This window comes from Mobula hypostoma, chromosome 19 (assembly GCF_963921235.1).
Source record: "Mobula hypostoma chromosome 19, sMobHyp1.1, whole genome shotgun sequence".
In the NCBI taxonomy this organism is placed as follows: domain Eukaryota; kingdom Metazoa; phylum Chordata; class Chondrichthyes; order Myliobatiformes; family Myliobatidae; genus Mobula; species Mobula hypostoma.
Genome location: NC_086115.1, coordinates 64617557 through 64689645, shown reverse-complemented (window position 1 = coordinate 64689645; position 72089 = coordinate 64617557). Strand labels below are relative to the sequence as shown.

Below are 72089 nucleotides of genomic sequence, written 5' to 3'. Positions count from 1 at the left end.
AGTTTAAAGTCACCTCAGTACCCCCCGCTAATCTCCCTGCCAGGATATTGGTCCCCCTAGGATTCAAGTGTAACCCGTCCTTTTTGTACAGGTCACGCCTGCGCCAAAAGAGGTCCCAATGATCCAAAAACTTGAATCCCTGCCCCCTGCTCCAATCCCTCAGCCACGCATTTATCCTCCACCTCATCGCATTCCTACTCTCACTGTCGCGTGGCACAGGCAGTAATCCCGAGATTACTACCTTTGCAGTCCATTTTCTCAACTCCCTTCCTAGCTCCCTAACCTGACCTGGTTAAGTGCAGAACTAATCACTACGTGGTTAGTACGACACAGTTACAGCTTGGGGCATCAGAGTTTGGAGTTCAGTTCCAATGCCGTCCGTAAGGAGTCTGTACGTCCTCCCCGTGCAATGTGTAGGTTTGCTCCAGGTGCTGCGGTTTCCTCCCACAGTCCAAAGAAAAGCCAGTCAGTAGGTTATTTGGTCATTGTAAAATGTTAGGGCTAAATTGTGGGTTGCAGCTTAAAGGTCTGGAAAGGCCAGTTCTTAATGAATCAAAATATTGAATTGAGATGGTGATTACTGGCAATGCTTTTGTTGTAACAATGTTTAGTCAATATCCAGAGTCACACAAGTAATTCTGAGACCATGAGAATCTGTGAAACTATGTGTCAATCAAATCCAGTGTTAATAGCTTTCAAACCGGGTTACAGCATAAAAGGATGCCATCTATTCAACTACTAATTATCTCTCCTGATATCATCCAATTAATATCAACTAGTTCAAACTGTTCATTACCCAGAGTCACACAGCATAATCATGTCTCTTACCTGCACAAGGAAGTCATTGTTTCCCTTCTCAAACATGAGAAATTCTGCAGATGCTGGAAATCCAAAGCAACACAAACAAAGCACTGGAGGAACTCAGCAGGTCAGGCAGAATCTATGGGGAAGAGTCCAGGGACCCAAAACGTTACATCGTTTCCCTTACCTGGTTGAGTGTGAAGACGTTCTAGATGCAGTTTGAGTTGCTGCAGCAGAATCAGATATGAAGTAACCTCCGGTAGATAATCGTTAAGAAAATTATATATGCACTAATAAAAAAATTAATATTAGCCCACTTCCTTATTAAATATATACAGAAAGTCCCTGGACAAATGTTAGTTATTGTTTCTTACAAGGAGATTCTAAATGCATCTTCTGAAAGTAACAATCATACCTGTAGTACTACTAGACCTGATTTTTGTTCTTGCGTCTTGACTATTCTAGTCCAAGTTTAAACATCTTGCTAAAACACTGTGAATTGTTAACATACATGTTCTTCAAACTTCAGCTCTCCATTGGCCATGCACATTTGCTGTGCTTCTGATTATAACACTTACTTTTGCAGGTCAAGATGACAATGCCTGCACTGAATCCAAGGCTGAATAGAAACATAGAAACATAGAAAACCTACAGTACAATACAGGCCCTTCGGCCCACAAAGTTGTGCCGAACACGTCCCTACCTTAGAAATTACTAGGCTTACCCATAGCCCTCTATTTTTCTAAGCTCCATGTACCTATCCAGGAGTCTCTGAAAAGAACCTATTGTATCCGCCTCCAGCACCATCGCCGGCAGCCCATTCCACACACTCACCGCTCCCTGCGTAAAAAACGTACGTCTCCTCTGTACCTATTCCCCAGCACCTTAAACCTGTGTCCTCTTGTGGCAACCATTTCAGCCCTGGGAAAAAGCCTCTGACTATCCGCACGATCAATGCCTCTTATCATCTTATACACCTCTATCAGGTCACCCCTCATCCTCCGTCGCTCCAAGGAAAAAAAGCCGAGTTCACCCAACCTGTTCTCATAAGGCATGCCCTCAATCCAGGCAACATCCTTGTAAATCTCCTCTGCACCCTTTCTATGGTTTCCACATCCTTCCTGTAGTGAGGTGACCAGAACTGAGCACAGTACTCCAAGTGGGGTCTGACCAGGGTCCTATGTAGCTGCAACATCACCTCTCGGCTCCTAAATTCAATTCCACAATTAATGAAGGCCAATACACCGTACGCCTTCTTAACCACAGAGTCAACCTGCGCAGCTGCTTTGAGCGTCCTATGGACTCGGACCCCAAGATCCCTCTGATCCTCCACACTGCCAAGAGTCTTACCATTAATACTATATTCTGCCATCATATTTGACCTACCAAAAGGAACCACCTCACACTTATCTGGGTTAAACTCCATCTGCCACTTCTCAGCCCAGTTTTGCATCCTATCAATGTCCTCTGACAGCCCTCCACACTATCCACAACACCCCCAACCTTTGTGTCATTTGCAAACTTACTAACCCATCCCTCCACTTCCTCATCCAGGTCATTTATAAAATTTCACAAAGAGTAAGGGTCCCAGAACAGATCACTGAGTCACACCACTGGTGACCGACCTCCATGTTTAAGGAATATTTAAGGAATCAGCATGAAGATATTTCAAATATATTTTCTCAGAGCAAAACACACAAAATGTTGGAGGAACTCAGCAGGTCAGGCAGCATCAATAGAAATGAATAAACAGTCAACTTTTCAGGACTGGAAAGGAAGGGAAAAGATGCCAGAATAAAAAAGGTGGTGGGAGGCTAGAAGTTGATAGGTGAAGCCAGCTGGCAGAAGAGGTAAATGGCTGGAAAGGAAGGAATCTGATAGGAGAGGAGAGCAGACCATAGCAGAAAGGGAAGGAGGAGGGGCACCGTGGGAAGGTGATAGGCAGCTGAGAAGAGGCAGAAGGCTAGAGTGGAGAATAGAAAAAGAAGGTAGGGGGAGGGAAATTTCTTTTACTGAAAGAATAGATCAATATTCATGCCATCTGGTTGGAGGCTATCCAGATGGAATGTAAGGTTTTGATCCTCCACCAGGATGTTGGCTTTATCTTGGCAGAAGAAGAGGTCATGGACTGACATGTCAGAACAGGAATGCAAATCAGAATTAAAATGTTTGGTCACTGGGAAGTTCCACTATTGACAGATGGAGCAGACGTGCTTGACAAAGTGGTCCCCAATTTACCACGGGTCTGAAGAATGCAGAGGAGGCCACATCAGATGCACCAGAACTCCAGCAGATTTGAAGTTGAAGTGTTGCCTCACCTGGAAGGACTGTTGTCTCAGAAGTCTTCTACCAAAGATGTGTATTAAACTGAATTCAGATCATAAAGTATCCTAATTGGCTTACTTTCTGTACTTGTACATGTGTTTGTATTTATTAAACATCTGTCGCATGGGTGTAATCAGGCTGAATGGGTTCATTGGGCCAAGTTGTACTTCCAAATAAGATAAAATTAAATTAAATTAAATGGATATAATACTACAGGTGAGGCCTTACCAACATCTGTTTGCAACTGCAGCATAACCTCCTAACCCCCTTACTCAATAACTTGACAGATGGAGGTTGGTGTGCCAAATCCCTTCTTCAGCAGCATGTGAGACCTGCTGTGTTCAGGAGCCCAACATCCTGACAGCCATATGAGCAGCCAAATTGACAGCTGAAAGTTAAGGGTAGACTAGCAGTCTAGAAAATTGAAAATGGCTGATGGTTTGGTAGCAGTCAGGGAGCAGGAAGGATTGCATTTGAAGCCATCATCTCCATTTGTTTAGGTTGGAGCTGGTGCCTCTTAAGAAAGTTGGTTGTTACTGATAGGGAGAGGGGTTAACCTATCTAGGTTGAAGCCAGTTTCCAACCTCATCGTCTACAACAATCAATGTAGAAAGTTCACCAACAATGAAAACTGATGCCAACTTTACCAGATGACCTCAGAATTAGCACAAGTTTTTTTAACGTATTCCTTTAAAAGGTGTAGACATCATTGGCAACAGAAGCATTTATGTCCATGCTTAACTGCTCCTGAATTGCAGAGGCAATTACGGGTTAACCAACTGTGTGGGTCTAGATTTCATGACCGTAAGACATAGGAGCAGAATTAGGCCATTCATCCCATCAAGTCTGCTCTGCCATTTCATCATGGCTGATCCATTTCTCTCTTAACTCCAATCTCCTGCCTTATCTCCATAACCTTTCATGCTCTGACTAATCAAGAACCTATTAAACTCTGCCTAAAATGTATCCAGTGACTTGGCCTCCACAGTTGCCTGTAGCAGCGAATTTCACAGATTCACCACCCTTTGGGTAAAGAAATTCCTCCTCAGCCCGGGAGGAATCTGATGGGTTTTGTGGTGAATATTACAGATACTTTTCAATTCCAGATATATTTCTAATCATTATAATTTAAATTTTCCAACTACTATGGTTGGAAACACACTGTGATCAATGGTCAAGCCACTGCATGCAAGATCTTTAACTAAAGCATACGGTACAACTATTGACAGCAGTGGTGACACAAATGGGCAGGGTGGTCAAGTCAAGTCAAGTCAAGATTATTTATAAAGCACATTTAAAAACAACCCATGTTGACCAAAGTGCTGTACAATCCATAACAGGTACACTAAAATCACAAATACAAGAAACACAGATATAAACAACAAGGCAGACAGCTTATAGGCACAAAATAAACAACACATGAGCCTAAGCACAAGCCAAAAAGTCAGCCACATCAGAAAGATTCAAAAGCTAGTGAATAAAGGTAAGTTTTGAGCCTGGATTTAAAAGAGTCAATGGAGGGGGCAGGTCTGAGAGGGAGGGGAATGCTGTTCCACAGTTAGGGGCTACAACAGCAAAGGCACGGTCACTCCTGAACTTAAATTCAGATCGTGGGACAGCCAGGAGCCCCAAGTCAGCCGACCTGAAGGATCTGGAAGTAGAATAAGGGGTTAGAAGGTCTGCGATATAGGAGGGGGCAGCCCATTCAGGGCTTTATAAGCAAACAGGAGAACCTTAAAATCAATTCTAAACTGTACTGGTTGTCAGTGGAGAGAGGCCAAGATAGAAGTAATATGATCTCTCTTCCGGGCACCTGTCAGGAGCCTGGCTGCAGTGTTCTGGACCAGTTGCAGGTGGGACAGGGACGACTGACTAATCCCAGTATACAGGGAGCTGGAGTAGTCCAAGCGGGAGGATACAAGGGCGTGGATGACTTTTTCGAGATCTTTGAAAGAGAGAAATGACTTGATTTTGGCAATAGTAGGAAGCTGGAAAAAACTGGCTTTTACTACTGCATTAACTTGCTTGTCAAACCTAAAGGCGGAATCAAATATCACACCAAGGTTTTTGACATGGGGTTTGACAAGGGTGGACAGGTTACCAAGACTGTTGGTAATCACTTTGATGGAGTCAGGGGGGCCAAATAGGAGAACTTCAGACTTGCCTTCATTCAGCTGCAGGAAGTTTTGTGCCATCCAACACTTTATGTCCTCAAGGCAGTTCATGAGGCTGACTAGATTTGACTGGTCATTTGGTTTCAAGGGGAGATAAAGCTGTGTGTCGTCAGCATAATAATGGAAGGAAATGTGCTTTTGAATGATTTGGCTGAGTGGAAAAGAATGGGACCTAGGATGGAACCTTGTGGGACCCCGCAGGAGAAACTAGCTGGAGAAGAAGACATTGGACATACTCGCCTTCATCTGACAAGGCCATGACTTAAGTTGGGGCATGAAATTACATCTGTGCAAGATGTTGAGTCAACACTAGAGTATTGTGTGCAGTTCTAGTCACCGAGATTTTGGAATGATATCATTAAGCTGAAGGAAGGTGAAGGAAAAGTTCATGAGGAGGTTACTGGGAAAGGAAGGCTTGAGTCGTACCAAGAGTCTGGGCAGGCTGAGACATTTTCCCCTGGAGTGCAGGGGGCTCGGAAGCTGAGGAGTAACATTATAGTTATAAAATCTTGAGCTACAGTACGTAGGTAGAGTGATGGTCACAATCTTTTTTCCAGGGTAGGGTACTAGAGGACATAGATTTGAGCAGAGAAGGGAAAGGGACATGAAAGACAGCTTTTCACACAGAGGGTGGTGGATATGTGGAACAGAACAAGCTGCCAGAGAAGGGGGTAGAGAAAGGACAGGAACAAATGTAACTTGCAAAGTAACTTGGGCTTTAGGCAGGTACAGGGACAGGCAGGGTGAAGATACATCTCTACCAAAGGAGGTGTAAGGCATTCCTTCCCTACGCTAGTTTGCACCCTTAGGCAAGGTGAGTACCTGCTTAGCTTCCTGATCAGGGTCACGTGAAACCATGGGAGCAGGTGGTGGATGGCCGTATGAGCAGCTGGTGCAGATCACAAATCCTGGTTATGCGACCACTGACACCAGGCAGACAATTCTGAAGAGTATTGATAATGGCTGCGGTTGCTCATCTTGTAAAGACACTGCTGAGAAGAAGGCAGCAGCAAACCACTCCTACAGAAAAATTTGCCAAGAACAATCATGATCATGGAACAACCATGATCATCCACCACATATGACATGGTATCTAATGAATGAACGAACAGGGACAGGAAAGGTAAGATTAGCCCAGCTGGGCAACTTGGTCAGAATGGAGGAGTTGGGCTGAAGGGCCTTTTTCTGTGCTGTATGACTCTGACTTACTACTGGTCTACACAGGAGATTTTGACCAATGACAGCAACTCTTACTGGAAAGTAGATTGGAGCTTGCCACCAGATATAAACAGATTCGAAATTAAATAACTAACCAATACTCAACTCATCATTCACTGGCCTTCTCTCAGATTCAGAGTTTCTTTTAATTGTATTCCTAAGTGGTGTTGTAAAGGAACATTAACATATTTCTCAAAATATACATGCATTTCCAAGCAGAATCATTTAAGAAAATCCATTTGGGCTTCCGGGAGCTATAATTATTGTTGTACTTCAGAACTATTTCCCAGTAGTAAGACAGTTGTATATTAATTAATCTGAATACCAAAACCCCATTTACAAGACAATGATTAGGAAGCTGGCAGTCAACCATCTTTGTGCTGAGAATTGAGACCAATTAATATTTCTCTTGAATTGCTTTGTTTGATTTCTGAAGGACACATGTAAAGATGAAAGATTTATAAAGTTAACAACTAACATCGGTGATAATTTTATTAGTTAGTAATTGCAGGAGAGCAATAAATTGATTCTGTAGGATACGCGCAGCACTTGACAGTGAGATGGAAACACTTTGCTTGGTGGCAATGGATTGTTCAACTAAGTTTTGTACTGCAGAGTGGTGCTATTTTCTCAATAGCCAGTTCAAATTCTGCACTTGATAGATAACCAGGCTCAGTTCCAGAAAGCTGCAGAAGACTGGCTTCACACTAAGGAATGCACAGGTAGTATTCAAAAAATAATGAAATCTCATTAATTGTGCTTTAAAGTGTAAATTAAAACAAAAATTACTCTGTTAATTTAAGGTGTTAAAATGTCTAAATAGAATTTAATCTCCAGATTTTTTTTGTTTCAATTCAAATAATCCTGGCTTCAGAACCCATGCTCTTTTTGAATGCGCTGAAATTCTTTGATATGCCTGGGCTAATTATTAAATGAAGCTGAACAAAACAATGTAGGGTGGTCTGGTAATGCTGTTGTTAAGAAAGGTTCTTCATAATCCTCTGCCCTGCCTGACCTTTGAAATCTGACAGTCCTATTTCTGAAAAGTCTTTGCTAAATTTGTTTCATTTTAAACAGATTCCTTTTCCTTCTAAAAATTAACATTTTCCCTTATCTAACTAATTATACTAACATAACTTTTTTTTAATGATGGAGGTGGTTGTGGTTTGAGATCTGCACCTGTTTGGAGGGAGCTGGCATATTCAAATTACACTGCTGACTCTGTAGCAGTCCCCAGTCAAGGAAAACAGAATAGACAATGGAGGGAGGAAGGCAGAAGAAAGGAAATTATAGATCAGTTAGCCTGACCTCAGAGGTTGGGAAGATGTTGGAGTCCATTGTTAAGGGTGTGGTTTCGGGGTACTTGGAAGGACATGATAAAATAGGGTGAAGTCAGCATGGTTTCCTCATGGGAAAATCTTGTCTGACAAATCTGTTGGAATTCTTTGTAGAAATAACAAGCAGGATAGACAAAGGAGATTAGGTTGTGAACTTGGATTTTCAAAAGGCCTTTGACAAGGTGCCACACATGGGGCTGCTTTACAAGATAAGAGCCCATAGTATTACAGAAAAGGTACCAGCGTGGATAGAGCGTTGGCTGATTGGTAGGAGGAAAAGGGCGGGAATGAAGGGAGCCTTTTCTGATTGGCTGCCAGTCACTAGTGGTGTTCTGCAGGGTCTATGGTCAGTGCTGGCTCCACTTCTTTTTATGTTATGTATCAATAATTTGGATGACAGAATTGATGGCTTCCTGGCCAAGTTTACAGATGAAACAAAGATAGGTGGAGGGGTAGGTTATGTCGAGGAAGCTGGAAGGCTGCATATGTACTTACATAGATTAGGAGACTGGGAGAAGAAGTGGCAGATAAAACACAATGTAGGGAAGTGAATGGTCATGCACTTTGGTAGAAGGAGTAAAAGCATAGACTGTTTTCTAAATAGGGAGAAAATCCTAAACTTTGAGGTGCAAAGGGATTTGGGAATCCTCGTGCAAGAGTCCTGAAGTTTAATTTGCAGGGTAAGTCAGTGCAAAATGAAGGCAAGTGCAAAATGAGAATTCTTTGCAAGAGGATTCAAATATATAAGCAAGGATATAATGCTAAGGCTTTATAAGGCACTGGTGAAGTTTCATTTGGAGTATTGTGAGCAGTTTTCAGCCCCTTATCTAAGAAAGGAATGCGCTAAGATTGGAGAGGGTTCAGAGGAGTTTACGAGAATGATTCCAGGAATGAAAGGGTTATCATATGAGGAGCATTTGATGGCTCTGGGCCTGTGCTCACTGGAATTCAGAAGAATGAGGGGAATCTCATTGAAATCTATCAAAAGTTGAAAGGTGTAGATGGAGTAGATCTGGTGAGGATGTTTCCTATATCGGGAGAGTTTAGGATCAGTGGAGACAGCCTCAGAATAGAGCGGTGTCCATTTAGAACGGAAATGAGGAGGAAGTTCTTTAACCAGAGGGTGGTGAATCTGCAGAATTCATTACCACGGGCAGCTGTGGAGGCCGTCATTGGGTGTATTTAACATGGTGTTTGATAGGTTCTTGATTAGTCAGGGTGTGAAAGGTTACAGGTAGATTGGGGTTGAGAGTGAAAATGTATCACCCATGATGAAAAGGTGGAGCAGACTCGATGAGCCAAATAGAAACATAGAACCAGAAAACCACAATACAGGCCCTTCAGCCCACAATGCTTTGCCGAATATGTACTTACTTTAGAAATTACCTCGGGTTACCCATAGCCGTCTATTTTTCTAAGCTCCATGTAGCTATCCAGGAGCTTCTTAAAAGACCCTATCGTATCTGCTTCCACCACCATCACCAGCAGCCAAATGGCCTAATTCTGCCCCTATGTCTTATTATCTAATGGAAAGCAGTACGTTAAACGTGCCCAAGCATATTTGCAAAGCCCTTTTTTCATAAGAAACCAAGTACTGCTTTAATTTAACGTTCTCTAGAATGCAGCTGAGCATTAAGTGTTAGCTGGGCTTAAGAGTTCACTTTGAATTGAAGGTAAAAGTTATCGGCTCTGGGCCCACTTGAGACATTTAAATCACATTCCTAAAATATCATTTGTATGATGTTGTGGTTTTCAATGTCTGAACATTGAAAATGACCAGAGGAAATGCTTGCATTTCACATTAATGCAAAAATTCAATTTGGAGCAAATCACCCTTACTCCTTGATGTGATTTCTGTAGCAGGAGCACGAGAAGTAATATTATTCATCTGCACTGTGCTTTTTTGAGGAGCATCTGGACAACATTGCCCTGGCATCATCTATCAATGGCCATTCCTGGGACAATCTCAGTGCAGTGCCAGACTATGAAGTTTACCAGATAGATGAACTGCATAGCTTCATCTTCCAAATCACAACTCAAGTTCACTTCTGATCCCTGATCAACGCTGTCCAAATCCCTGATCAGCCCTGTCCAATTCCCTGATCAGCCAGGGTAGAGTGCACTAGAATTTCTAGTCCAAGTTGGCTTTGAGTGAGGGTTACATCCTCACTCACCCTGTTTCTCTCATGAACCATTACAACAGGAGCCCATAAAGTATCTTTTCAAGTAACATAGAAGGTCCCAAGGCAGCATTTGTAGAAGGATTTGGGAGCTCAATGGAATAATAAGTATTCTTGTATCAACGAGAAGAGCAACGCCAGTGACTGTGTCAACATAAGTGACATGCAATGTTTGTCTCATCCATACCTACTGCACAAATGATATAAAGACATAAAATTGTTTATTAATGCCATACCTTTAATGGGGAGACCATAAGACCATAAGATATAGGAGCAGAGTTAGGCCATTTGGCCCATTGAGTCTGCTTCGTCATTTCATCATGGCTGAACTCCCTGTAATCTTTGATGTCCTGACTAATCATGAATCTATCAACCTTCACTTTATATATACCCTTGACTTGGCCTTCACAGCTGTCTGTGGCAATGAATTCCATAGATTCAACACCCTTTGGCTAAAGAAATTCTGCCTCAACTTTGTTTTAAAGGGACATCTCTCTATTCTGAGGCTATGCCCTCCTACACTCCCCCACGAGAGGAAACATCCTCTTCATGTCTATTCTGTCTGGGCCTTTCAGTGACACACGTCTGATCCCCTTTCTCAGTGCCTTGATTCTCTTTCCATTAGCTGGTACTAAGCTCTTTATTTCATGGAGTGAGTGATTATATTGGAACGGCTCAATCAGCGGCAGGAGCAGGCCATAACAACGAGGTTTCTTACAGGTTGGCAACGCTTGTTTAAAAGTAGAGAAGGGACAAGCTGGATGGCCGTTGTCAGGAGTAGGCCAGTGGTGAGAGTAGGAGTGTCAAGCTTTGGCTCAAAGGAGGCTTCAGCTCAAAAGAGGCATTGGCTTTGGTTAAGCTTCTGTTAAGCTTACATTTTTTTCTCTCTTACTGTACCTAGTGTAGTAAATGGCTGTTGTGTGTTCTTCGTGCCAGATGTTGGAGTCCTGGGAAACCCAGAGTCTCCCGGGGAACTACATCTGCTTCCAGTACATCCAGCTGCAGCTCATTGAAGATCGTGTTAGGGATCTGGGCAGCAGCTAGATAGTCTTTGGTTTATATACAAGAGTGAGGAGACCATCGATTGGAGTTACCGGGAAGTAGTCACCCCTAAGTTTCAGGACGCAGGAAGCTGGGTGACTGTCAGGAGAAAAGGAAATATGAATAGGCAGTTAATGTAGAGCACCCCTGTGGCCATTCCTTTCAATCATAAGTACAGAGTTTTGGATACTGTTGTGGGGAATGATCTCCCAGGGGAATGCCACGGAGACCGGGTTACAGGCACTGAACAAGGTCTGTGGTGCAGAAGGGAAAGAGGAAGAAGAGGGGAGTGGTAGTGATAGGGGACTCAATAGTCCGGGGAACAGGCAGGAGATTCTGTGGACGTGAACAGGTCATCCGGATGGTATGTTGCCTCGCAGGTGCCAGGGTCAGGATGTTATGGATCGTGTCCACAGCATTTTAGAGAGGAAGGGAGAGCAGCCAGATACCTTGGTACATGTTGGTACCAATGACGTACGAAGGAAAAGCAAAGAGGTCTTGATAAGAGAATTTAGAGAGCTAGGTAGAAAGCTGAGAAGCAGGTCCTCCAGGATAATAATTTCTCGATTGTTGCCAGTGCCACGCACCAGCAAGAGTAGAAACAGGATGATTTTGTAGATAAATGTGTTTCTGAGAAGCTGGTGCAGGGGGCAGGGCTTCAGGTTCTTGGATCATCAGGATCTCTTCTGGGTGAGTATGACCTATTCAAAAGTAGTGGGTTACACATGAACCTGAGGGGGACCAATATTCTTGCAGGAAAGTTTGTTAGAGCTGTTGGTGAGGGTTTAAGGTAATTTGGCAGGGGGTGGGAACTGGAGAAAAGGGACTCAGGATAGGACGGATGGTAGAAAACAAAGATAACGTGCAGTCAGACTGTCAGGAAGAGCAGGCAAATGATAGGACAAAATTGCAGCCAGCAGGGTGAGTATCAGTGCATTGGGGATGCAGAATCAAAAGGGTTGCAAATACAGTACTCAAAGTGTTATATCTCAATGCACAGAGTATAACAAATAAGGTGGATGATCTTGTTGCACTCTTACAGAATGTCAGCTCTGATGTTGTGGTCATCACTGAAACGTGGCTGTAGTTGGGAGCTGAATGTCAAGGTTATACGTTGTATCAGAGGGATAGGGAGGTAGGCAGAGGGGTGGCGTGGTTCCATTGGTAAAGAATGGCATCAGATCAGTAGAAAGCTATGACATGGGATCAGAAGATGTTGAATCTTTGTGGGCTGAGTTAAGAAACTGCAAGGACAAAAGCACCCTGAATGGCAGTTATATACAGGCCTCCCAACAGTAGCTGAGATGTGGACCACAGATTAAAAAGGGAACTAGAAAAGGCATATCAAAAAGCAATGTTACGGTAGTTCTGGGAGATTTCAACATACAGATAGATTGGGAAAATCAGGTTGGAAATGTATCTCAAGAGAGTGAGTTTGTTGAATGCCTATGAGATAGCTTTTTACAGCAGTTTGTCATTGAGCCTGCTAGGGGATCAGCTATACTAGTTTGGATGATGTGTAATGAACTGAAGGTGATTAGAGAGCTTAAGGTAGAAGAGCCAAAGGAGGCAGTGATCACAAAATGATTGAGTTAAACTTGAAATTTGATAGGGAGAAACTAAAATCTGACAGAACAGTTTCAGTGGAGTAAAGGAAATTACAGTGGTATGAGAGAGGAGTTGGCCAAAGTAAATTGGAAAGAGATGCTGGCAGGGTGCAGGATAGATGTATTCCAAAAACAAAGAAGTATTCAAATGGCAAAATAGTACAACTGTGGCTGACAAGGGAAGTCAAAGCTAATGTAAAAGCAAAAGAGAGGGCATACAACAAAAAAATTAATGGGAAGATAGAGCATTGGGAAGCTTTTAAAACCCTCCAATGTGACAGGTGTGTGGCGCGTGGCCAAGTGGTTAGGGTGTTTGACTAGTGATCTGAAGGTCGTGGGTTCGAGCCTCGGCCGAGGCAGTGTGTGTGTGTCCTTGAGCAAGGCACTTAACCACACAGTGCTCCAGTCTACCCAGCTGAGAACCGGTACCGGCAAAAATGCTGGGGGTTAACCTGGCGTCCTATCCGGGGGGAGTCTCCTACTCTGTCGCTTCACGCCACGGAAACCGGCATAAGCGCTGGCCTGATGGGCTACAAGGCTCGTGACAGACTTTAATAATGTGACAGGTACCCCATCTTTGTCTCTTCTCCTGTCAGTAGAAACAGGCTTAGTAGCTAAGTCACATGTGAATTCCAGGTGCTAGACTTAGTGGTTAGATGCTCACCATTGGGAGCATTTAATAGTAGCGTGAGCTTATCCCCACTACCTCCCCCCACCAGCTATAACACTACAGCAAAATAGGCCACATTACTCCCTCCCACTCACCCAAACACGGGCAGTCATACAACCCCAGGATGGATGGAAGCAGAGTTAAGTTTACTTAGAGAGTGTTGCTGGAACCACCAGAAGCCAGGGTTTTGTTCCCTTTCCTGTTTTTTAAACTATTTTTCGAACAGGGGTTGATATAGCTAAGACAGCAGGGATAAAAAGAAGTGGAGCTAGAAATAACCTAGGGTAGGTGTGGTCTTTCATTGATTCTATCGTGTTTATTGAATGAAAGCTTTAAGTTCCTCGAGGTCAATATCACAAATGACCTGACTTAGTCCAACCAAGCAGAGTCCACTGCCAAGAAGGCCCACCAGCGCCTTTACTTCCTGAGAAGATTTGGCCTGTCCCCTAAAACCCTCACTAATTTTTATAGATGCACCGTAGAAAGCATTCTTCTAGGGTGTATCACAACCTGGTATGGAAGTTGTCCTGTCTAAGACTGGAAGAAGCTGCAGAAGATCATGAACATGGCGCAGCACATCACACAAACCAGTCTTCCATCCTTGGACTCACTTTACACTGCACGTTGTCGGAGCAGTGCTGCCAGGATAATCAAGGACACGACCCACCCAGCCAACACACTTTTCATCCCTCTTCCCTCAGGGAGAAGGCTCAGGAACTTGAAGACTTGTATGGCCAGATTTGGGAACAGCTTCTTTCCAACTGTGATAAGACTGCTGAACGGATCCTGACGCGGATCTGGGCCGTACCCTCCAAATATCCGGACCTGCATCTTGGTTTTTTTTGCACTACCTTACTTTCCATTTTTCTATTTTCTATTTATGATTTATAATTTAAATTTTTAATATTTACTATTGATTTGTAATCCAGGGAGCGGGAAGCGCAGAATCAAATATCGCTGTGATGATTGTACGTTCTAGTATCAATTGTTTGGTGACAATAAAGTATAAAGTATAAAGTATCTCAGGGTTGTATATGGTGACATAGTGTACTTTGATAATAAATTTACCTTGAACTCTGAACTTTAATAACACATGGAACTGTTATAAAGCGTAACTGAAAGGAAATTCACATATCAGAACATTGATGAAATTTCCCAGAGGAAAATGGTGACAAATTGCATGTCAGTAACAGCCATTTCCAATCACAAATAGAAGCGCAATCAGAGTTCATTCATTACACATGTTGTCACAGACCCAAGGTTATCACATGGTTACCATACTGTTTATTTCAAAGAAACATGCTGATAGATTTGAGTCAGCACTAATATTCTTCCTAAGGCTCCTTTTTACCTCAACCTACCAATAAGGGACTGTTGCCATTTGTAGAGAGTTAGTACATTCTCTCCGCAGGAAGAGCCCTGTCATTGTGCTGTATCTCTAAATAAAATCTCTTGTAGTACTCTCTCTGACATTTGGCAATCCTGCTTTCCCTTAGATGTGTTTCTGTTTATTATTTTCATGTTAGCAAGTTCCACTCTCTGATTAACAACATTTTTCCTGAACTTTACACTATTTCAGGCTGTGATTAATGTACTAATGGCCCCAATTTCTGTTCTCCATTCTTAAGTGGAAACATTTTTCCTATATCTAGAAATTCAAGCTCTCTGATAATCCAGTCAGTTGACACAAAAGGCCATTTATCCCATCAAATCGACAGTAACACCTGGTAAAGAAGTTTAATTAGATATATTCTCTGCCCTTAGCACTACAAATTATTTTTTCTCCGAAGCTTGTCTATATTTTGAAACCACTGTTTGATTTTGTCTCCTTCCCTCTAACAAGTAACTTTTCCTTTGGTAGAACAGAGCAATCTCTGCAATGCAGATGCTAATCTGATTCTCTTTAATGAAGTATATTTCCACAGAATTACAGTCAACTAGAGCGTTTGGCAGGAGGGTGTTCAGTATGGGTGATGGTGAGACAGGATTCTATAACAGTTGGAAATTATACTTGCAATAATCAAATGAAGCGATAACAAAAAATAAATATTTTGGCAGCTTGATTTGAAATATGACAAAACAGCCAGCCACCAAATGACTGAACAACACTATAAAATGATGAAGACGGTTGGTGATAATAAGAACAATTCTATCAAGATGCAAACAAATTTGGAATGTGTTGCATCCTGTAAAGAAAAAAATAAATTGTCCGATCTTCTACACACAAAAAGCATATCAGATTTACAGAACTGAGAATCAAAATTCCTTACGATTGTTTTGTACAGTGAATTTGTGAATATGTTTTCTGCTGTTTTGCTGGAGTCAGCTTTATAAGATGGCTCACAATCCATAATATTTAGACTTGGCTAACTGTCCTTACCTTCTTAAACAGTGGTTCTGTATCTGTTAAGATGAGATACAGAATATATTCCACCACCAGTGATTTTGAAATGCGTCTCTCATTGAGGCCCAGATATCCCATCATCATAGTCTCCACTTCATCTTCCTATAAACGGCAGAAAAGGAAAAACAATTGCCAACACATGGAACTTGCAGAGGCAGATGTAAAGTTACTGTTAAAAAGCTGGTAAATTAGCAGTTCTTGTTCTCCCACATGTTCTCCATCTTGTAAACACATCATAGGATCGCAGAAATCTACAACATGCAAAGTTCAAGTAAGAAATTGTCGTCAATAAGATGGTCCATGCTGACCAAAATGGCCTGTTTGGGTTAACCCTGCTTGCCAGCTCTGTGGAGACTGGTGAGCTTTCTGCGGGATCTGCAGTCTGCGGAGACTGGTGAGCTTTCTGCGGGATCTGCAGTCTGCGGAGACTGGTGAGCTTTCTGCGGGATCTGCAGTCTGTGGAGACTGGGGTCGCTGGTGCTTGATAGGAAAGGTGGGGCAATTGCTTGGATCATTGCATATTTCTCCCCGCATTCATGGTTGCTTCCAGGTGTCCCTTTGGTGACTTTTGTTGCAGCTGCTTTCCAAGTAGCTTCCCCAGTAGGTAATACTTGGGTCAGGGGTTTCCAAAAGTCTACAAGGATGGGTAACCCTAGGTCATTTCTACGGTAAGGACATGTTCAGCACAGCTTTGTGGGCTGAAGGGCCTGTGTTGTGCTGTAAGTTTTCTATGTTTTTATAATGTAACACTTTTTCCAAATATGCTTCAAGAATATTCATGAAGTCTTTTCTTTACCCGCCTAGAAGTAGCTTGCTATGATGGAGCTTAGAGTAGAATGGTTATGAGTTGTTATCAGGCGGGTAAAATGGGAGGGCCAGCCTTTGAGATTTGGCTGAGCCTTGATGCTGCTGTTGTTGACATGGAACAGGACACAGACATTCCTCTGCCTATCCTGCCAGTGGATTGGAGTAAACTAAGGAAACAGCTTCACTAAAACTTCAAAGTGATTTGAGGCATCCACTGCAAGATGTGCATGTCTGTGAAGCACACAAAAGATCAGGGACCTCAGTGATCAGTAGACCACAGATTTGGTGTTAAGTTGGAAGCTTTGGTCTTCCAACATCTTTTCCTCTGGTAATGAAAATGGTGCTGGGGTATTTGAGGTAATCGTAGATTTCATCAGAAAGGCTGCCCTCACTGAAGGTGACCACTGAAGTAAAGAAGGAGATCCAGAGACGGGTTGTGCATCCTGGGGATTGTTGAGATACAGGGAGTAGCAGAAGTGAGCTGATGAAGGACGTTTGTCTTCTGAATGTTCAGTGCAAGAAGCATCCTCTTTTGTTTGTCAGTTATGAAATCAATGATGGTTGGAGGTCAAACTCTTGGTGGGAACTCTTGCAATCATTGTTAGAGTTGGCGGGGGTGGGGAAGCAATGGCAGGGAGGGAGATCTTCCCTGAACCCTATCTGTGATTAATTGTCTTAAGAGGTTATTGATGAAATATATCAGCTCCTGCTTGAGAAGCAACTTGGATCAACTCTGACTGCCTATTAGAGCAACAGGTCCACAGCAGATGCCGTCTCATTGTCTCTTCACTCAACCCTGGAATACCTGGACAGCAAACACGCATACATCAGGATGCTATCTGTCAACTATAGCTCAGCATTCAAAACCATCATCTCCTCACAAATAATCAATCAGCTCCAAGACCTCGGCCACAATATCTCCATGTGCAATTGGATCCTCAATTTCCTCACTTGAAGACCCGGATCAGTTGGGTTAGCAACAACATCTCCTCTGCATCTCATCAGCACAGGTGCACCACAAGGCTAGCCCCCTGCTCCACTCACTTTACACTTAGGACAGCGTGGCTAAGCACAGCTTTAATGCCATGCTGAAGTCTGCTGACAACACCACTGCCACAGGCCAAATCAAAAGTGGTGATGAACCAGCATATAGGAGAGAGATTGAAAATATGCCGAGTGGTGCCAGAACAACAATCTCTTACTCAATGTCAGCAAGGCCAAGCTGATTATTGACTTCAGGAGGAGGAAACCAGAGGTCCATGAGCCAGTTTCCATCGGAGGATCGGAGGTAGAGTGGATCAGCAATTTTAAATTCCTTGGTGTTATTACTTCCTGGGCCCATCACATAAGTGCAACTATGAAGGAAGCACGGCAGCATCCCTACTTCCTTAGGATACTGCAAAAATTTAGCATGACATCTACTGGAAAACTTTGAAAAACTTCTTATTAACTGGCTACATCACAGCCTGGTATGGAAACATCCATGTCCTTGAATGGAGAGTTCTACAGAAATAGTGGATACAGCTAGGTGCATCATGGGTACTTAGCTCAATACTTCCCAGCATTCAGCTCATATACACGAAATGCTGCCTTAGAGTGACATTCATCATCTGGGACTCCCACCACCCAGGCCATGCTCTCTTCTCGCTGCTGCCAGGTACAGGAGCGTCAGGATTCACACAACCAGGCTCAATAACAGTCATCACCCCTGAACCATCAGGTTCTTGAACCAAAGAGAATAACGTCACTCAGCTTCACCTGAAAGTTCCCACAACCTATGGACTCACTTTCAAGGACTCTTCGTCTCATGTGCTCAATATTTATTGCTTATTTATTTATGATTTCTTTCTTTTTGTATTTGAACGGTTTCTTGTATTTTGTATACTAATTGAAAACCCAAGTTATTGTAGTCTTTTATTGATTATAATCATTAATCATTAATCATTAGCTTGGACCGGATATTGGAAGTTTCGAGAGGAGGGGACTTCAATCAGGTCCACTCCCTGAGGATAAAGGGCAGCAGCGGGTCAGGCTAGTGAAAAGGAGCTTTGACCTGCGGCCAATCTAGACGTTGGAAGTCTTGAGAGGAGGGGATTTCAATCAGGTTTACTGCCCCAGGATAGAAGGTAGCAGCAAGAGCAAATTAAAAGAAGGCGGGGCAAGCATAGTGACCATAGTCAGAGTAGTGGTCTTGAGGCTTTAGCTCTTCGAGGCTCCTGCAAAGAGAGGCTGCAGTTAGAGAAGGCAAAGGAAAGAAAAGCTCATGTTTTTTTCATTCTCTTCTTTATATCTGCTCAGTTAGGACTCTAGGGATGACAAGCAGGACAGTGCTCCTCTTGCAGGATGAGAGAAAGGCAGGGAAACCTCCAGTGTCCCTGACAACCTCAAATGTGAGAAGTGCACCCAGCTGCAGCTTCTAACAATCCACAGTCAGGAAGTGGAGGTAGAAACGGATGAAGCCTGGATCATTTGGGAGGCTGGGAGCTGGGGGGGGGGCGGTGATAGGACATATAGAGTGGTAGTTACATCTAAGGTGCAGGACACAGGAAACTGGGTGACAATCTGGAAGGGCAAAGGAGTTAAGGAGCCAGTGCAGAGTACCTCTGTGGCCATTGCCCTTAACAACAGGATACTGTGGAAGATGAAAGTCACAGTGGTCCAGTCCTCTGGCATGAATCTGCCTCTGTGGCTCAGAAGGGAAGGGAGGATAAGAGAACATTTTGGTGATAGGAGATTCATTAGTTAGGGGAATGGTCCAGGATATCTCGAAGTCCTCAGCATTCTCAAGTGGGAGGGTAAACAGCCAGAGGTTGTAGTCCATGTGGGTACTAATGAGATGGATAGGACCAGTGAGGTTCTGCACAGTAAGTTCAGTGAGTTAGGTACTAAGTTAAAGGGCAGGAGTTCAAAGGTTGTGACTTCAGTTTTGATACCTGCACCATGTATGAGTGAGGCCAGAACTAGGAAGTTTAATACAGTTTAAGAGGTGGCTAAGGAATTGGTGTAGGAGGGAGAGCATAAAGTTTTCGGATCATTGATCTCTCTTCTAGGGAAGGTGAGACCTGTGCAGAAGGGACAATTTGCATGTGAACTGGAGGGGCTCTGATATCCCAGCGAGAAGATTCGTTAAGGCTGCACGGTGGAGTTTAAACTAGAGTTCCAAGGGGATGGGAACCAGAGCGCCAGAAAAGTTAATGAAGAGGTTGTAGCAGCAGATGTTAGTAAGAACTCAGACAAAGTTAAGAATCAAAAGGTTGAGCATGGTGCAACTGCTGCATGGAGCTGCATATATCTCAATGCAAGAATTATCAAGGGAAAGGCAGGTAGTGGTGCTGAAGATGAGGTAGCTGGTTTACAGACAGAGGCAATGTGTAGTGAGGAGAGGCTGTTGATAGGGCAAAATTATAGTCAACCAGATGAGTTGCAGTATAAAAGGAGGACAAAATTGGAAAGGGTGAACACAGGACTGAAGGTGTTGTATTTGAATGTGCACAGTATACATAATAAAGTAGATGAACTTGCAGCACAGTTGTAAATTGGCAAGTATAATGTTGAAGGCATCACTGAATCATGGCTGATAGATTATAGCTGGGAGCATGATGTCCAAGGATAGACAAAGTATCAAAGGACAGGCAGGAAAGCTGAGGGGGCAGCATTGCTCTGTTGGTAAAAAATGAAATCAAGGTCATTAGAAAGAGGTAATACAGGGTCAGAAAATGTTGAATCATTGTGGATAGAGCTAAGGAACTGCAAGGTTAAAAAGACCCTAATGCGAGTTGTACACAGACCCCAAACAGTAGTAAGGATGTGGCTTACAAGTTACAATGGGAGATAGAAAATGCATGCCAAAAGGGCAATATTACAACAGTTATAGGGGACTTCAATATGCAGGTAGATTAGGAAAACCAGATTGGTGCTGGATTCCAGGAGGGGGAATTTCTAGAGTGCTTACAGGATGGCTTTTTAGAGCAGCTCATGTTTGAGCCCACGAGAGGAACAGCTATTCTGGATTGGGTGTTGAGCATTGAACCAGAATTGATTAGAGATCTTAAGGTAAAAGAACCCTTGGGGGTAAGTGATCATAATAAAATCGAATTCATGCTAAAATTTTAGAAAGAGAAGCTAAAGTCAGACGTATCAGTATTACAGTGGAATAAAGGGAATTACAGAGGCATGAGAGAGAATTTGGCTAGAATTGATTGGAAAAGAACACTGGCAGGGACGACAGCAGAGCAGCAATGGCTAGAATTTCTGTAAGCAATTCAGAAGGCACAGGATATATACATCCCAAAGAGAAAAAAATATTCTAAAGACTGGATGACACAACCGTGGCTAACAAGGGAAGTCAAAGCCAACATAGATGGGGCAGAGTTTGTTAAGTGTGTCCAGGATGGATTCCTGTCACAGTATGTGGACAGGCCAACCAGGGGGAATGCCATACTAGATCTAGTATTAGGTAATGAACCGGGTCAGGTCACAGATCTCTCAGTGGGTGAGCATCTGGGGGACAGTGACCACCGCTCCCTGGCCTTTATAATTATCATGAAAAAGGATAGAATCAAAGAGGACAGGAACATTTTTAATTGGAGAAAGGCAAATTATGAGGCTATAAGGCTAGAACTTGCGGGTGTGAATTGGGATGATGTTTTTGCAGGGAAATGTACTATGGACATGTGGTCGATATTTAGAGTTCTCTTGCGGGATGTAAGGGATAAATTTGTCCCGGTGAGGAAGATAAAGAATTGTCGGGTGAAGGAACCATGGGCGACAAGTGAGGTGGAAAATCTAGTTAGGTGGAAGAAGGCAGCATACATGAGGTTTAGGAAGCAAGGATCAGATGGGTCTATTGAGGAATATAGGGAAGCAAGAAAGGAGCTTAAGAAGGGGCTGAGAAGAGCAAGAAGGGGGCATGAGAAGGCCTTGACGAGTAGGGTAAAGGAAAACCCCAAGGCATTCTTCAATTATGTGAAGAACAAAAGGATGACAGGAGTGAAGGTAGGACCGATTAGAGATAAAGGTGGGAAGATGTGCCTGGAGGCTGTAGAAGTGAGCGAGGTCCTCAATGAATACTTCTCTTTGGTATTCACCAATGAGAGGGAACTTGATGATGGTGAGGACAATATGAGTGAGGTTGATGTCCTGGAGCATGTTGATATTAAGGGAGAGGAGGTGTTGGAGTTGTTAAAATACATTAGGACAGATAAGTCCCCGGGGCCTGATGGAATATTCCCCAGGCTGCTCCATGAGGCGAGAGAAGAGATTGCTGAGCCTCTGGCTAGGATCTTTATGTCCTCGTTGTCCATGGGAATGGTACCGGAGGATTGGAGGGAGGCGAATGTTGTCCCCTTGTTCAAAAAAGGTAGTAGGGATAGTCCGAGTAATTATAGACCAGTGAGCCTTACGTGTGTGGTGGGAAAGCTGTTGGAAAAGATTCTTAGAGATCGGATCTATAGGCATTTAGAGAATCATGGTCTGATCAGCGACAGTCAGCATAGCTTTGTGAAGGGCAGATCGTGTCTAACAAGCCTGATAGAGTTCTTTGAGGAGGTGACCAGGCATATAGATGAGGGTAGTGTAGTGGATGTGATCTATATGGATTTTAGTAAGGCATTTGACAAGGTTCCACACGGTAGGCTTATTCAGAAAGTTAGAAGGCATGGGATCCAGGGAAGTTTGGCCAGGTGGATTCAGAATTGGCTTGCCTGCAGAAGGCAGAGGGTGGTGGTGGAGGGAGTACATTCAGATTGGAGGGTTGTGACTAGTGATGTCCCACAAGGATTGGTTCTGGGACCTCTACTTTTCGTGATTTTTATTAACGACCTGGATGTGGGGGCAGAAGGGTGGGTTGGCAACTTTGCAGACGACACAAAGGTTGGTGGTGTTGTAGATAGTGTAGAGGATTGTCAAAGATTGCAGAGAGACATTGATAGGATGCAGAAGTGGGCTGAGAAGTGGCAGATGGAGTTCAACCCAGAGAAGTGTGAGGTGGTACACTTTGGAAGGACAAACTCCAAGGCAGAGTACAAAGTAAATGGCAGGATACTTGGTAGTGTGGAGGAGCAGAGGGATCTCGGGGTACATGTCCACAGATCCCTGAAAGTTGCCTCACAGGTGAATAGGGTAGTTAAGAAAGCTTATGGGGTGTTCATAAGTCGAGGGATAGAGTTTAAGAGTCGCAATGTAATGATGCAGCTCTATAAAACTCTGGTTAGGCTACACTTGGAGTACTGTGTCCAGTTCTGGTCACCTCACTATAGGAAGGATGTGGAAGCATTGGAAAGGGTACAGAGGAGATTTACCAGGATGCTGCCTGGTTTAGAGAGTATGCATTATGATCAGAGATTAAGGAAGCTAGGGTTTTACTCTTTGGAGAGAAGGATGATGAGAGGAGACATGATAGAGGTATACAAGATAGTAAGAGGAATAGATAGAGTGGATAGTCAGCACCTCTTCCCCAGAACACCACTGCTCAATACAAGAGGACATGGCTTTAAGGTAAGGGGTGGGAAGTTCAAGGGGGATATTAGAGGAAGGTTTTTTACTCAGAGAGTGGTTGGTGCGTGGAATGCACTGCCTGAGTCAGTGGTGGAGGCAGACACAATAGTGAAGTTTAAGAGACTACTAGACAGGTATATGGAGGAATCTAAGGTGGGGGCTTATATGGGAGGTAGGGTTTGAGGGTCGGCACAACATTGTGGGCCGAAGGGCCTGTACTGTGCTGTACTATTCTATGTTCTATGTTGTATAGAAGCCAAAGAGAGAGCATATAATAATAGAACAAAAATTAATGGGAAGTTAGAGGATTGGTAAACTTTTAAAAACCAACAGCGGGCAACTAAAAAGGTCATTAAGAATATAAAGATGGAATACGAAAGTAAGCTAGCCAATAATATTAAAGAAGACAATAAAACTTGCTTCAGATATATAATGCACAAAAGGGATGCAAGTGTGGATATTGGACTGCTGGAAAACAATGCTGGAGGGGTAGTAATAGGGAACAATAAAATGATGGACGAATTGAATAAGTATTTTGGATCAGTCTTCAAGGTGGAAGACACTAGCAGAATGGTGGAAGTTCCAGATGTCAGGGGTTATGAAGTGTGTGAAGTCACCATTACTACAGGGAAGTTTCTTGGGAAATCGAAAGATCTGCAGGTCACCTGGATGAGATGGAGCACACCCAAGAATTCTGAAAGAGGTGGCTGAAGAGATCGTGGAGGCATTAATAACAATCTTTCAAGAATCACGAGATTCTGGAATGGTTCTGGAAGACTGGAAAATTACAAATGTCACTCCACTCTTCAAGGCCGAGAGGCACAAAAGGAAACTAGTCTGACCTCAGAGGTTGGGAAGATGTTGGAGTCGATGATTAAGGATGAGGTCTCAAGGTACTTGGAGGTTTATAATAAAATAGGCTGTAGTCAGCATCATTTCTCTAAGGAACATCTTATCTGACAAATCTGTTGGAATTTTAGAAGAACTGGCAAATAGGATAGACAATGGAGAATCAGTTAATGTTGTGTACTTTGAATTTTCAGAAGGCCTTTGACAAGGTGCCACACGAGACTGCTTAACAAGCTACGTGTGAATGATATTACAGGAAAGGTTCTAGCACGGATAAAGCAGTGGCTGATTGGCAGGAGGCAAAGAGTGGGAACCAGTTTCCCCTGGGATCAATAAAGTATGACTATGACTATAACTATGAGTAAAGGGAGCCTTTCCTGGCTGGGTGCCAGTGACCAGCGGTGTTCCACAGAGGTCTGTGTTGGAACCAATTCTTTTTATGTTAATTGTTAATGATCTGGATGATGGAATTGATGGCTTTGTTGCAAAGTTTGTAGATTATATGAAGATAGGTGGAGGGGCAGCTAGTTCTGAGTAAGTAGAGAAGCTACAGAAGGACTTAGACAAATTAGAAGAATGGGCAAAGAAATGGCAGATGGATTACGGTGTCAGGAAGTGTATGGTCATGCACTTTGGTAGAGGAAATGAAAGGATTGACTATTTTCTAAATGGAGAGCAAATACAAAAAATCTGAGGCACAAAGGGACTTGGGAGTCCTTGTGCAGGATTCCCTAAAGGTGAATTTGGAGGTTGAGTCAGCAATGAGAAAGACAAATGCAATGTTAACATTCATTTCAAGAGAACTAGAATATAAAAGCAAGGATGTAATGTCGAGACTTTATCAAGCACTGGTAAGGCCTCACTTGGAGTATTGTGAACAGTTTTGGACCCCTTATCTTGGAAAAGATGTGCTGAAACTGGACAGGGTTCAAAGGAGGTTCACGAAAATAATTCCAGGATTGAATGTCTTGTCATATGAAGAGTGCTTGTTGGTTCTGGGTCTGTATTCGCTGGAATTCAGAAGAATGAGGGGTGACCTCATTAAATGGTGAAAGGCCTTGTTAGAGTGGATGCGGAGGGGGTGACAGAGTTTAAGATCAGAGGACACAGCCATAGAATAGAGAGGTGTCCTTTTATAATGGAGATAAGGAGAAGTTTCTTTAGCCAGAGCATGGTGAATCTAAGGAATTCTTTGCCACAGGCAGCTGTTGAGGCCAAGTCTTTATGTATACTTAAGGCAGAGGTTAATAGATTCTTGTTTGGTCAGGGTATGAAGAGATATGGGGTGCTGAGAGGGAAAATGGACAGCCATGATGAAATGGCAGAGCAGACTCGATGGGCCAAATGTCCTAATTCTTCTCTTATATCATATGGCTCTATAGTTATTACTTTATTATGGATTTATTGAGTATATCATAGAACATAGAACATAGAATATTACAGCACAGTACAGGCCCTTTGGCTCACATTGTTGTGCCGACCTCAAACCCTGCCTCCCATATAACCCCCCACCTTAAATTCCTCCATATACATAGAAACATAGAAACATAGAAAATAGGTGCAGGAGTAGGCCATTCGGCCCTTCGATCCTGCACTGCCATAAAGTATGATCATGCTTGATCATCCAACTCAGAACCCTGTACCAGCCCTCCCTCCATACCCCCTGATCCCTTTAGCCACAAGGGCCATATCTAACTCCCTCTTAAATATAGCCAATGAACTGGCCTCAACTGTTTCCTGTGGCAGAGAATTCCACAGATTCACCACTCTCTGTGCGAAGAAGTTTTTCCTAAACCTGTCTAGTAATCTCTTCAACTTCACTAGTGTATCTGTCTCCACCACTGACTCAGGCAGTGCATTCCACACACCAACCACTCTCTGAGTAAAAAACTTTCCTCTAATATCACCCTTGAACTTCTGACCCCTTACCTTAAAGCCATGTCCTCTTGTATTGAGCAGTGGTACCCTGGGGAAGAGGCGCTAGCTGTCCGCTCTATTTATTCTTCTTAATATCTTGTATACTACTATCATGTCTCCTCTCATCCTCCTTCTCTCCAAACAGTAAAGCCCTAGCTCCCTTAATCTCTGATCATAATCCATACTCTCTAAACCAGGCAGCATCCTGGTAAATCTCCTCTGTACCCTTTCCACATCCTTCCTATAGTGAGGCGACTGGAACTGGACACAGCACTCCATGTGTGGCCTAACCAGTGTTTTTTAGAGCTGCGTCATTACCTCACGACTCTTAAACTCTATCCCTTGACTGATGAAAGCTAACACCCCATTAGCTTACTTAACTATCCTATCTACCTGTGAGGCAACTTTCAGGGATCTGTGGACATGTACCCCCAGATCCCTCTGCTCCTCCACACTACCAAGTATCCTGCCATTTACTTTGTACTCTGCCTTGGAGTTTGTCCTTCCAAAGTGTACCACCTCACACTTCTCCGGGTTGAACTCCATCTGCCACTTCTCAGCCCACTTCTGCATCCTATCAATGTCTCTCTGCAATCTTTGACAATCCTCTACACTAGCTACAACACCACCTTTGTGTCATCTGCAAACTTGCCGACCTACCCTTCTACCCCCACATCCAGGTCATTAATAAAAATCATGAAAAGTAGAGGTCCCAGAACCGATCCTTGTGGGACACTACTAGTCACAACGCTCCAATCCGAATGTACTCCCTCCACCATGACCCTCTGTTTTCTGCAGGCAAGCCAATTCTGAATCCGCCTGGCCAAACTTCCCTGGATCCCATGCCTTCTGACTTTCTGAATAAGCCTACCGTGTGGAACCTTGTCAAATGCCTTACTAAAATCCATATACATCACATCCACTGCACTATCCTCATCTATATGCCTGGTCACCTCCTCAAAGAACTCTATCAGGCTTGTTAGACATGATCTGCCCTTCACAAAGCCACGCTGACTGTCCCTGATCAGACCATGATTCTCTAAATGCCCATAGATCCTATCTCTAAGAATCTTTTCCAACAGCTTTCCCACCACAGACATAAGGCTCACTGGTCTATAATTACCCGGACTATCCCTACTACCTTTTTTGAACAAGGGAACAACATTCGCCTCCCTCCAATCCTCCGGTACCATTCCCATAGACATCGAGGACATAAAGATCCTAGCCAGAGGCTCAGCAATCTCTTCCCTCGCCTCATGGAGCAGCCTGGGGAATATTCCATCAGGCCCTGGGGACTTAACCGTCCTAATGTATTTTAACAACTCCTACACCGCCTCTCCCTTAATATCAACATGCTCCAGGACATCAACCTCACTCATATTGTCCTCACCATCATCAAGTTCCCTCTCATTGGTGAATACCGAATAGAAGTATTCATTGAGGACCTCGCTCACTTCTACAGCCTCCAGGCACATCTTCCCACCTTTATCTCTAATCGGTCCTACCTTCACTCCTGTCATCCTTTTGTTCTTCACATAATTGAAGAATGCCTTGGGGTTTTCCTTTACCCTACTCGTCAAGGCCTTCTCATGCCCCCTTCTTGCTCTTCTCAGCCCCTTCTTAAGCTCCTTTCTTGCTTCCCTATATTCCTCAATAGACCCATCTGATCCCTGCTTCCTAAACCTCATGTATGCTGCCTTCTTCCACCTGACTAGATTTTCCACCTCACTTGTCACCCATGGTTCCTTCACCCGACAATTCTTTATCTTCCTCACTGGGACAAATTTATCCCTAACATCCTGCAAGAGATCTCTAAACATCGACCACATGTCCATAGTACATTTCCCGGCAAAAACATCATCCCAATTCACACCCACAAGTTCTAGCCTTATAGACTCATAATTTCCCGTTCCCCAATTAAAAATTTTCCTGTCCTCTCTCATTCCATCCTTTTCCATGATAATGCTAAAGCCCAGGGAGCGGTAGTCACTGTCCCCCAGATGCTCACCCACTGAAAGATCTGTGACCTGACCCGGTTCCACAAGAAAATGAATCTCAGGGTTGTATATGGTGACATATATGTACTTTGATAATAAATTTTCTTTGAATTTTGAACTTTGTAGCATGTGGCATCAATCTCACTAACTCCTAAAAAGAAAAAGATTTATCTGAATGCGCTTCCTATAGTCCAATCTCTTTACTGAATGTGGATTTTAAAATTCTTTCTAAGATTTTGGCTAATAGACTTGAGAGTATTTTACCTCCTGTTATTTCTAATGATCAAACTGGATTTATTAAAAATAGATATCCACATTTTAACATTCGAAAATTATTAAATGTTATTCACTCCTCTCCATCTGAAGAAACTTATTGTGTTGTTTTCTTGATGCGGAGAAAGCTTTTGATAGGGTGGAGTGGATTTACTTATTTGAGGTTTTGGAAAGATATAATTTTGGTCTGGGATTTTTTTTCCTGGATCAAATTGATCTATCATGCCCCTATGGCTGCAGTTATAACTAATAATCATAAATCTCCTTACTTTAGATTATACAGAGGTACTCAACAGGGATGTCCTCTCAGCCCTTTATTATTTAACGGCTTTAGAACCCCTTGCTGTTGCTGTTAAAGATTCCAATACTGTTCAGGGTATTAAGAGAGGGGACAAAGTACACAAGGTTTCGTTGTATGCTGATGACCTGTTGGATTATATTTCAGATCCTAGGAAATCTATTCCTTCTATGTTATCTATATTTTCTGAATTCAGTAGTTTTTCTGGATATAAATTAAATTTATATAAAAGTGAGTTATTTCCTATTAATAATTACTCAGATCAATATCATCAAGTTCCTTTTAGTATTGCTAAAAATTACTTTACTTATCTTGGTATTAAAATTACTAAAAATTTTAAGGACCTGTATAAATATAATTTTCTCCCATTAATTGATTACACCCAACAAATGCTTTCTAAATGGTCACCTATGACGTTATCATTATTAGGTTGAACTAATGCTATTAAACTGATAGTTCTACCGAAATTCTTATCTACATTTCAGGCAGTTCCTACTTTTGTCCCTAAAACATTTTTTAATAGAATAGATTCTATAATCTTATTTTATACTTGGAATAATAAAAATCCTAGATTGAGTAAACCTTTATTCCAGAAATTAAGAAAGGATGGTGGTATGGCTTTGCCAAATTTTAGAATGTATTATTGGGCAATTAATATTCAATATATTACTTTTTGGATTCATTACTCAGACATACATGAATGTTCTTCATGGCTGGATTTGGAGGAAAACTCGGTGAAGGGGTTCTCTTTGGCCTCAATACTGGGAACTCCTCTTCCCTTTGTGTTTTCTAAGATTAGTAGACAAGACTTTAATCCCATTATTAAACATACTTTAAGAATTTGGTTTCAGTTTCGTAGATTTTTTTGAGTTAAATAATTTTGTTCTTTCTAGTAATATCCATTTTAATTATTTTTTTAAACCATCAATTTTGGGTAAGACCTTTTTAATTTGGAAAACTAAGGGAATAATGACTTTTTTAGAATTGTTTTTAGGGGATTGTTTAATGTCTTTTTCTCAGTTAGTGGATAAATATGGTTTATCTAATGTACATTTTTTTTAGACATTTACAAATTAGGAATTTTTTTACGTGGTTTGTTGCCAAATTACCCTTCTGCTTATCCACTTAATATGACAGATGCTCTCTTTCAGTTTAAACCATTTCAAAAAGAGTTGATAGCTATAATCTATAAACGGTTATTGAATTCACGAATGATATCTAATGATAAAATTAAACGTGCTTGGGCATTGGAAGTTCAAGAGTCATTCTCAGACAATCAATGGAGTAAAATTTTTCATTTGGTTAATAACTCATCTATTTGTGCCCGCCATTCCTTGATACAGTTCAAGGTAGTGCATCGAGCCCATATGTCAAAGGATAAGCCAGCGCGTATTTTCTCCAATATCAATCCTATTTGTGACAGATGTAATAGTGAGGTGGCCACTGTAACTCATATTTTTTGGTCTTGTATAAAGCTAGACAATTTTTGGAGGGATGTTTTTAAAACATTATCAAAAGTCTTGGATCTGGACCTACAACCTAACTTACTTACGGCAATATTTGGGATTACCCCATCAAGACCAGGAAGTATTCCTGCTTCTGCTCAACGTATGATAGCCTTTTCAACTTTATTGGCTAGGAAAGCCATTTTACTGAAGTGGAAGGATTCTAATCCACCTCCTGTCTTTTATTGGCTTTCCTCCATTATGTCCTGTTGAAGTTTAGAGAAAATAAGAATTTGGACATTTGATATATCCTTTAAATTTGAGCAAATATGGTGACCTTTTATTCAAGATTTTCATTTGATTTGATTTATTACTCTTCCAATTTTTTTTCGAAGTTTTAGATTTGATCAGGAAGTCTTTCTTTTTTTGGTCCTATCCTCAGAATGGACTGCCCAGTCCTTTTTTCTCATCCTTTTTTTTGTATAACGTATTGGGGGTTTTTCTTTCTTCATTTAAAATTTAAAGTTTTTTTTCCTCTCCATGAATTGATAAGAGGAGAATTAGCTGTCCGCTTTTTTATTATATACTACACACTAGCTTATCACTATGTATGATTTTAATAATGTCTATTTCACTCTTTGATTGTATTGTTATTAATATATATATTTGAGATAATTCTCCTCTTGTTTGTACTTATGCTCCTTTTAAATCAATAAAAAGATTAATAAAGAACGAAAGAATAAGATTTATATCTAATGTCGAATTGCTGGTGGTAATCAGGTGGCCACGGAGTTGAAACTGGTGGGCCTCTATGGGGTGGGGCTACATTGGCGAAGTATTTCTGTTTACATCTTCATCCTACAGTGGCACCCTGTTCAGTTTCTTTCAGTGACCCTGGTTTGATCCCCTCGCCTTGTTACAGTCTGTATGGAGTTCACATGCTCGCTCTGTGACTATGTGAGTTTCACCTGGTTCCCTGGCTTCCTTTCAATGCTACCTGATAGGATAATTGAAAACAGTAAGTTGTGGATAGGAGAATGATAGGCATGTTAATGAAGGTGTGTGAGAAAAGATTGTTGGGAAAATATGTGGAGAAGAGATGAGACTGCTTTGTGAACTGGCATAGAATTGATGGGCTGTATAGTCTCCTTCTGCATTGTAAGGAAATGCGAATAATTAAATCTCACCCTCATCCACATTGTATCCTGTCTGCTTTGTTTTTCCTTCTTGAGGACGACAGAGATTTAAAAAAAACTGATATCCAGAGATTGAAACCATTTCTAAAAACAAGCAGATCAGAATGCAGGGAGAAAATGGCTCCAAATCAACTCATCATGAGCATATACTAAAGTTTGTCACTTTGGCAATGAGGATGATAAATCAAAGATATCTGTGTCTCTGTGGTATGATCAACTGGACACGTTGAAGTGCATCCTGACCAGTGTAGTGGTTCAGTCTGGTATACTGTACCAGGATGACAAGAATGGTTGCCTTTCAGATCTCCTTTCATATCATTGAGATGAAATGAACTGCATCAGTGCTCTTCAATAGGAGCCAGTTGTCCCTGATAATTAGTGCACAACTCATTGATGGGCCCAAAGTATTTTAATATTCTTAGTTATTAACAGAGCAACCAACCTGTCTACTTATACGAAATAAAATTCCTGGAGTGCAGTGTGTTCAGTCTTACTACATGAGAAGCACTCTGGTCTGAGCTTGCAAGAATATGACGAGGTTGTAGAGTCGAATGAATTAGTATTTTCAGTGTGATCCTCTCGTTGCTGCCATCAGCAAGAAGGTACAGGAGCCTCAGGGCTCACACCACCAGGTTCGGAAACACAATACTCCACAACCATCAGGCTCTTGAACCAGAGTGGATAACTTCACTCACCCCATCATTGAACTGTTCTCACAACCTATGGACTCACTTTCAAGGACTCTTCATCTCATGTTCTTAATATACACTGCTTATTTGTATTATTTTTATCTAGTGTCTTTCTTTTTGTATCTGCATGGTCCAGCTCCTGTATTTCAGAGGCTATTTGAGACGGACACCACTGGGAGCATTTAATAGGTAGTGGGAGCTTATCTGCACTGCCACCTCCCAGCTATATCAACGTTGAGGAACCTCAAGTCAGGTATACTGTTCTCCTATTGGTGGGACCTTAGGTGGCTGTTCAGGTCGATCCAGGAGATTCTGGTGCAGTAAGTGGTGACTGTGGTTAGTGGTTGGGTGATTTACTTGTTAGTTTCTCCTTTTGCAGCTGCAGTTTGGCTGAGACTACTCTCATGTAGCACAGGTCCTTCTTGAACAGATTTCCTCCGGGCGTATCTATTGACTGCAATGTCTTCCCAGGTTTTAGATATAATGTTGAATTTCTTCAGGCTAATTTTCATGTTATCTTTGAAGCGTTTCCTTTGGCCACCAGGGGCTCACGGACCTTCCTTCAACTGGGAGTAAAGGATCTGTTTGGGGAGACGTGAGTTAGGCATCTGAATGACATGACCACCCAGATGTCTAAAATCAGTATGCTATGCCAGTGGTAACCCATTGATTGCACCCAGCGATTCATGCATTTTGAAAAATCTTGCATATTGTATAAAGATTCTCAGGTTAGTTACTGAAATTCCTCTCCTAAATTTGTGGTGACTGGTTACTGAACATTTATAAAGCCCTGTGACCTAGTCATCAAACTACCTCATGTCACTGAATAACACACAGCGCACCTGAATACTGTCTGGAATAAAGGGCATGTGAGAGAAGGAGAAGTTGTTTTTTCTGGAGTGTGGCGGCTGAGTGCATAACCTGATAGATATTTATTACATATGAGAGGACAAATACTGTAGAGTAGACAGAAGACTCAACATTAGAGTATCATTTTCCCAAGGTACAGAATCAGAGATATTATCATAGAGATAGGTCGTAAAATTCCTTCGTCCCCATTTTCCCAGCCATGCACCTTACTCCTCACTGATCATCTGCCAGTTTGTACCCACTTTCTTATTCTGGCTTCTACCCATTTCCTTTCCAGTCTAGATGAAGTCTCGTCCTGAAACATCGACTGTTTATTCCTCACCCTAGAAGCTGCTTGACTTGCTGAGTTCCTCCAGTATTTTGTGTGTGATGCTTTGGGTTTCCAGCATCTGCAGAAACTCTTTGTGTCATGAAGTTTCTTGTTTAGTAAATCTGGATCTGGATAAATGGTACAAAGTTCAAAGTAAATTTATTGTCAAAGTACATATACGTCACCATCTACGACCCTGAGATTGATTTTATTGTGGGCATTCACAGAAATCCAAGAAACACAATAAAGTCAAGGAAAGGCCACACCCAACCAAATGGACAAACAGTGTCTGAAAGACAATAAACTGTGAAAATATAAAATAGAGGTGAAAATAATAATATAAATAAGCAGAAAATATCAAGAACATGAGGTGAAGACACTACTTATTTAGAATCATAGAGAAGTACAGCACATAATCTGGTCCTTTGGCCCATCTAGTCCATGCCGAAACCATGTAAACAGCCTACTCCCATCGACCTGCACCAGGATCGTAGCCCTCCATATCCCTACTATCCATGTACCTCCCCAAACTTCTCTTAAATGTTGAAATCAAGTTCGCATGCACCCCTTGTGCTGGCAGCTCATTCCACACTCTAACGACCCTCAGAATGAAAAAGTTTCCCCTCATGTTCCCCTTAAACTTTTCACCTTTCATCCTTAAGCCAGACCCCTGGTTGTAGTCCCATCCAACCTCAGTGAAAAAAGCCTGCTTGCATTTACCCTATCTATATCACTCATAATCTCTCCTCAATCTTATATGTTCCAAAGAACACAGTACTACCCCATTCAATATTTCCTTATAACTCAGGTCCTCCAGATCTGGCAACATCCTTGTAAATTTTCTTTGTACTCTTTCAACCTTTTTTAAATCTTTCCTGTAGGTGGGTGACCAAAACTGCACACAATACTCCAAATTAGGCTTCACCAATGTCTCATACAACTTCAACATAACATCACGTCTTCTGTACTCAATACATTGATTTATGAAGGCCAATATGCCAAAAGATTACTTTATAACCCTGTCTACCTTTGACACCACTTTTAACAAATTATGGACCTGTATTCCCAGCCCCCTTTATTCTACAACACTCCTTAATGCCCTACCATTTACTGTGTAAGACCTGCATTGGTTGGTCCTACTGAAATGCAAAACCTCTCACGTGTCTACATTAAATTCCATCTGTCATTTTTCAGCCCAGTTTTCCAGCTGATGCAGATCTCTCTGCAAGCCATGATAACCTTCCTCACCGTCCACTCACCTCCAATCTTGGTGTCATCCACAGTTTACCACATTATCATCCAGATCATTGATACAGATGACAAACAACAACAGACCCAGCACTGATCCCTGTGGCACACCACCAGTCACAGGCCTCCAGTCAGAGAGGCAACCCTCCACTATCACCCTCTGGCTTCCCCCACAAAGCTTCCCATGTGAGACCTTGCCAGCTGCCTTGATAAAGTCCATGTAAACAACATTCACTGCTTTGCCTTCATCCAACTTCCTGGTAACTTCTTCGAAAAATTCTGTAAGATATGTTAGACATGACCTACCATGCACGAACGAGTTTAATTTCATTATTTTATATATATATATTTTGTATTGTAATTTATAGCATTTTGCACTGTACTACTGCAACAAAACAACATATTTCACAACATACATCAGTGATATTAAACTTGATTCTGATCTACCATGTTGCAAAGACTCTGAATAAATTCACTCAGCTTTAATGATGACACACTTCTGCCTTAAGAACAGGTGCCCGCTGCTCTGAAATACAGTTGGGTCTGTCCGGTTTACAATGGCATTTTCCAGCAGTGAGCACTAGTAATTGCTTAAATCAGAATATTAAGCACAAACTTCTTGCGCCGTCTGCATCTGGGCTACTCATGTGCCGATTAGTCACATTTCCACCATTAGCCAATTTTGTCCCAAATAATTCACTGGACGATCATCTGGTTTACACATAATAAACTATTAGGTCAACCAGCTAGTGAAAGTGATCGTAATATTCACTCCATGCAGTAAGCTCTCTGTTTAATTGACAGGTTAGAAAGATCAGTAAGGGCAATGTAAAAAATTGTGGCTTCGAGGTATAATATGTGTTATTGATGAGTCTGTTTGAAGTATGAGTTTAAATTTCAGCTAAAGTAATGAAGTAACCTATTTTAATTAATTTTCTAGCAACACTCCTTACTTCCACTCCTACATGAGCTATACCAGAGTTAATCAGGAGACCCAAAATAGCAGCAAGTGGGGAGACTGTTAAAAGCCTTTTCAATAATCTACAGTCAAGATTAAAGATTCAAGATTTGAGATAGTTCATTGTCATTCATCGATACACAAATGTAAAGGAGAATGGAATAGTTGTTCCTCCACACGGGGTCCACAGACCCCTCGGGTTGCTTCATGGCATGAAAAGGATTGGGAACCCCTGCAAGCCATAAGGAAATCTATCAGTGACAGGTATCATCATAATCCAAATCACAATCCATTCACATAATATCAAAGCAACACACACAAAATGCTGGAGGAACTCAGCATCTATGGAAATGAAAAGACAGTCAACATTTTGGGCTGGGACCCTTCTTCAGGGCTGAACTGGAAGATGCCAGAAATCAAGAGACTTTGAACTTAGTTTGTGCATTTTTTAGTGTTTTATCATTTCAATTTACTTAGAATCTCTAAATCAAAAGAAACAATTTGACTATTAAAACCTTCTGGCCCAGCTAAACTGAAGATTTGTCCTACAGATTTGATTGCACCCATTATGGGGAGGATTGTAAACTGTATGGGCCTGCTTAATTCGTCCCAGGCTACATGTGGATACATGCTGGGATCTTATTAAAATGACTCCGGCATGCTTGGGTTGGGACGTAAGATCAGATGTTTCTATTGCCGCTCCTGATGCTAGCAAATAGGTCCGCTAGAGCAAAGCATACATACTCCAGGAAAACATTCGACCATTCCTGGGAGCTGTGGCTGATAGTGTAACAGCTGTTGCTTGCTATGTAGTTCATGACCCTGGAATCTCGGTACAGTAATTAGCCACATCAGTTAGTAGTACCCTTATCCATCACGGCAGGGTGCATGTCCAGGAATATACTGTAAAAATCTAAGCTGGCACTATAGTGTTTATATATGGATCTATATGAATACGTATACATTTAGTGACCACTTTATTAGGTTCACCTGCTTGTTAATACAAATACCTAATCAGCCAGTTGTGTGGCAGCTACATAATGCATCCAAACATGCAGACATGGTCTAGAGGTTCAGTAATTGTTCAGACCAAACGTCAGAATGAGGAAGAAATGTGATCTAAGTGGCTTTGACCATGGAATGAGTGTTGGTGCCAGACAGGGTGGTTTGAGCACCTCAGAAACTGCTGATCTCCTGGGATTTTCATGTACAACAGTTTCTAGAGTTTACAGACAAGGGTGTGCAAAACAGAACATCCAGTGAGCAGCAGTAAATGGGCAAAAATGCCCTGTTAATGTGAGATGAGAGGAGAATGGCCGGACTGGTTCAGGCTGACAGGAAGGTGACAGTAACTCAAATAAGCACATGTTAAAAGAGTGGTGTACAGTAGAGCATCTCTGACTGAGCAACACCGTGACCCTTGAAGTGGATGGGCTATAGCAGCAGAAGACCATGAACATACACCCATTGACTGCTTTATCAGGCACTGGAGGTTCCTAGTAAAGTGGCTACGACGACTACTACTACTACTACTACTACTACTACTACTACTACTACGTCAACTCAGGCCTAGGGGTCGGGCACGATGATGGACTCTCCACTTCTCCCTCTCCCTCATCAGTGTGTTCAGTTCATCTACATTAGCCACACCGCTGTCTTCTAGGACCCTTCTGGTTCATCCTGGTTCTATGGTAAAATGGCTACTGGGTGTATATTCGGTTCTGATGATACGTTGCATTGTGTAATTTTATCAGATAATCTGTTTGATCAGGTGGCTATAACAAGGAATTAAAGCAGACATTATCACATGCAAATGGACTACAGCACTGCCTCTACAGAGACTGCGTAAAAGACCTAAAGATGCTGGAGGAACTCAGCAGGTCAGACAGCATCTATGAAAATGAATAAACAGTCGATGTGTTGGGCCAAGACCCTTCAGCAGGACTGAAAGGGAAGGGGTAAGAGGCCAGAATGACAAGGGGGGGGGAGGGGGAGGGGGACAAGCTAAAATGTGATGTGAAGCCAGTTGAGTGGGAAAGGTAGAGGGCTGGAGAAGAATGAACGTTGTAGGAGGGGAGAGTGGACCATGGGAGAAATGGAAGAGGGGCACTGGGGGGGGAGATGATGGGCAGGTGAGAGTGGCCAGAGTGGGGAGTAGAAGAGTTTTTTTTTACATACATAACTACAAAAGTCTCTACATAGCAGGCTGTAGAGCACTTTGAAACAATTTCAAATCACAAAGGGTAACTCATATATCATATCTTTATTGATTCTTAAGGGAGTGTTGCAGCTACTGCTGTGAACCATCCCCTATTTGAAGAAATATTTTTACATGCCTATCCCCAGATTCCATCCTTTCCTGACTGCATATGTTTCTGGATGAGAAAGCACCCAATGAACATAGTAACCAGTTGTATCCTCCAGTAATGGCACAGAGTGTCCGCTTACTGCATCAGTACAAATACTGCTCCATAATCATACTAGTCACAATACTTGGGGGGATGGTACTGTAGCGGATTGCCCGATGCTATCACAGCTCAGGATCTTGCAGTTCAGAGTTCAATTATGATGTCACCTGTAAGGAGTCTGTACGTCCTCCCTGTGAAATGCATGGGTTTCTGTCACACAGACGGGGGCATTGGGAGCAAGGCTGGACCCAAATGCAAGACACTTCTTGTGAGGTTAATTAGATTTAGTTTATTGTTCGATCCCAGGAGAGCAAGGCAGGAGCAGGAAATAGCGAACTGGACAAGGATTCAGGACTACGACTAGGCTGGGACCAAGGGTCCGGACTTGGACTAGGAATCGGCTCCCAGAACTAGAGGAGACATGAAGAGGCTAGGGTATGGACTCCGAGCCAGAGACTGGGCAAGGACCCAGTACCTGGGTCTTGCCTCGGGCTCGAACCCCAGAACCAGGCAAGGACATGACATGGGCTAGGGAGAGGAGGAACATGGAAAACAGAGCCTCGGTCTCGGGAGAGCAGGTACATGGAACCATAGACACGTACACAGAACAGAGTCGGGACCCCTCCTTGGGTACAGGACATAGGGCCGGGACTCACACACAGTACAGAGAGCCGGGACCCCTCCTTGGGTACAGAACATAGGGCTGGGACTCATGACCCTCCGCGGGGCAATGGCAAGACGGCTTGACTTACCCCATGGAGGCGAGGACAAGACAAGACAAGACATGACATGACTCCCCACGGGGCAACGGCAAGACTGCCTGACTTACCCCACTGAGGCGAGGACAAGACAAGACAAGACCAACACGAATGGACACCAGACAGTACCTATCTAGCTCCGGTGATGGAACTAGACCGAAGTGCAGGCGGGGGCTGCAGACAAGGGCTAGAGGCGAGAGGGGCAGAGAAGGGATTCAGACAAAGGGGTAGGACAGGAATAACGGACCGCCAGGGCCAGGACATGACTCAGAACTGGGAAGCCGCCAGGGCCAGGACTTGACATGGTACTTGAATGCTGCCAGGGACAGGACTTGACATGGTACCTGAATGCCGCCAGGGCCAGGACTTGACATGGTACTTGAACGCTGCCAGGGACAGGACTTGACATGGTACCTGAATGCCGCCAGGGCCAGGACTTGACATGGTACTTGAACGCTGCCAGAGCCAGGACTTGAACATGGTACTTGAACGCCACCGGAGCCAGGACGTGGACGTGGTACTTGGACGCCGCCAGAGCCAGGACGTAGACGTGGTACTTGGATCCCGCTGGAGCCAGGACGTGGACGTGGTACTTGGATCCTGCCGGAGCCAGGACGTAGACGTGGTACTTGGATCCCGCTGGAGCCAGGACGTGGACGTGGTACTTGGATCCCGCCGGAGCCAGGACGTAGACGTGGTACTTGGATGCCGCTGGAGCCAGGATGTAGACGTGGTACTTGGATCCCGCTGGAGCCAGGACGTGGACGTGGTACTTGGATGCCGCTGGAGCCAGAACGTGGACGTGGACGTGGTACTTGGATGCCGCCAGAGCCAGGCCATGGTGCTTGGAACCTCCGGGTAGTGCCGAGCTCTCGACCCGGCCCGGGAACAGTAGACAGCGGCTCTTGATTCTCTCCGGCGGGTTAACTGACGGACCCACCTTAAAGAGGAAACTTTGCAGACTCGCTTCAGCAAGTTAACTGGACAGGGTTGCTTTGGTGAGGAAAGGCGAATTACCGGCACTCGCTTCGGGCGGAGACAAAGCTTGCTCCGGCCAGATGACATTGGCACACCGTGACTTTGCAGATGCTCCCGTGCCGAACGACTGAAAGCCGGAGACTATAAACTATCGGTTCAGCCGAGTGTTGATTGCCTCTAATCACCAAAGTCGAGGGACACGGGAAAACAGGGAATCAATGGTCCGGATCATAGCGCAAACAAGGTACATTTAAAGGTACCCCGATCCGGATCATGACAGTTTCCTCCAAATGCTCTAGTTTCCTCCAGTTTCTTTAGTCTATCCCTAACTCTATGGTGGGGGCTCATTCCATAAGACATATATTAGAAGCAGATTCGGCCATTTGACCCATCGAGTTGCTCTGCCATTCTATCATGGCTGATTTGTTATCCTCAACCTCCTTCTCCTGCATTCTCCCCAGGCTTTTGATGCCCTGACCAATGAAGAACCCATGTGAATATAGAAAAGATGATCCCAAGGAACGCTGAGACTCAGGTCCAATGAATTTATTGCAAACTAGTTGACCAAATGCAGATTAAACCTCTTTCCCATGGTGTGGTGAAAGCAGGAAAGTCGATCCCACAGAGGAGTTGCTGAGTAGCTGAAGGAGTGCTGAGACTTTATGAGGCATTGGTCAGACTGCATCCGAGCCCAGTGTTTGCAGCTTTTTGCCAATGAAGTTGTATAAAAGATCATTCTTAGGAAATTTTCCCTGATCAGGCAGGGCTGGCAAACGCTAAGCATGAAACTTACCACTCTGCATTATCATGGTTTTATTTTAAACCTTGAAGACTTTAAGCTATTACCAAGCACGCAGATTCTATCAAACAGATGGCTTTCAATGAGTAATTTAACTTGTTGGCTTCTGATGAAGACATTGAAGAAGTTTACTGGGCTAACTTATTATTGGCAATTTATCAACTGAATACAGGAAAACTGTAAATAGCGATTTTTATTGTAATTTATTTCTTCTTGTAACTTATAGATTCTTAATATTATGTATTGCACTGTACTGCTGCCGCAAAACGATAAATTTCACGACGTATGCCAGCGAAGTTAAACCTGATTCTCCTGAATATATATTTCTTTTTTCATTACACATGCACAATCTTTGGAATAAAATATTAATGGCTTACCTGTAGAGAGTAAACAATAGAGACGAACATCTGGAAATCTACAGCCAGCTGCCAGGAGACACAGTTCACCAGCTCAGCCACCAAAACAATGTAACGTAACACCACAGGGTCTAACTTCCCAGACAAAATGTGGCCAAATACAGCAATCCACTATGAACACAACAGAGGTTGCAAAGGGTAAAACACATAGAACGCCATGTGGATAGTGCGGAAAATGGGAACCTTCACGTGAAGAGCAGGTTTTCAACAAAGCTTCTTTTCAATAGGGAACTGCTTCACTGTTATTTTCAAGTTCACCTCACTCAATATATCTTTGTCTTACCAACTTATGGGAAGTAAGAAACTGTGAAATTCTATTTAATAATTATCGAAGAATCATGACATGTATTACAATGTATTATACTAATAATTAACAAGAGTGTATTACAGAGACCTTTAATTCTGCAATATATTACTGCAGTAAATACCCACATCCTGAGGTCAGTGAGAGGCTAATTTCTATTGGGAAATTTCAGGTCAATTGGAGGATATTGGTTTTCCTTAGATTGATCACTGTTTGCAATTTTTTGGAGTCTAACCCCAACCCCGCACTCCCCCAAACACATATACACATAAAGGCATAAAAAATTCAGGAAATTAAAGGCTTTCATTCTTTTATTAAATAAATTTTTAGGATTGCTTTGTATATGTAACAGATGTGTTGACCACGGTATGATGGATACCAGGTAGATGAAAATATATTGTAGATGTATTGATAGATACATTGAAACTATCCAGTTGAGAATCAAATATTAAAATATCTGTAAGCTAAATGTGACTTCTTTAGCTAATCCATTTAAACAACAAAGATACTTCTGTCCCTGTTACCAGCTGAGAGAAGTCAAAAAATGTGTGCATAGGTATGTAATACTTCAAAAATAGATAGACTGATGGTAGTTTCTCAGTCCATGGATCCCTTTACAGTATATACTTCCAGGAACAGAATAGTTACAGAAATAATTTGATAGGCACCAACTACTTCAAAGAAGTTTGTCTTCACCCATTTGAAAGGTAAGTATTTTAACAAACATTATTTACCATGTTATTTGGTGCATTTTCCTCCACAGCAGCCAGAAAGTCAAACAGTGCCAAGTTGCTGATGTTTTCAACAATATAGTATTCACTGAAGAGAGCATGGAGGGCATCCTGAATCAGGAATTATGATAAGAATATTCTCATTAATAAAAATAAATTGAACATTGTAATTTAAAACATAGGATACTGATATTTAAGTGGGAGTTTTTAGTAGGCCAGGATATTGTTTGCATTTAATATTTAGCATGTGATTCTGAGCAGTTTTGGGATTTCTGTGAATACGATCAAAATGAGTGGTCTCATTAAGCACAGACACCAGACCTCATAAATTGACTGAGGGAGATTGAATGGGGATGGAACTGGATTCAATGGCAATGGGACTAGAGGAGACTGAATAAGAATAGGACTGGGGGACATTGAATAGGAATGGGACTGGGAGAGATTGAATAGGAATGGGACTGGGACTGGGAGAGATTGAATAGGAATGGGACTGGGGGAGATTGAATGGGACTGGGACTGGGAGAGATTGAATAGGAATGGGCCTGGGGAAGATTGAATAGGAATAGGACTGGGAGAGATTGAATAGGAATGGGACTGGGGAGATTGAATAGGAATGGGACTGGGACTGGGAGAGATTGAATAGGAATGGGACTGGGGGAGATTGAATGGGACTGGGACTGGGGGAGATTGAATAGGAATGGGACTGGGACTGGGAGAGATTGAATAGGAATGGGACTGGGGGAGATTGAATTGGACTGGGACTGGGGGAGATTGAATAGGAATGGGACTGGGAGAGATTGAATAGGAATGGGACTGGGGAGATTGAATGAGAATGGGGCAATAGGAAATTGAATGGGAATTAGACAGGATCTGCTATTGGGAAAAGGATAAGGGCAGGAGACAGAAATTTGAGTAGGGGATAACTTTGCATCCAATGACCATAATGTCACTAGTTCCATATACAAAAAGATAGGTCTGGTCCGTGGATTGAGATCCAAAACTGGCAGGTATAGGCAAATAGGAACAAATAAGATGCTTAGACAGTACAAGAAATGCAAGAGAACGTTTAAGAAAGAAATCAAAATGTTAAAAAAGGCATGAAGTTGCTCTAGTAGAAAAGGTGAAGGAGAATCCTAAGGGATTCTACAGATATATTAAGAGCAAAAGGATTGTAATGGATAAAATCTGTCCTCTGGATGGTAATGCATGTGTGGAGCCAAAACAGATGAGTGAGATCTTAAATGAATTCTTTGCATCTGTATTTACTCAGGAGACGGATACAGAGTCTATAGAAGTGAGGCAAAGTGGCATCAACTTCACAGACCCTGTACAGATTACAGAGGAGGAGGTGTTTGCTACTATGAGGCAAAACAGGGTGGATAAATCTCCGGGGCCTAACAAGGTGTTCCTTCAGACCCTTTGGGAGGCAAGAGCAGAAATTGTCAGGGCCTTAAAAGAGATATTGAATACATCCTTAAAGACAGGAGAGGTATCGGGGAATGGAGGATATCCAATGTTATTCTGCTGTTTAAAAAAGGCTCTAAACAGAAACCGGGAAATTATAGGCCGGTGAGTCTGACATCAGTTGTAAGATACTGGGTATATAAATATTTGGATAAACATGACCTGATTAAGGATAGTCAGCGTGGCTTCATGCATGGTAGGTCATGTCTAACCAATCTTATAGTCTTTCAAGGAAGTTGCCAGGAAAGTGAATGCAAGCAAGGCAGTGGATGTTGTCTACATGGACTTTAGTAAGGCATTTGACAAGCTCCTGCATGGGAGGCTGGTCAAGAAGGTTCAGTTTCTTGGCATTCAGAATGAGGTAGTAAATTGGATTGGACATTGGCTTTGTGGGAGAACCTAGAGAGTGGTAGTAGAAGGTTACCTCTCTGACTGGTGGCCCGTGATTAGTGATGTACTGTACGGATCAGTGCTGGGTCCTTCGTTGTTTGTCATCTATATCAATGATCTGGAGGATAATGTGGTAAACTGGATAAGCAAGTTTTTAGAGGACACCTAGATTGGAGGTGTAGTGGACAGTGAGGAAGGCCATCATGGCTTGCAGAGGGATCTGCATCAGCTGAAAAAATGGGCTGAAAAATGGCAGGTGGAATTTAATGTAGACAAGTGTGATGTTTTTCACCTCGGTAGGAGCAGCCAGGGTAGGACTTACACAGTGAACGGTAGGGCACAAAGGAATGTGGTAGAGCAAAGCCATCTAGGAATACAGGTCCATAATTTATTGAAAATATTGTCACATATATATAGGGTCATAAAGAAATCTTTTGCCACATTGGCTCCATAAATCAATGTATTAAGTACAAAAGATGGGATGTTATGTTAAAGTTGTATAGGACATTGGATTTTGCCAGGTCTGGAGGACCTGTGTTATGAGGAAAGATTGAATAGGTTAGGACTGTATTCTTTAGAACATGGAAGAATTGGAGGAGATTTAATAGAGGAAATAGAGGTATAGATAGGGTAAATGCAAGCAGGCTTTTTCCATTGAGGTTGGGGGGAACTACAACCAGAGGTCATAGGTTAAAGGTGAAGGATGAGTGAAAGATGAGAAGTTTAAGAGGAATTTAGGGGAAACTTCCTCATTCAGAGGATCGTAAGAGTGCAGGATGAGCTGTCAGCACAGGACGTTTGAATAGGTACATGGATGTTAGGGGTATGGAGAGTTATTGTCCCAGTGCAGGTTGATGGAAGCAAGAAGTTTAAATGATTTCAGGATGGACCAGATGGACAGAAGAGCCTGTTTCTATGCTGTACTTCTCTATGACACTATGAATGAGACTGGACTGAATGGGAATGGGAATGGGACTGGAGGAGATTGAATGGGGCTGGACTGGACTGAATGGGAATGGGAATGGGACTGGAGGAGACTGAGTGGGAATGAGACTGGAGGAGACTGAGTGGGAATGGGACTGGAGAAGATTGAATGGGAATGGGACAGGGGAGATTGAATGGGGCTGGACTGGACTGAGTGGGAGTGGGAATGGGACTGGAGGAGACTGAGTGGGAATGGGACTGGAGAAGATTGAATGGGAATGGGACTGAAGGAGATTGAATGGGTATGGGATTGAGGAGATTGCATGGGAATGGTTCTGGATTGAATGCAAATGGGTATGGGACTAGAGGAGACTGAATGGGAATGGGAATGGGACTGGAGGAGACTGAATGGGAATAGGAATGGGACTGGAGGAGACCGAATGGGAATGGGACTGGGGAGATTGAATGGGAATGGGACTGGGGAGATAGAATGTGAATGGGACTGGGGAGATAGAATGTGAATGGGACTGGGGAGATTGAATGGGAATGGGACTGGAGGAGATTGAATGGGAATGGGACTGGGGAGATAGAATGGGAATGGGACTGGAGGAGATTGAATGGGAATGGGACTGGGGAGATAGAATGTGAATGGGACTGGAGAGATTGAATGGGAATGGGACTGGGGAGATTGCATGGGAATGGTTCTGGATTGAAGCGAATGGGAATGGGACTGGAGGAGACTGAATGGGAATGGGACTGGGGAGATTGCATGGGAATGGTTCTGGATTGAAGCGAATGGGAATGGGACTGGAGGAGACTGAATGGGAATGGGACTGGGGAGATAGAATGGGAATGGGACTGGAGGAGATTGAATGGGAATGGGACTGGGGAGATTGCATGGGAATGGTTCTGGATTGAAGCGAATGGGAATGGGACTGAAGGAGATTGAATGGGAATGGGACTGGGGAGATAGAATGTGAATGGGACTGGGGAGATTGAATGGGAATGGGACTGGGGAGATTGAATGGGAATGGGGCAGGGGAGATTGAATGGGAATGGGAGTAGAGGAGATTGAATGGGAATGGGAGTAGAGGAGATTGAATGGGAATGGGAAAGGGGGAGGTTGAATGGGAATGGGACTACAATGAGAAAATCCTCAGATGCTGAAATCCAAGCAACACATACAAAACACTCGAGGGACTCAGCAGGCCAGGCAGCATCTATGGAAAAGTGCAAACAGTCAACATTTCAGGCTGAGGCCCTTCATCAGACCTGGAAGAAAAGAGGAGAATTTAGAGTAAGAAGGTGGGGGGGAGGGATGGAAGAAGTACAAGGTGGTAGGTGATAGGTGAAACTGTGAGAGGGAGAGGGTGTGAAGTAAGGAGCTGGAAAGTTGATGGAGAAGGGAGAATATGATAGGAGAGGGTAGAAGACCATGGAAGAAAGAGAAGAGGGAGGAGGACCAGAGGGAGGTGATGGGCAGATAAGGAGATGAGATGAGAGAGGAAAACGGGAATGGGAATGGTGAAGGGGGTGGGGGCAATTACCGGAAGTTCGAGAAATCGATGTTTATGCCATCAGGTTGGAGGCTACCGAGACGGGATGTAAGGTGTTGTTCCTCCAACCTGAGTGTGGTCTCATTTTGGGAGCAGAGGAGGCCGTGGATGGACATATCAGAATGGGAATAGGAAGTAGAATTGAAGTGTGTGGCCAATGGGAGATCCTGCGTTTTCTGGCAGATGGAGTTTGGTGCTCAGCGAGGCAGTCTCCCAATCTATGTCAGGTCTCTTTTATATACAGGAGGCCACACTAGGAGCACCGGATACAGCAGATGATCCCAACAGACCCACAGGTGAAGTGTCACCTTACCTGGAAGGACTGTTTGGTGCCCTGAATGGTCATGAGGGAGGAGGTGAATGGGACGAATCTGCTTGGCCTGTAGTGACTGTACTCCAGAACCAAGGTCAATGTAAGACAGGTCATCGAGCAGTATAAACAGATTCAGTTGAGGCACAGCTTCAGACTACCATTCATTCACTTGTTGAGTGCAGGGCCCTGCACTCACTGGGCAAAACAGAGTCCTCTACCAAACGCCCTTGCTGCACTACATTAATGATACACATGGTGGAGGATGAGATACTTTTCCACATTTTGGGAGCCAGCTCTCAATCTAAATAATATGAAGATCGGAATCAGATTTATTGTCACTGATATTAGTTGTGAACTTGCTTGCTTTCTGGCAGCAGTACAGTACAGGCAAATAGATTATCAAAATTTACAATAAGTAAATAAATAAAGAGCATGAAAGGGAAATACTGAGATAGTGTTCATATTTTCATTGACTGTTCAGAAAACGATGGTGGAGGGAGAAAAACTGTTCCTAAGTCATTGAGTGTTTGGTCTTCAGGCTCCTGTACCTCCTCCCTGATGGTGGTAATGACAAGAGAACAAGCCCACATGGTGCGGGTCTTTAATGATGGATGTTGCCTCCTTAAAATACCATCCTTTGCAGATGTGGTCAACGGTGGGGAGACCTGTGCCTATAAGTGCACACTCACTGCCGCTGGTCAAGGGTGTTGTAGATCAGGCAAAATTCAAAAGGGTGAACAATGCAGGACTGAAGATGCTGTATTTTAATGCGTGTAGCATTCGGAATAAGGTGGATGGACTCATGGCGCAATGGGATAGGCATTGCGGGCATCACTGAGTCATGGCTGAAAGAAGGCCAGAGTTGGGAGTTTAACATCAAGGGATATACTTTGTATCAAAAGGACAGGCAGGAAGGCATAGGCAGTCGTGTGGCTCTGTTGGTAAGAGTTGGAATTACATCTTTAGAAAGAGGTGACAGAGGGTCAGAGAATGTTGAATTTTTGTGGGTGGAGTTAAGAAACTGCAAGGGTGAAAAAAGTATTACGGAAATCGTATTTTGATCTCTAAATAGTAGCCAAGATGCAGGGTTGAGAATAGAAAGGGAGCTGAAAAAGGCATGTAATAAGGGAAATGGTACAATTGTAATAGGGGACTTCAATATGCAAGGAGATTGGAAAGATCAGGTTGGTGTTGGATTGCAAGAGAGGGAGTTTGTAGAATGGCTACAAGCTGGTTTTATAGAGCAGCTTGTGCTTGAGCCTACTGGGGGAAAGGCTATCTTAGATTGGGTGTTGTGTAATAACCCAGATCTTATTAGCGAGCTTAACATAAAGGAACCCTTAGCAGGCAGTGATCATAATATGATTGAATTTGTACTGCAATTTGAGAGGGAGAAGCGTACTTCACACGTATCAGTATCACAATGGAATAAAGGGAGTTACAGAGGCACGAGAGAAGAGCTTGGTTAGGTGGATTGGACGGGAATACTGGTGGGGAAGACGGCAGAGCAGAGATGGCAGGTGTTTCTGGGAATAGTTCACAAGGTACAGGATAGATATGTCCCACAGAAGAAGAAGTTCTCAAATGGCAGGGGTAGGCAACCGTGGCTGACAAAGGAAGTTAAGGACTGCATAAAAGCCAAGGAAAAGGCATATAAGGTAGCAAAAGTGAGTGGGAAGTTGAATTTGAAAGCTTTTAAAATCCAACAACAGGCAACTAATAAAGCTGCAAGAAGGGAAATGATGAAATATGAGGGCAGACTAGCCAAAAATATAAAGAAAGATACCAAATATTTTTTTCCGTTACATAAAGAGTAAAAGGGATGTGAGAGTTCATATAATGGTCCACTGGAAGATGATGCTGGGTACTTTGCATCTGTCTTCACTGTGGAAGACACTAGTAGTGCACCAGAGGTCCGTGAGTGTCAGGGAGCAGGAGCGAGTGTCATTACTATTACAAAGGAAAAAGTGCAAGGCAAACTCAACGGTCTTAAGGTGGATAAGTCACCTAGACCAGATGGACCACATCCCAGAGTCCTGAGAGGAAGTTGCTGAAGAGATAATGAATGCAGTGGTCATGATCTTTCAAGAATCACTTGCTTCTGGCACGGTCCCAGAGGACTGGAAGATTGCAAATATCACTCCACTCTTTAAGAAAGGAGGAAAGCAAAAGAAAGGAAATTATAGGCCAGTTAGCCTAACCTTAATAGTTGGGGAAATGTTGGAGTCCATTATTAAGGATGAGGTTTCGAGGTAGTTGGAGAATAATGATAAAATATGTCAAAGTCAGCATGGTTTCTGTAAAGGGAAATCTTGCCTGGCAAACCATACAACAAAACTTTCTGAGGAAGTTAGCAATGAGCACAAGTGTCCGGCCATTGATTGTCACTGGTTTTACCAATCAGCATTTGAAGTCCTAAATAATGTGCAAAGGGGAAAGCTGACATTCAAAATCATCCCTTCCGATACAGCTCTGAACTGTGGAGAAAACAACTCATTGACATGAAAAGACAAGAAATCTTAAGAATACCACCTTATATTCTGCCTGGGAACTTGAAAGGGTGCTCAACTATTACACAAAATTTCTTCAGTTTTCTCACCAGTGGTGTACCTCATCTTTTCACTCTGCCTCCACTAATGAATGCCTGTTCAGTTGGATTCCAGTAATAAATTAAGTCTATATTTTACATTATCTTCCTATCACAGCGATTGTTAACTTTTATTAAACCTGCATTGAGGGTTTGGTGAACAGCCACACGATCATGGAACTGGAGTGTTTTCTCATTTGATTTGTACTGCTAACATGCCCTTCACTTGGAATATTGTGTTCAGTCCTGGTCGCTCATTGTAGGAAGGATGTGGAAGCTTTAGAGAGGCTGCAGAGGAAATTTCCAGGATGCTGCTTGGACTAAGGGATTATGAAGATAGATTGAGTGAGCTAGGGTTGTTTACTTTGGAGAGAAGGAGTGTGAGAGGAGATTTAACAGAGATGTACAAGATGATAACAGGCATAGATAGAATGGATAGTCAGAGACTTTTTCGCAGGACAAAAATTTTACACAAACAGTGTAGAATGTCTGCCAGTGGTTAGGGTAGAGGCAGGTACAGTAGGGGTATTTATGATAGAAAAATGGAGGGTTCACTATGTAGGAGCGAAGGGTTAGACTCATTTTAGCTAAGATTAAAAGGTTGGCACAACGTTGTTGGGTGAAGGGCCCGTCCTGTGCTGTAGTGTTCTACGTTCTATGGAGTTTACACTGTGTGATATTAAGTTTAGCTTATATGTTCCACATCAAACTTCACAAACTGCTATTTTAGGAGATGCTACATCATATAATAGAAACAAATTTGCACCCAGGTCAAAGTAGTTCACAAAGTAATTTGACATGAATGCTTTCAGCATCTGTGTGATATCATCTCAAACAATAATTTCTTATACCTGACTACCATTTCAACTTGATACAATAAATCAGCTACTTAAAATGAGAGGAAGTTATGACATTATCTAAAATGATAATCATGATAAATTATAAGAATCTGCCTTTCCCATTCTTTCTGTAATTGTTGTTTCAGAAATTGTAATCCTAACAATAGAGAATGCATTAATCCCTTTGGTTAGAGTCTAGCACTTAAGCTTTAAATCACATCTGATCAGATACAAGAGATTTAATTAGAGTTAAATCTCTTTAAAAATTCATGACTTTCTCCTCCTCTTCTTTCAAGAAAGCACACAAGCAATTAAGCAACATTGTGATTCTTGCAATGAACAGTAAAAGACACAAGAAAACAAATAAACTGTTTGTGTAGATTATAGGCCATTGTTTACTGACAAGAGAATAAAGGGTTTAGATGCCCCATCAGTTTAGCAAGATGAGACATAGGGATCTCTTACAACAACGTCAGAGTTATTTCACTGATTACCAACCGCAATTAATTAAATAGAACTTTTTCTTCATATGCAAAGTAGGAGGGCTGTTATGTCCAATGGCCGAAGCAGAAGATTTCATTCCCGCTCTGCTTAAAAAAAGGGGATGGTATTTTCCGCTTCAACTAGACCAGCAGAAAGGAAGGACATGCATTAATTATCTTAAGCAAACAAGAAAGTTAGTCTGGAATTGGCAGTACAGACATCCCACCCTGCAAAAACTGATTTCAAGGAGGTAGTACCATCAATTTGCGGGAGACTTCCGGGAGAGGTGGGATGTCTGCAATAGAGTAGCTCCTTAGCAGCTAGCCAGCTAGTTTAAATAACGTTAGCTATGCTAGTGAACGAATGACATCTGTTAAACACACCTCAACATGTCTTTTACAGTCTTAACCTACCATGGGCAATAGAAAAGTAACTGTTGCAAACAGTGCAGCGAGCAACACTGTCATTATTTTGACCCCTGTTAGGCAGGGGTACACTTTAGTGTAGTCTGGGGTGACGTACGTTTTATATTTTCTTTTTTTTGGAACACTCTGCCATGGTGCTCTCTCACTCACGTGCTCTCTCTTGTGGTCGCTCGCGCACACTCTCACGCTCTCTCTCTCTCTCTCTCGCTTGCTTTCTCTCTCTCTCTCTCGCTTGCTTACTCTCTTGCGCTCTCTATCTCTCGCGTGCTCTCGCTTGCTTGCTCTCACGCTCTCTCACTCGCTCTCAAAAAAATTGATTTCCGTGATATTGTATGTAATTTGCGGGCATCAGGGAGCCACATTTCATATGCGGGAGACTCCCGGAACTTCCGGGAGAGGTGGGATGTTTAGCAGTGCAAATTTCTGTTCACAGTGAGAAGGGGGAGATTTGCTTTGAATATACTGCCCTGCATGTATACAAGTGTAAAACATTATGAATATCAATTAATGAATAAATAACCAATATGATTTCTGATATATCTCACTCTACTGACTCTCTATTCTATTGTAATTTCTAACATATATGAGTATGGCCTTTAACTTCTCCACCCCTTCACCTACTGTGATGTTTTCACACGTAAATCAAAAGAAAATGTGAAACATTACATCTAGGAAGTAAGATTCCAAGGAAAGGAACTCCAGATGAACTGAGGCATTTATAAGCATCACTCAGGTTAATAAAATCGTAAGGAAAAGTGGTCTCCTTGGTTTGTGTCTACAGACAGCAGGTGCAATAGCAATACTACTTAATGATGAGGTACTTCTAATAAAAGTAGATCTTGGGTCAAAGAAATGTACTAGGAGAGGAAGGTTTGATCAAAGAAATGTATTGGGAGAGGAAGGTTTGATCAAAGAGATGTATTGGGAGAGGAAGGTTTGATCAAAGAGATGTATCGGGAGAGGAAGGTTTGATCAAAGAGATGTATTGGGAGAGGAAGGTTTGATCAAAGAGATGTATTGGGAGAGGAAGGTTTGATCAAAGAAATGTATTGGGAAAGGAAGGTTTGACGAAAGTACATTTTAAGTGGAGTAAGTAGGGCAGTAGGACTTAGGGAAAGCATTCTAGGGGGGTCAGAGCGGAAGCCGGTGCTAAAGGTTAACCAAAGGGAGTAAGGAATATATGAGAGAGGAGGGCAAAATAGTATTAGACAAGAACAAACACCAAAGGCATTAGTTATATGGTAGAATATGGAAAAGACATCAAAGAAATTATTTCTGTTTTGATTTATGAGGAAGTTACCAAGGATAACAGGTCATTGTTACAAAGAGAACTCCAGAAATTTAAAAACTGCATTTTCAGAATATTTGAGTGTTTCAGGAGAAATCTGTTGACACCCAAAGGATGTTTCCTTGTTTTAAAAAAATTCAAGACACTAAAACTGAACACTAGAAGTTCAATCACACCACAGCAATACTTAACAAATGAATAATCTTTTGAATTAATGCTACAATAATTTGAGGGAGTGGCTTCTTTAAATTCCACAGATGGGGACCAATTTATTAAACCAAAGATCCAATATCAGAAATCTTCTAAGTAGGAATATGTTTTAAAATATTTGAAAATGTTCATCCTCATTACATCCTGGCCAATTAACTTGATTAAAGTAAATGAAAGATAACAATCTGATCTACACTCAGTAGCCACTTTATTAGGAACAGGAGGACACTGAATGTGTATCTCTGCTTGGTTTAATGACCACATCAAGTGGCATGGCTACCACCCAGGCCAGGCTCTTTTCTCACTGCTGCCATCAGGTAGAAGGTACAAGATCCTCAGAACTCACACCACCAGGTTCAAGAACAGCTACTACCGCTCAACCATCAGGCTCCTGAACAAAAGGGGACAATTGTATCAATAGCCCATCCATTGCAATGTTCCCACAACCATTCATCTCACTTTAAGGGTTCTTTATCTTGTTATCTAATGTTCTTATTATTTATTGCTATTTATTTATATTTGCATTTGCACAGTTTGTTGACTTCTGGTTGATCTTACATTGATCCTATTATAGTTTTGTATTGCCCTGGTTAAGGTTTCCACTGCTATGCTGTGAGCGGCTTTCTGCAAATGCAGTGTGCCGTACTGGAAAATATGTTTTTCTTTCGGCTAAGATAAGATCAGACAATCAGGATTGTGGGATGTGACAGAAGGTTCTAGAGAGCTGTGGGAAGAGTTTTCTGAAGGATAATAGTCCTGGTTTGCGGTCTTTTTGGTCGGAGCTGTGGAGCAGGACAGAAAGGAAGATGCTGCAGAATGCAGTGGGAAGGAGAGTCCCCGTTGCCAGAAGTGCTTTGTGCAGATGAATGGCTCCAAGGAGGAAGGCCAATACTCCTGAAAGAGAGCCAGTTTGTTTGAGATAGTCTTCGAGGGGAGTATTTTGAAAATGTGGCAGGGGTGCTTTCACGCAGACTGTAGATTCAGAGCTGTGAGAAATGACTGTACCCAGCTTTGGAAGAGACGAGCTCCAACGGTCATGTGCATAACTTAATGCGTATAACTTTAATGCGTCCTTTTATTTTTTTCTTTTCATTCACTTAATATCTGTTTGATAAAACTGAAATCAGTAAATATAATTTCTTTACAATTTTATGTAGTGTTATTATTTCTTGTGGACTGATAATTGTGTATGGGCAGTATTTACACAGCATTCTCTCTAATCGAGGTTTCTTTAATCAGGACATCACAACGTTCCTGTTTGGTTGATCCCCAAATCATACTAACCCTAGGTATATTGTTTATGAAAGGAGGACTTCTCACCGTGGAGTTATGTGGCTGTTAGCAGAGTTAGCTAATGAGCTTAGGCTTGTATACAAGCCCAGTGAGAGGGCTACATTTTTGGGACATTCAGGGATTTCTTGGATGCTATGTAGACAAACAGAGAACATACAGCACAATACAGGCCCTTGGGCCCACAAAGCTGTGCCAAACATGTCCCTACCTTAGAACCACCTGGGCTTTACCCATAGCCCTCTATTTTGCTAAGCTCCATGTAGCCATCCAGGAGTCTCTTGAAAGACCCTATCATTCCCGCCTCCACCACCGCCGCTGGCAGCCTATTCCATGCACTCACCACTCTCTGTGTAAAAAACTTATCCCTGACATCTCCTCTGTAACTACTTCCAAGCACATTAAAACTATGCCCTCTCATGCTAGCCACTTCAGCCCTGGGGAAAAGCCTCTGCCTATCAACACGATCAATGCCTCTCATCATCTTATACACCTGTACACCTCTATCAGGTCACCTCTCATCCTCCGTCGCTCCAAGGAGAAAAGGCCAAGTTCACTCAACCTATTCTCATAAGGCATGCTTCCCAATCCAGGCAACATCCTTGTAAATCTCCTCTGCACCCTTTCTATGGTTTCCATGTTCTTCCTGTAGTGAGGAGACCAGAACTGAGCACAGTACTCCTAGTGGGGTCTGACCAAGGTCCTATATAGCTGGAACATTACCTCTCGGCCCTTAAACTCAATCCCATGATTGATGAAGGCCAATGCACCATACCTTGTATGCCTTCTTAACCACAGAGTGAACTTGCGTAGCAGCTTTGAGTGTCCTATGGACATGGACCTCAAGATCCCTCTGATCCTCCACACCGCCAGGAGTCTTACCATTAATGCTATATCCTGCCATCATATTTGACCTACCAAAATGAACCACTTCACACTTATCTGGGTTGAACTCCATCTGCCTGCTGATTTAGAATTGATTTAGAAAAAAATCAGTGTGACTGCTGATTTAGAATTGATTAAGCGGGTTGTGTGTTTAAGCCTGTGTTTAAACTACTGTTGGGGAAAGTGATTCAGGTACCTTATTGTGGACGCCACAGGGATTAAGGTATGGTGCGATTTAAAAAGATTTTCCACAAACAAGAGAAACTCTGCAGATGTTGGAAATCCAGGCAAAACACATAAAATACTGGAGGAACTCAGCAGGTTAGGCAGCATCTATGGAAAAAGTACAATCAAATCCACAAATAATGCTTGTGTTCTGAGCAGGATGGATATCAGAAGTTGCGATGAACTGTTTCTCAGAGTGCTGAGTTCTGTAAACGTGTGGGGAAAATTATGCTGATTGAATAGTGTTTTGACCAGTCAGCTGATAAGGATGTCATGTTAGTTCAGACTAGCAGTGACGTGACTAAAGTTGTGCTGCTTGATACGTTAGGAGACTCTGGAGAGGTGGGACCGTGGACAGGCCATATTTTTAAGGAGGGGAAGATAGCTGAGGGCGAAGACTTTAGAGACAAGTTGTTCTCTTTTCTGCGAAGTAAAGGAAAAGAATTGTCTGATGTGGAAGGTCTAATGAGTCCTTCAGTGGCTGATATAAATTCTGAGCTGGTGTCTGATATTATAGCACTGGTTGATAAATGCCAAAGTGTACCTGAGGTGAGCCAAAGTGATTGTTCTCTGGAGTCAATACCCACACCTGATTGGGAAGGAGAATGTGAGGCTTGGGCTGAGCAGATATCTTAGTTACTGGATGAGTGGCAGTGCTCAGATAATATGAAAAGAAATGGAGACTAGTAGACATTTTAAAGGGGCCGGTGGCTGATATAGTGAGGTTCCTAAAGGCAGAAAACCCATGAGCTATGTTAGCTAATTACCTGCAAGCTCTGGAAAATGCTTTTGGCATTGCTGAAAATGTGGCCAATCTTAGGATGAAGTTTAGGCGTGCATTCCAGGAAGAAGGAGAGAAGCTGTCTGCCTACGTTTTCAGGTTGGAGAAACTGCTGCATTGTTTGTACCGCAAAGGGGCATTCTACTGTCTGAGAGAAATTGCTTGAGGATGGAACAAGTTGTGAAGGGTGTGCTGCCACATGATGTGATTGCTCGACATATTCAAATGACTCGAAAGATGCACCCTTCTGCATCTTTTACTGAGTTACTCAGAGAAGTTAGGGAACAGGAAAACATGACTGAGAAGAGGAACATTTCCAAAAGACGAGCAGTGTCTTCATATAACCATATAACCATATAACGATTACAGTACGGAAACAGGCCATCTCTGCCCTTCTAGTCCATGCCGAACTCCTACTCTCACCTAGTCCCACCGACCTGCACTTAGCCCATAACCCTCCATTCCTTTCCTGTCCATATATCTATCCAATTTAACTTTAAACGACAACATTGAACCTGCCTCAACCACTTCTGCTGGAAGCTCATTCCACACAGCTACCACTCTCTGAGTAAAGAAGTTCCCCCTCATGTTACCCCTAAACAGTGGTAGCCTCTGCTGCTGAAGTGACCCCTGATGCCACAGAGATAGAGCCTTTGAGGAATGAGGTGGAAAACCTTTGGTCTGAGCTGATTTGATGGAAATCTGCCAATGTTTCAGCTAAACATAATACGTCTGCTGGGAAACTGAACCCACCTGTAGCTCTTATGATGCAGGGGATGCTGCTGAAAAGGGTCTCTTGACTAGAGAGGTGATTGGTATTTTCTGTTACAACTGTGGAGAAGATGGATATTTTAAGTGAGATGGTGACAGACAGGAAAATCTTTGAAAAGTAAGTCAGCGGTTAATCAAACAGACAAGAAAAGTGGCAAAACTATGGAGGAAACCAGAAGAGGAATGGGCTGGCATCTTGGAGAGGATACATTCCAATCAGTGTACCAAGGGAAATAATGAAATGTGAAACACTATTCCTGAAGGTTGAGTAGGACCAAGCTCAAATGTATCCATACAGACTGAAGGTGTTTATGCTAAAGCCATACTTGACAAAGGTTCTCAAGTTACTTTGCTTTATAGATCCTTTTACAATCGGTATTTGACACATCTTCCATTGACGCCACTCAGTGCCCCTTGAAATTTAGGGGCTTGGTAGGACGGTTACTTGTTGAAACTGGCGTTTTCGGAAGCAGATGTTGGGGTAACTGAGGCTATTGACACACCAGTCTGCCCAGATCCAATTGAAAAGGGTGGAGCTTCCATTCATGTGGAAACGAATGCTTCCACTGTGAGAAGGTTCGTGGGAGCATGCAAGGAGAGAAATGGTGAAAACTTTTTGAAAACCTTGTCCATTCACCCTGTGTTCAGAGCTGCTTCTGAGAAGGTTCAAGTTCTTCCTAAGCAGGATGATGAGCATAAGTGAGGAACTGTGTGGTACACCCAGTCTAAACCTGTTCCGGTACATCCTGGAGGGGACCTGAGCTGCCAGAAAGGTTACAAGAGGCTGAAGAAGCTGACGATGAGATAAAGTCTCAGACAGCCAGGAAACCCCAGGTAGGCTGGCAGATAGGGGAGACATCGGGGAGTGTTGCATCCATCCCCATAGTGAGACATATTACTTCCATTTACAAATGGATTGGTGGTATTGAAATCACAAAATTCATTTGAATACTATGTTATTATTAATGGTTTAGTAAGTTCTACAGTCCATAGAACCATAGAAACCATAGAAAAACTATAGCACAGAAACAGGCCTTTTGGCCCTTCTTGGCTGTGCCGAACTATTTTCTGCCTAGTCCCACTGACCTGCACACGGACCATATCCCTCCATACACCTCCCATCCATGTATCTGTCCAATTTATTCTTAAATGTTAAAAAGAACCTGCATTTACCACCTCGTCTGGCAGCTCATTCCATACTCCCACCACCCTCTGTGTGAAGAAGCCCCCTCCAATGTTCCCTGTAAACTTTTCCCCCCTCACCCTTAACCCATGTCCTCTGGTTTTTTTCTCCCCTTGCCTTAGTGGAAAAAGCCTGCTTGCATTCACTCTATCTATATCCATCATAATTTTATATACCTCTATCAAATCTCCCTTCATTCTTCTACGCTCCAGGGAATAAAGTCCTAACCTATTCAACCTTTCTCTGTAACTGAGTTTCTCAAGTCCCGGCAACATCCTTGTAAATCTTCTCTGCACTCTTTCAACCTCACTAATATCCTTCCTGTAATTTGGTGACCAAAACTGAACACAATACTCCAGATACGGCCTCACCAATGCCTTATAGACCCTCATCATAACATTCCAGCTCTTATACTCAATACTTTGATTAATAAAGGCCAATGTACCAAAAGCTCTCTTTACGACCCTATCTACCTGTGACGCCACTTTTAGGGAATTTTGTATCTGTATTCCCAGATCCCTCTGTTCTACTGCACTCCTCAGTGCCTTATCATTTACCCTGTATGTTCTACCTTGGTTTGTCCTTCCAAAGTGCAATACCTCACACTTGTCTATATTAAACTCCATCTGCCATTTTTCAGCCCATTTTTCCAGCTGGTCCAAGTCCCTCTGCAGGCTCTGAAAACCTTCCTCACTGTCTACTACACCTCCAATCTTTGTATCATCAGCAAATTTGCTGATCCAATTTACCACATTATCATCCAGATCATTGATATAGATGACAAATAACAATGGACCCTGTGGCACACCACTAGTCACAGGCCTCCACTCTGAGAAGCAATTCTCTACTACCACTCTTTGGCTTCTTCCATTGAGCCAATGTCTAATCCAATTTACCACCTCTCCATGTATACCTAGCGACTGAATTTTCCTAACTAACCTCCCATGCGGGACCTTGTCAAAGGCCTTACTTAAGTCCATGTAGACAACATCCACTGCCTTCCCTTCATCCACTTTCCTGGTAACCTCCTCGAAAAACTCCAATAGATTGGTCAAACTTGACTACCACGCACAAAGCCATGTTGACTCTCCCTAATAAGTCCCTGTCTATCCAAATGTTTGTAGATTCTGTCTCTTAGTACTCCCTCCAGTAACTTACCCACTGCTGACGTCAAATTTACCGGCCTATAATTTCCCGGATTACTTTTCGATCCTTTTTTAAACAACGGAACAACATGAGCCACTCTCCAATCCTCCGGCACCTCACCCGTAGACACCGACATTTTAAATATATCTGCCAGGGCCCCTGCAATTTCAACACTAGTCTCCTTTAACGTCCGAGGGAATACCCTGTCAGGTCCTGGGGATTTATCCACTTTAATTTGCCTCAAGATAGCAAGCACCTCCTCCTTTTCAATGGTCATGAGGACATGGCTGTTTTTTGGTGGGGGGAGAGTGTAATGCCCCAGTTAAGATTTCCACTGCTATGCTGCGAAGCAGTTTTCTGTAAAAGCAGTTTGCCATGCTGGAAAGTGTGTTTTGGCTTTGACTAAGATAAGGACCTATGTTATCCAATGTGAGTCAGTCAATCTAGACTGAGAGATGTGAGAAAAGGTTCTAGAGAGCTGTTGGTAAGAGTTTTCTGAAAGACAGTTTGGGGATTTTTGGCAAGAACTGCAAAGCAGGATAGAAGGGAAGTGCCAGAGAATGCTGTGGGAAGGAGAGTCCCCATTGCCAGAAGGGCTTTTAGCAGATGAATGGCTCCAAGGAGGAGGGCCAATACTCCAGTTTGTTCGAGATAGTCTTTGAGGGGAGTTGAAAAATGTGGTGGGTTTTCACGCAGTCCATGAGCTTGGTGCCGTAGGTAACGATTACACTCAGTTTTGGAAGGGATAAGTTCCAACGGTCATGTGCACATTTAGACTGGTTTTACTGTAATGGGTCCTTTTATTTTTCTTTTCTTTCTCTGAATAGCTGTTTGATAAAACTGAAATCAGTATATATACTTTGTTTTACAATTTTAGGCGGTGTATGATCTTTTATTTCTTGCTGACACATAATTGTGTATGGGCAGTATTTACACAGCATTTGCTCAAATCGAGGTTTCTTTAATTTGAACATCACAACATTCCTGTTTGGTTGAACCCCAATCCGAGACGCATATTGTTCATGAAAGGTGGACTTATCACCACTGAGTCATGTGGCTGTTAGAAGAGTTAACTAATGAGTGTAACTTGTATACGAGCCTCGTGAGAGGGTTACACTTGCTATTTCATACATTTGCTGAGGATGCCCCCAGAAAATGAATCTCAATGTTGTATATGGTGATATATATGTACTTTGATGGTGAAATTTACTTTGAACTTTGAATATTGCAAAGTAATCCAAGGATGTTCAAAACTGTGTTATCAAATTAAAATTTACTGTACTACACATATGGATATCACAATCTGGTCACCAGATATTCTGGAGATGTGGGAAATCAAGAGTAACATACACAACATGCTGGTGGAACTCAGGCATTCAGGCGGCATCTTTGGTGAGAAATTAATTGTCAATGTTTTGGGCGTAGACCCTTCATCAAGTCTGAAAGGAAGGGGGAAGAAGGTTGGGGGAAGGGAATGAGTACAAGCAGAAGGTGATCGTTGAAGTCAGGTGAGGGGGAAGGTAGGTGGTTGAAGTGAGAAGGTGGGACATGAAAGGTAAAGGGGTGAATAATAGGAATGGACCATGAGAGAAAGGGAAGGAGCAGAGCCACCAGAGGGTGATAGGCAATGGTGAGAAGAGAAGAGGTAAGAGGGCAGCCAGAATGGAGAATGGAAAAAAGAGAGAAAGGATAAGAAGGAGAAATTACCAGATGTGAGCAAAATCAATACTTATTTCATCAGGTTGGAGGCTACCCGGATAGAGTATGAGGTGTATCTTGAAGAGTGTTCAGTATTATAAGAGAGAAAGGTGGCTGAGGGTTCCAGAGCCTAGGTCATAAAACCCAAAGACGACAGTCGCTAACTTTCTCACTCCCAGATAAGGGGCAAAAGTAGCAGTCAAATACGGGACACTTGTGTTAACCCCGAGAAATACCACCATGACCATGAAGCCTTGCGCGGGCACCTGTGTGCGCATGCGTGATATGCTCATATGTGCTGTGTATTTATCATATCATTCCTGCTTTTACTATATGTTAGTGTTATTTTAGGTTTTATATGCTATTTGGTATGATTCGTTAGGTTACTTTTTGGGTCTAGGAACGCTCAAAAATTTTTCCCATATAAATTAATGGTAATTGCTTCTTAACTTTACGCCATTTCGGCACGAAAGGTTTCATAGGAATGCTCTACCTTAGCGGTGGAAATACAGGACAAGGGCGGTCTTGTATGAGACAAACCAATTTAGCCCAATATACAGGATGTCCTGGCTAATACGGGACAGTTGGCAACCGTGAAGACATAAACACTGATGATGGAATGAGTTGACCAAGATGTCAGAGTTGAAGGAGCACAGGCTGCCTGCGTTTAGATCTGGAGGAATTTATGGAGCTGTAGAGTTCAGGACCATGAAATGACTAGAACTCGAAATGCCAAGGAACAAATAGACCTGTCGAGAATTCGTCAATTCCACGCAGGGGTTCCAGTGTATACCTTCAAGGGAAGTCAAAACTAATGTAAAAACAAAAGAAAGGGCATACAACAAAGCAAAAATTATTGGGAAGATAGAGGATTGGGAAGCTTTTAAAAACCTACAGAGAGCAACTAAAAGAATCATTAGAAGGGAAAAGATGAAATATGAAAGCAAGCTAACAAATAATATCAAAGAAAATATAAAAGAGAGGAGAGTGGATAAAGGACAACTAGAAAATCAGGCAGAAGAAATAATGGGGGCAAGGAGATGGCAGATGAAATGAATGAGTATTTTGCATCAGTCTTCACTGGAAGACACTAGTAGTGTGCCAGGTGTTGAAAGGTGTGAGGGAAGAGAAGTGGGTGCAGTTACTATTACAAGGGAGAAGGTGCTCGAAAAGCTGAAAGACCTGAGGGTATATAGGTCACCCAAACCAGATGAACTGCACCCTAGGGTTCTGAAAGAAGCAGCATTAGAGATAGTGGAGGCATTCGTAATGATAATTCAAAAATCATTGGACTCTGGCACAGTGCCTGAGGACTGGAAAACTGCAAATGTCATTCCACTCTTTAAGAAAGGTGGGAGGTAGCAAAAAGGAAATTATAGACCAGTTAGCCTGACCTCAGTGGTTGGGAAGGTGTTAGAATCAATTGTTAAGGATGAGGTGATGGTGACATAGGACAAGGTCACCATGGTTATTTTAAGGGAAAATCTTGCCTGATGAACCTGTTGGAATTCTTTGAGGAGATTACATGTAGGATAGATAAAGGGGATGTTGTATATTTGGACTTTGAGAAGGCCTTTGACAAGGTGCCACACATGAGGCTGTTTACCAAGTTAAGAGCCCATGGTACTACAGGAAAATTACTAACATGGTTAGAGTATTGGCTGACAACAGGAATTCTGCAGATGCTGGAAATTCAAGCAACACACATCAAAGTTGCTGGTGAACACAGCAGGCCAGGCAGCATCTCTAGGAAGAGGTACAGTCGACGTTTCAGGCCGAGACCCTTCGTCAGGAAGAAGGGTCTCGGCCTGAAACGTCGACTATACCTCTTCCTAGAGATGCTGCCTGGCCTGCTGCGTTCACCAGCAACTTTGGTATGTGTTGCTAGAGTATTGGCTGATTGGTAAGAGGCAGTGAGTGGGAATAAAAGGATCCTTTTCTGGTTGGCTGCCACTGACTAGTGGTGTTCTGCAGGGGTCAGTGTTGGGGCCACTTCTTTTTATGCTGTATATCAATGATTTAGATGATGGAATAGATGGCTTTGTTGCCATGTTTGCAGATGATACGAAGATTGGTGGAGGGGCAGGTAGTGTTGAGGGAACAGGTAGGATGCAGAAGGATTTAGACAGATTAGGAGAATAGGCAAGAAAGTGGCAAATGAAATACAATGTTCAAAAATGCATGGTCATATACTTTGGTAGTAGAAATAAATGTGCAGACTATTTTCTAAACGGGGAGAAAATCCTGGAATCTGAGATACAAAGAGACTTGGGAGTCCTTGTGCAGAACACCCTAAAGGTTAACTTGCAGGTCGAGTCAGCGATGAGGAAGGCAAATGCAATGTTAGCATTCATTTCAAGAGGTTTAGAATACAAGAGTAGGGATGTGATGCTGCGGCTTTATAAGGCAATGGTGAGGCCTCACCTTGCGAACAGTTTTGGGCCTCTCATCTTAGAAAAGATGTGTTGCCATTGGAGAGGGTTCAGAGGAGGTTGACAATAATGATTCTGGGAATGAAAGGGTTATTATACAAGAAACGTTCAATGGCTCTGGGTCTGTACTCACTGGAATTTAGAAGGATGAGGGAGATCTCATTGAAACCTTTCGAACGTTGAAAGGCCTAGACAGTAGATGTGGAAAGGATATTTCACATGGTGGGGAAGTCTAGAACAAGAGGGGCACAGCTTCAGGATAGAGGGGCGTCCATTTAAAATAGAGATAGGGAGAAATTTGTTTAGCCAGAGGGTGGTGAATTTGTGGAATTTGTTACCACATGCAACTGTGGAGGCCAGGTTGTCGGGTGTATTTAAGGCAGAGATTGATCTTGATTGGTTCTTGATTGGACATGGCATCAAAGGTTAGAGGGAGAAAGCTGAGAAATGGGCTTGAGGGGAAAAAAGGATCAGGCATTATTGAATGGCAGAGTAGACTTGATGGGCCAAATGGCCTAATTCTGCTCCTATGTCTTATGATCTATGGTCTTCACTAACTGTGCAAAGGTTTGGGAGTCTTCTCCAAGCATGTGCATGCTCAGACTTCTGAACTTCCTTGCAACTGATCGCAATTGTCAATCCAAATGGAATCAGATGCTGAAGTCCCTGCAGAAGGGATTGGAAGAGAAAAGAAATGAAATACAAGATAAAAGGGGGATCCATACAACAAGTAAAGAGACAAAAGAGGAGTACAGCGAAGATGTAAAAGAGAATTCGAGTGTTACTATAATGTTGATTATGTAAATAATGGATGAGTAAAACTGTGATCTCATACCTCTGCTGCCTTGCACCTATACCCACTCATGGGGAAGCCTTGGGGAGTAAATTTTAAGGAATAATCTAAAGCAGGAATATTTAAGGCAATTCTACATTGAGTTCAACGCTGACTGGCAACTCCTGTGATACTACTGGTTCTAAACTGTATCAATCATCACCGTTCCTTTTAGTCAACAATGGGCAACAATTTGCTCTCCATATCGTACTTCCCTGGCTTGTGTAGACAGCTGGGCCACAAGATCCATAGTTGACCCCAAACAAAAGAGGACCTTTCTAACTATGTTAAATTGCTTAACCCAGTGCTGAGTACAGAAGCCTGTAATCATGTCTAGCAGAATTGAGATGCTGTACCTTGTGTTTGCTGTAAACTTCATAGGAATAATTTTTGAGAATGGAGATAGAGAGCTCGAAGTGTGAATGTGTTGGACGATTGAAGTGATAAAACTATGTGTGTTTTTATTTTATTTATTTAGAGATACACTATGATTAGGCCCTTCCTGTCCTTCGAGCTGCACCACCAGTAACCCTAGACAACACCTGATTTAATCATTGGACAATTTCCAGTGACCAAGTAAATGTGGGAGGAAACCAGAGCACCCAGAGAAAATCCACACATACCATTGGGAGTACGTACAAACTCCTTACAGAGGATGCCGGTAACTCTGACCTCTGACGCTCTGAGCAGTAATAGCGTCGTGCTACCATGGCACTGTAAGTTATGTAGGTAGCGTCAATATTAGCTACACAATGTTTGAACTGAACCCTGCCATAAAACAAATCACCACTGCAATCTCAATGCAATTCCAGTTTTGAAGATATAATGGACAGATTGAATAAAACAGAACTTTCAGAATCCTACCAATCTCACCAATCAGTGCCTCGTATTATAGAGAGCATTGACAGACTGATAAATGTAAATTATTTAAGTTGTAACTAATACACACCAACTTATTTTTTAGAATTTCCTTCTGAGGCAAGATTCATAATTTTCTTCATTAAAAATAAAACATAACGTTATAGGATATGCTTTTAGTCGTACACTTGGCAGGAAGTGCTGACTGCCTTTATCATCAGGTTTGGTTAAAAGAAAACACCATTGTCCTTAAGGGAGAAGGTGATGATTTTTCTAAAACGAATATGCCTTATGGACTAAGTGCTCCTAATTATGCATAGAATGATGATTAAAATAAGGCACAGGAGGCACATTATTGACTTTGAGTAAAAATAATTGAAGTGACATTGAAAATGATGGGAGAAAGCAATTTTTTCCCCAGTATTTTTTAAATACACAACTTACTGCTCAATAACAAGACTTACTGTAGAAAAATAACCAAAGTATTGATTATAAACTGCAATTATTTAAAGTTATCAGTTTTAATAATTTGTTGTTATACTAGAATTACAATATTTCAAACATGAAGTTTCAAATACATCGCCCCTGTAAGCAGCACATCTACAGTATTTAACCACCCACATCTTGTCACAAGGGCTAATTTTCTCAACAAATCATATTTCAACTCTACAAGGAGGGAAAATGGTGGGTAATTTCAGACACTTCCCATTAACCAACAGCCATCAAGTCTTGATGAAGTATATTTATTAAACCATGTTTTATATTAATAAAGCAAGAAAGCTGTTCATCAATATTAATGTCCCTTGTCCATGTGTTCAATAAATTATCAATAAATTAAATTAAAACTACCAGTTAGGTTTTTATGATAAATTGTTCTCAATTTATTTTGCCCCTCTCCTGGGTAAGTTTCCGTACCTCAGCAAAGTGCCATTTGGAAGGATGGATCGCGAGTTCTGCTAAACTAAACCTTTTGAATAATTTCACAATCAGGCCAAATCTTTTTGACACCCAGTGTTACTGTAGTTCACTCTTATGAGTACACTAGCTGACTGTGAACAAAATTCATAGTAGTACGATCACTCGAGTCACGTATGATGTTCTCCTAAGGGTTGCCAGTGGATTCTCTTAATGAAGAATGTCTATGCAAGACTTTGCTTAATGTGGGAAGGCTGATGCACAGGCAGTCACTACAAGCTCACTGACTGATCAGGGTCAGGGGGTCAGGGTCCAGCAGCATGAAGTGCAAGACGATTGGGGACCCCTCACTGTCACACCATTCCTCAGCCTTCACTGCCATGTGATCTGCAACATCTTCTGCCAGCTCCACCTTTGAGGTCTTGGTTGGATCGTTCTTTGACTGGAACCTCCCCTTGACCTTGCTGTCTTGGGTGACCTTACAAAGGGTGAAGTGACAGTTGGCTAAAGTCTAGATGGCATTGTACTTGGGATCTCAGAAACTCAAAAGTCTCTCCACCACGACAAGGTGATGATCCTCAGAGAAGGGACAGGATTAGGATAAATACATCCACACAAGTAGAACACAGGATCTATTTCCCTGCAGTTCAAGTACCTGAATAGAAAGAACTGGTTCACCAATCAGTTTGGTTTCATCTTTCCACACAAGATTAGCTGTAAGGTCTTCAATAATGGACAGACAGTGATTCTGTAATAAAGAATAAAATTCCCATGAAAATCACAGACATAATTAGTTAGAATAAGAACAAAACATCTGCACATTTTGGTTGAATATTGAAGATTAATGGAGCATTTTGGCAGGTAACTTTTTGTTTCCATTAGAAATAGATGCAAAGACACTGTACAAGTTCAAATTTAATTGTCATTAAACCATACATGAATACCCATGAATACAGCCAGATGAAATAGAGTTCCTTTGGGGCCAAGGTGCAAAACACAGTACCAATAGTCACACACAGCACAAGGCACATATAAGATAGCAGTAAAATACAGTCACACTAAATAAACGTAATAATGTAGGCCTAGGACAGCCCTTGGATAGGAGCAGCTGTCCAAGGGCTATTGGGGGCTAGTATTTTTGTGACTGTGTTGCTGTTAAAGCTATAGCACTGACTGAGCTCAGTGTTTCATCTCACCAATGGCAGAAGTTGGGAAGTGTCAGTTGATACAATGTCGTATGGTCACATCTGCTTTGCACTAAGTTTGGTACCACGCGTTAGTCCTGGTGCTAAAGTGCTTTTGAACAAGCTGTTTAGTTTAGGAAACATCAGGATACATTGGCTGTCTTCAGTTTCTTCCAAAAGATGATGTTCCCTTGCGTATTTTGTGAGTCAATTCTGAGTACTTGATTGAGGTGCAGAGAGTCTGTAAAACTCCACAGGTCCGACACCAAACCACAAATCCAGAGAGTCATCAAGTCACACATCACACGAACAGACCCTTCTGCCCACTACATCTATGCTGTCCCTCAGGTACCTATCTACACGAGTATTATCGATTCGACTGGCTGATATCTTCCTCTGACGGCTGAAATGTCAAATATCAGTAGACATGCATTTAAACAAGCATGGTAAAGTTCAAAGGAGATGTGCGCAGTACATTTTTTATACAGAGAGTAGTGGGTGACTGGAATGCGCTGCTCAGGGTAGTGCTGGAGGCAAATACAATAGAGGTATTTAAGAGGCTCTTATATCTGCAGATGAATATGCAGAGAAGGGAGAGACAGATCTTGTGCAGGTGGAAGGGATTAGTTTGGTTGGGAATTTAATTACTAGTTTAATAAGTTTGGAACGACATTGGGAGCTGAGGGGCCTGGTGCTGTGCTCTACTGTTGTAGGATTACAAGCAGGTAAAGGTGAATGCAGGTGAGAGGGGGTGGTAGGGGTGGGGCAGGGGGTGTGAAAGGTAATGCTGGAAGAAGCTGGAAGGTGTTAGATGGAAAAGTTAAATTCTAATCTCACTGGTCATATATTCTATTTCCCAGTAGCTCTCTTTCTAATTTATGCTTTTTGGACATACTGTACTATCAACTTATGGGTATCTGAAAAATGATTGGATAAGACTCTTTGATTTCCTGCTGCTAAATACATATTTCTCAATGGGAATTTGCTCCTTGGTGGTTGAAAATCATCCTTTTTATTATTGCTGCCATCATTGTAACAAACGAGCCTGCGGCATTGCATTGAAACAGCAATAATGTATAGAGCTATACATCTAAAGCTGCAATTGGGTACAATCTGATAAAACCAATCACTTGACTTCATGAATTTTGTGGCCAAGTAGAGTCTATCATGGTAACATAAAAGAATGGGTGCACAGAATTCATAATAAGGTTATAAAGTAGTTGGGGTCTCTAAGCTGAAAGACATTGCCTAGACTGGCTGTTTACTACTCATAATCTTCTGCTGATTAACTACTAGCCCATTGCAAGATGATCATAAGACCATGAGAACACAAAATATAGGAGCAGAATTAGGTCATTTGGCCCATTGAGTCTGCTGAACCATTCCATCATGCTGATTTATTACCCCTCTCCCCAGAACCTTTGACACCCTTACTAATCAAGAAACTATCAACCTCCATTTTAAATATACCCAGTGACTTGGCTTCCGCAGCCATCTGTAGCAATGAATTCCACAGATTCTCCAACTTCTGACTAAAGAAATTCCTCATCTCTGTTCTAAAGTGATGCCCCTGAATTCTGAGGCTGTGCCCTCTGGTCCCAGACTCTCCGACCATTGGAAACATCTCCTCCACGTCCACTCTATCCAGGCCTTTCAATATTTAATAGGAAGCATTGAGGTTTCCCCTCATTCCCCTAATCTCCAGCAAGTATAGACACAGTGCCAATAACCACTCCTCATACATTAACCTTTTCAGTCTCTGGACCAGTCTCATGAAGCTCCTGTGGACTCTCTCCAATGCCAGCACATCTTTCCTGAGATAAAGGGCCCAAAACTGCTCACAATTCTTTACGTGTGGATTGACTGATGCCTCATAAAACCTCATCATTACATGTCAATTGCTTTTCTCGTGCAGTTTGCTTCAAGTATTTAGTATATTTAGAACCAATTAAAAAAAGATACCCAGTAGTAATAATTCCTTGTCTTTGATGTGTTATAACTTCACACAGCTATATTAGAAATGATACATCATTATAATGATGAAACTACTGCTATCTGTAAATAATACTACAGTGGTTTTCTTTCCTTGTTACCCAGGTGTTGATTTGATCTCCTTTTAATGAAACTTGTTAGTGATTTCCAACATAATCGTTAAAATTGTTTACATTTCTTCTTTATTGTTTATCTAAGCTCTGCACTATTGTGGTATCTACCTGGGAATCTAGACTGTAGTGGTATCTAGAATGAATCGAGACTGTAGTGGTATCTAGCTGGGAATCTAGACTACGGTGGTATCTTGCTGGGAATCTAGACTGCAGCGGTATCTAGCTAGGAATCGAGACTGTAGTGGTATCTAGCTAGGAATCTAGACTGTAGTGGTATCTAGCTGGGAATCTAGACTACAGTGGTATCTAGCTGGGAATCTAGATGTAGTGGTATCTAGCTGGAAACTTTGACTGTAGTGGTATCTAGCTGGGAACCTACAGCTGAAAATGCTAAATAACCCACTGGCTTGTCTGAGTTATGAAAAACACACATGCAGTTTTTTTCTTGTCTTCCTCTTAGAATATTACATATTGGACCTTGGTCATTGTCTTGTTTTAAAAGAGCTGCATGCAGACTGTGGGAGATCTGATTGCCAAATTCAAATCATACATAAGAACATAAGAAATAGGAGCAGGAATAGGCCATCTGGTCCATTGAGAATGTTGCGCCATTTTCATAAGATCATGGCTGATCTAGCCATGGACATCTCTATCTACCTGCCTTTTCCCCATAACCTGTAATTCCCCTACTATGCAAAAATCTATCCAACCTTGTCTTAAATATATTTATTGAGGTGGCCTCCACTGCTTCATTGGGCAGAGAATTCCACAGATTCACTACTCTCTGGGAAAAGCAGTTCCTCCTCATCGCCATCCTAAATCTACTCCCCCAAATCTTGAGGCTATGTCCCCTAGTTCTAGTCTCACCTACCGGTGGAAACAACTTTCTTGCCTCTATCTTATCTATTCTTTTCACAATTTTATAACTTTCTATAACATGTCTCAATCTTATGAATTCCAACAAGTACAGTCCCAGGCGACTCAATCTCTCCTCATAGTCTAACCCCCTCATCTCTGGAATCAACCTGGTGAAGCTCCTCTGCACTGCCTCCAAAGCCAGTATATCCTTCCTCAAGTAAGGAGACCAGAACTGCACACAGTACTCCAGGTGCAGCCTCACCAGTACCCTGTACAGTTGCAGCATAACCTCCCTGCTCTTAAATTCAATCCCTCTCGCAATGAAGGCCAACATCCCATTTGCCTTCTTGATAGCCTGCAGCATCTGCAAACCAACCTTTTGTGATTCATGCACAAGCACTCCCAAGTCCCTCTGCACAGCAGCATACTGCAATTTTTTTACCATTTAAACAATAATCTGCTCTTTCATTTTTCCTTCCAAAATAGATGACCTCACATTTACCAACATTGTATTCCATCTGCCAGACCCTTGCCCACTCATTTAACCTATCTATATCTCTCTGCAGGCTCTCCATATCTTCTGCACAGTTTGATTTTCCACTCTATTTAGTATCATCAGCAAACTTAGATACACTACACTCGGTCACCTCTTGCAGATCATTAATGTATATTGTGAACAGTTGCAGGCCCAGCACTGACCCCTGTGGCACACCTCTCACCAGTGATTGCCAATCAGAGTAACACTCATGTATCCTAACTCTCTGCTTTCTATTAGTTAACCAATCCTCTATCCATGCTAATACATCACCCCCAATTCTATGCATCCTTATCTTATCGATAAGTGTTTTATGCGGCACCTTATCAAACGCCTCCTGGAAATCCAAGTAAATGACGTCCATCTGTTCCCCTCTATCCACTGTACTCATTATATCCTCGAAGAACTCCAGTAAGTTTGTCAAACAGGACCTGCCTTTGCTGAATCCATGCTGCATCTGCCTGATGGATCCATTTCATTCCAGATGCCTCACTATTTTGTCTTTAATAATGGCTTCAAGCATTTTCCCAGCTACAGATGTGAAACTAACTGGCCTATAGTTACATGCCTTTTGCCTACATCCTTATTTGAACAGGACGTGACATTCTCCGTCTTCCAATCTGCTGGGACCTGCCCAGAGTCCAGAGAATTTTTGTAAATCATTATCAAAGCCACTTCTTTAACTTCTGCCATTTCTTTCAGTACCCTGGGATGCACTCCATCAGGACCAGGGGAATTATTTATCTTCAGACCCACAAGTTTTTTCAGTACTACCTCTTTAGTAACAGCTATTGTATTGAGGTCCTCACCTCCCATCATATCCATAACATCTCTCTTTGGCATGTTAGTCGTGTCCACCACCATGAAGACTGACACAAAATAGTTATTTAAAGCCTCTGCCATTTGCTCATTACCCATTATCAATTCCCCCTTCTTGTCCCCTTTCACTTTAGCCACTCTTTTCTGCTTTATATGATATAAAAACTTTTGATATCCATTTTATATTGTGCGCTAGTTTATTTTCATAATCTATTTTCTCTTTCTTTGTGGATCCTTGATGCTTTTTAAAGTCTTCCCAATCTTCCAGTTTCCCACTACTCTTGATGAATTGTTACACACAAGTTTTTAGTTTGATGCCTTCTTTTATTTCCTTAGTTATTCAAAGCTGATTCTCCCCACCCTTACTGTCCTTCCTTTTAACTGGAATATATTTTTCTTGAGCACTGTGAAAAATTTCTTTGAAAGTCTTACACTTTCAACATATAGCCTGTGTTCCCAGTCTCCACTAGCCAAATTCCCCCTCATCCCATTGTAGTCTCCAATATTTAGGTTTTAAATCAAACTATTGCACCCTCAATTTGTATGAGAAACTCAATCATACTGTGATCACTCATTCCAAGAGGATTCCTAACTACAAGATCACTAATTTTACCTGTCTCATTGCGCAGGACCAGATCTAAGATAGCATGTTCCCTTGTAGGTTCAGTAACATGCTGTTCAAGAAAGCCATCACGGGTGCATTCTATGAAGTCCACCTCAAGAATGCGTTGACCAACTTGATTCACCCAATTTATGTTGAAGTTAAAGTCCCCCATGATAACTGGTGCTCCATTTACATGTGTCAGATGTTTCTCTGTTTATTGCCTGTGCCACTCTAATGTTATTATTTGGTGGTCGATAGACAACTCCCACCAGTGATTTTTTTCCTTTACTATTCTTAATCTCTGCTCCTTAGATTTTATATTGTTTCTCACTATCACCCTTTAATCTCATTTTTAATTAAGAGTGCTACCCCACCTCTCTTACCTTCCTGCCTATCCTTCTGTATGACCTGATATCCTTGGATATTTAATTCCCAAACCTCTCCACCCTGCAACCACATCTCTGTAATGGCCACTAAATCATACTGCTTTGCACTGATTTGAGCCACAAGTTCACTGACCTTATTTCGTATATTACGGACATTCAGATAAAGTGCCCTTACACTCATTGTGCTTTTAAAATCATGTAATCCTTTTCTCTTTTGCACTTGACTTTTCTTCACTCCACACTTATTTTTCTCTTTTTTATCTTTTGTTTTTTCTTTATTTTTATCCACACTTTTCTTTTTCACTTTATCTCCATTTCTCCCACCCCCATACTATTTAGTTTAAAGCCCTATCCACAGCCCTAGTTATGCGATTCGCTAGGATCCAGGCCCCATCACGGTTCAGGTGGAGCCTGCCCCATTGGTGCAGCTCCCTGCTTCCCCAGTACTGGTGCCAATTTCCCATGAATTCAAACCCACTTCTCCCACACCAATCCTTGAGCCATGCATTTAACACTGTAATCTGCTTGACCCTATCCCAATCTGCATGTGGCTCAGGTAGTAATCCAGAAATTACTAGCTTTTTGGTCTGCTTTTTAACT

The 72089-nt window shown here is 42.4% G+C and overlaps 1 long non-coding RNA gene across 1 annotated transcript; it reads right to left on the bottom strand.

Moving 5' to 3' along the window:
* Window positions 1–15845: 15845 nt before the first annotated feature.
* Window positions 15846–40449, bottom strand: LOC134359106 (uncharacterized). The gene is made up of 3 exons (XR_010021042.1): window positions 40430–40449; window positions 32916–33031; window positions 15846–15859 (listed from the first exon to the last, which is right to left on the bottom strand). It is a non-coding gene; the product is annotated as an uncharacterized LOC134359106 (long non-coding RNA).
* Window positions 40450–72089: the final 31640 nt, after the last annotated feature.